The following is a 62,552-nucleotide window of genomic DNA, read 5'->3' as shown; positions in this document are numbered from 1 at the left end:
ACAGAGCACAGCAGGTCCTTATAAAAGGGCTGCTAGCTTAAAGCTAGAGTCTCTCTCTCTCTCTGGTCTTGGAGGGAGCAGGGCCTGGCTGCCTGCAGAAAGGGTACTGGGAGTGAAGCAGGGCTGGGGAAAGGCCAGAGGAGCAGGGGAGCTCCAGGCTGGCAACTCCCCAGGCTGCAGGCCCAGGTCCTAGGCCCACCCCTGAGGTACTGGGTGGTAGAGGAAGACAGCAGGTCCTACCCCCTTGCCTGTGATGACTGGCTCTTATACTGCAGTCTGCCCCAGGGAGCAGGGGCTCATGGCTGACTGGCAGTAGCCACTGGCTGAGGCAAGGTGGGATTAGGGAGTTGGGGGTCCCCAGGGAGGGGAGACCCTGAGAGTGAGGGGTTACTGCCAGGGGGCAGCACCCCAGATAACGGGGCACTGGTGTCCGGGAGGGACATGGGGGCCCAGTGGCAGTGGGACACTTGCCTGCAGAAGGTGCTCCAAGGCTGGAAAAAGAGCTAATTCCCAGGACACCAGCAGGAGGTGCCACAGGGGTGAGTCCTGCACACTTACACCAACCTAGACCTCCCCCACTGCAATTTGAGACCATTGCTTCTTGTTCTGTCATCTGCTACCACTGAGAACAGTTCAGATCCATCCTCTTTGGAACCCCCTTTCAGGTAGTTGATGGCTGCTGTCAAATCCCCCCTCATTCTTCTCTTCTGCAGACTAAATAACCCCAGTTCCTTCAGCCTCTCCTCGTAAGTCATGTGCCCCAGCCCCCTGATCATTTTCGTTGCCCTCCACTGGACTCTCTCCAATTTGTCCACATCCCTTCTATAGAGGGGGGGACCAAAACTGGATGCAATACTCCAGGTGTGTGCAATACTCCAGTGCCGAATAGAGGGGAATAATCACTTCCCTCGATCTGCTGGCAATGCTCCTACTAATACAGCCCAATATGCCGTTAGCCTTCTTGGCAACAAGGGCACACTGCTGACTCATATCCAGCTTCTCATCCACTGTAATCCCCAGGTCCTTTTCTGCAGAACTGCTGCTTAGCCAGTCGGTCCCCAGCCTGTAGCAGTGCATGGGATTCTTCCTTCTGAAGTGCAGAAGTCTGTACTTGTCCTGGTTGAACCTCATCAGATTTCTTTTGGCCCAATCCTCCAATTTATCTAGGTCACTCTGGACCCCATAGGCGCCAACTTCTCATGGGGCTGGTGGGTGTTCGCGCTGCCCTGCCCCAACTCCACTCCTGCCCCGCCCCCCATTCCAACCCCTTCCCCAAAGTCTCTGCCCCTATTGGACCCCTTCCCCAAATCCCCGGCCCCACCTCCTCCCCTGAGCACGCCAAGTTCCCACTCCTCCTCCCCCCCTCCCTCCCACAGCTTGTTACGCCGTGAAACAGCTGTTTCGTGGTGTCAAGCGCTGGGAGGAGAAGCAGGGACGGCGTGTTCAGGGGAGGAGGCGGAGCGGAGGTGAGCTGGGGTGAGGCGGCAGGGAAGGGAGCTGCCGCTGAGTGCAGAGTACCCACCAATTTTATCCCGTGGGTGCTCAAGCCCCCGAGCACCCACAGAGTCGGTGCCTATGCTGGACCCTATCCCTACCCTCCAGCCTATTGACCTCTCCCCCCAGCTTAGTATCATCTGCGAACTTGCTGAGGGTGCAATTCATCCCATCATCCAGATCATTAATAAAGATGTTGAACAAAATCATCAAGTGATCCATCTCCTCTTGTCCACTCCCAGCTTCTGGCAGTCAGAGGCTTAGGGACACCCAGAGCCTGGGGTTGCACCCCGACCATCTTGGCTAATAGCCATTGATGGACCTAGCCTCCAGGAACTTATCACATTCTTTTTTGAAAAGAAGTAGCTGCTACTGATGCAACCTACTCAGTTCTGTACTGAATGATGCAGACTGGAACCTGAAGGTACACACGCACCTCTTTACTTTGACCACACACAGTCACAGTTCTGTGCCACTCCTCAAACTACCCCCTCCATCCTCTCATTTCACAGTCACAGCCCTTCCATGCTGCTCCAGTTTATTCCTCCACCATTCAGTACAGCTTCCCCTAACTCACTCACTGACTGAGAGGGGAGAAAACCTCCTCCTGAGCCCTTGTCCCACGCCTTGCAGCACAGCATCCCCTAGCACCTTACTGGGGCCAGGCCTGACTCAGAAGGGACACAGCATTGCAGTCTGCAGCTAATTTTTTCAGCTCCAAGGGGCAGAGTTAAGGTGATATGGCTATTACATTCACACTGTATTTCCAAATTCTGGCTTTCTGAACTTTGAGTTTTCCTGATCTTGCCAGTCTGGAAGGGCATGAGCTACCCCCAGGCAACCGTAACTCTGCGTTCACAACGTTTTTTGACATTTAATAGAACATAGATCACACACACCCCCAACAGCTGCTGCTGTAGGCAGCTGGAGCTCCCCCACCCCAGGGACTGACATAAAAATTTGAGTGGAGAAGGGGCCAAAAGAGCCCAGCAGCTCAGCCCTGCCCCCCTACCGGGGGGACAGTACCCCCTGCTGAAGCTGCCCCCTTCCCCACAGCAAAGAGCCTCACAGCTGTAGGAGGAACAGGGGCAAGGGGCAGAGAGGTGGGTCTGAGGCACAAAATTAATTGATGTGGGGCACAGAATTGCTATGCAGCTGTTGGGGGTTAGAATTAGGGAAGGTTCAGGGTCAGAGAACAGACTAATACTCACCATTTCATCTTTTTTAAACTCCTGTTTTCGGGGCCAATCTCACTATTTTTTGAAGTCAGATTCATGCCTTTTGAACTTTTGCGGTTGGCAATGCTGTGTCCCTTCTGAGTCAGGCCTGGCCCCAATGCCCCAGTCAGGTGCTAGGGGAGGCTGTGCTGCAAGGCGTGGGGCAAGGTTTTCTTCCCTCTCAGTCAGTGCTGACCCAATGCCCCAGGGGGCAGGAAAGTCCGTAGGGGGAGCTCTCCTCTCACAGTCAGCAGTGACTCCAACGTCCCAGTGCCGCACTACGGGCTGCTGTACTGCAGGGAGCGGAGTGAGGGCTGTGTCTGGCTGTTCCAACCTGTTGTGGTCTCTAAAGATCTCAAAGCACTTTTCCCACAAGCTTTGGCATTGACTCCAAATCTGCCTGGGGTAATTCCATTCTGTCTCCCTAGCGGCCCCTGCAGTTTCAGCTGGATACAGGTGGTTTCTTCTTCCCTCCCTGTCCTAAGATAGGGTGACCAGATGTCCCGATTTTATAGGGACAGTCCCGATATTTGGGGCTTTTTCTTGTATAGACTCCTATTACCCCCCCACCCCATCCCGATTTTTCACACTTGCTAGCTGGTCACCCTATCCTAAGATGATGTGCAGCACTGTTGCGTTCCCACCCCAGAGGTGGCTGCATTTCAGTGATCAGAGAAGTGACTGATCTGGACTCCACTAAGGCCAAAGGTGCAATAGAAATGCAATGTGTTATTATTGCCATCGTGGAGAGCGGGAAAGGGTGGGCATTTCTGGAACCCTGCAGATTTCAAAGGGCCCAGGGATTCTTTGCACTGCAGCTTGCATGCCCAAGCACTTTTCCTTGCTCTTTTTAAAAGCATTGAAAGGGTTAAATGATCATTTAGGCACAGGCCTGTCAAACTGTCAGGTTTTTATTTGTGAAGGGGGCAGGGGGGGATATAAAGCCAAAAGGGGGAGAGGAAATTTAGTGTGGATTTTCAAGGACAACTTTCAGTGAAAGCAGTGGTGTGGTTTTCACGGGAACCCTTTCCCTGCTGGATTGGAGACCCAAACACAACAGTCTTTGGCTGAGAACCAGGAAGTGAAACTGACCAGCCTGTCATTGGGTACAAAGAGGCCAAAAGTAATCAAAGAGCCCAAGTCAGCCGGGGAAATTGGGGTGAATTGGGGTGTCCATTAAAGGCGATCGCCAAGTTTTTCTTCCCCGCACACAGAGATGAGGGGACTCTGCTTTTAATTCACCAGCTTCATGTTGCTTGTGTTGCCCTTTAAGGATATTCAAGAAAATAAGTCACTCAGAATTGGTAACTCTGGCCAGATGTCAGAGGGGTTTAGGTGCCTAGAGCTGCAGATGGGCGCCTCATGGGAGTTTCTAAAGCGCCGAGGGGTGGGATTTGCAAGGGGGACGTAGGTGCCTAATGCTTCATTCCAACATTTAGGCGCCACTGGCATTGACAACTCCCCACTCAGCTGCTTCCTGACCCTATAGGGGCCTAAAGTCCGTCGGCGCCTGAATTTCCACCGTTGAAGTCCCTATATTCACCTATATAGGCACCTATATTTGGGTGGCTGGACCCACGCAGAGATGCCTGGATCCTGACACCTCTCCCAAGCACCTAACTCATTTTCGAGCCCCAGCGGGATTCACAAACTAAGCAGCCCTGGGGAGGGCGATCCGCTAGACATGCTCTGAGCACGTTGAAACCCCACAGAAGAGCCACAGGAGGAGATGACACCTGCCCCCCCCCCCTAGTTTCTCAGGAATCCCAGCTCAATTTAAAACCGTTGTTCCCTCCAGTCTAATGGGGACTTCTGTTCCTATAGCTACCGCCTCTCAACGGAGACGGCCATAGCCCTTGGCGAAGGGCTGGAGAGAGGCCACACACTTAGCTCTAGTGGGAAGATCACACAGTTCAGTCTGCAGTGCCAACATTAGCACGAGGCCTTCCATGTATAAAGGCGACGTCTGTGGCTTGCTGTGGGGCCGTTTCTGGATGTGATAACATCTGGGCTGCTCTGGTGAGACCCAACCCTCTGCGGGAGGGAAGGCGAGCCAGGCAAAGGGCTGGTTTCTCTCTGACAGGGTCACACTGCTCAACTCATGCCCCTACCATCACCCGCCTGTTCAAACGGGCTTTCATGTTTCCCCTGGGCCCATTATTGACCTCAGTGAATCCTTCCATGCACTGGCCATGGCTTTGCACCACTGCCATGTGCAAATTGATCTCAGCCACTGCCATGATTTAGCGCCCATGTGCAGTACTTCTGGCTTTGCAGACCCTACAGGAGCCTCGAACCCCCCCCCCCTCCCCCGGGCTCCAGGGCAGCGCGAGTCGGGGGAAGGGAATGCCAGGTGCTCCACTGTGACTGCCTGTGGACAGGTGGCGAGGGGCAGGTTGCGAACCTCTCGCTGTTGGGAGCGCTGGTCTTTAAGGCAAGCTATGCCCTGGCTCTATTTATAGCCCAACAGCTGCTCGTATTTTAATCAGTGCGAAATGCCTGGGCCCTGGCAGCGGGCGCGACGGGTTTCAGCTCTTTCTGCTGACCCAGGGGCTTATTTTTACATCGCCGGCCCAGCTCCTCTTACCAGCGCTAGTGCTCGGGCAGCGGCATCTCCTGCCGGCCAACGGGGGGCGCCGCTGCCAGGGTGGGATCGATGCTGCCAGAGCCACGGGTGGGAGCTGCATTGCAGAGCCCGATGGGCACACGGCCCCCAGTGTTTGCACCTCATGGCAGGGGCATGGGTGGGACTGCTCCCGGGGGAGGGGGTGCTGGGGGGAGAGAACGGGAGCAGAAGGGGTCAAGAGCAACACCCTGGCAGGGGGAGCAACACCCCCTCACTCCTACCCCATCCCACACCCCGTCATCCCTACCCCATCCCCCACATCCCCTCCAGCCCTCGCCCCCTACCCACTTCCCCCATCTACCTGCCATCCCCCACCCCTACCCCACCCCTACCCCCTGCCAGCTTCACCCCCACCCCTACCCCAGGAACCCTCACCCTTGATCCTACCCTCCACTTCCCTGCCAGCCCTCGCCCCCTCCCCCCACCGCCCCTCTCCCCCATTCTTGCCAGCCTTCACCCCATCCACCTGCTCCCATCCCCAATCTAGCTGCCAGCCCCTCCTCACCCCTCCCTCCCACACCTTCCATTCCACTTCTTCCTCCTGCCTTCCAAACCTCTGCCCCCCAGTGCCCCTGCCCAATACCCCTCATGTTTACCCCCCATCCCTCCAGTGTTTGCTGAGCACCCACCAAGAACCCAGCCCAGGCCCATGGCAGGGGCCCAATGGCATGTGATGGGTGGAGCTGGCAGGATGCAAGGAGGCCCTGGCCCACTGCAGATGTGCTCCCCCCATTGCCAGGAGAGTATTAGACACAACCCCCGCCTCCCAGCCAGAGATGCCCATGAGCATCCCATGGTGGGAGGTGCCTCCTGCTGTGATGCCCTGGGGAGGGGAGACGGTGCCCCCCATGGAATGCTACATTGTATAGACTGTTCAGAGGTGAAGTGGCATCTTATTTAACCAGGCCTCAGCCAGACTGGGCAGAGCATTAAGGGATCTTATGATGATTACATCTGGGGTGGATAAGCGAGCTCTGTAGCCAGGCCAGATCAGTACAGAGGAACATGACATGGTGTCAGGAGTAAACTAAGAAGAAAAAAAACAGAAGGAAAACAGCAACAAAGCTTGCAGGATCTCATCAAGACGCCGCTCTTCAATGCCCCAGAGAACTTCAGCTTTGACAAACCTTCCCAATGGACAGACTGGAAGCCGTACTTGGCAAGATTTTGCATTGCTATGACGCTGCATAAGAAACTGGAGACATGCAGGTATCATCTGTAATTTATGCCTGGGGGAAGCAGGCACAGCGTGTCTTTAAATCCTTTGACTGTAATGAAGGCAGTCACAAATGCAAGGGTTCTGGCTATTTTGATGCATACTTTACACCTCAGAGAAATGTGGTTTATGAAAGAGCATGTTTTCACCAGAGAATTCAAGGACCAGGGGAAAATGTTGAATGTTTTATAAGAGCGCTGCAGACGTTGGCTGTCATTTTGAGAATGCAAAACATGAAAATATTAGAGACAGACTGGTTATTGGGTTAACAGATAAAAACCTTTCTCAGCAGCCAAAACTGAAGAGAGATTTAACCCTAGCCACAGCTATTCAAATAGCAAAGAAGTCTGAGCAGGTGAGACAGCAAAACCAAGAGCAACTTGCCAAACTTGAAAAACAAGAAACTAGCTTAGAAGCTGTTAATAGATGCAGTATGAGTGCTAAGTCATTCCTATAAGACCCATGGCAAGGAGAGAGAACTCCCAGGCCAAGAGGGATAAATTCCAGCCTACATGCACAAGGTGTAGAAAAAGTCATATCCCAAGAGATGATGCATGACCCGCCAAAGGTGCATGGTGTAATACATGCATGAAATATGGACATTTTGCCCCTCTTTGCCACACCAAATTAGTCAAGGAGTTGACTCATATTACAGACCATCAAGAGCCATTGTTTCTGGGATCTATCACTTGTGATGACCCAGAGCCGGCCTGGAAAGTGAAACTGAATATTCCTGGCAAGACTATTGACTTTAAAATTGACTCGGGAGCTGACATCACAGTCACCTCAGAAGGACCTTACAATCCCCTTCAACCCCTCCCAGAGCTGAAGTCTAGCCCGGATTAGCCCTGGAGGGATTCTGAATTGCATGGGCCAGTTCACCACAGAAACAACTTACAAAGGCAAAAGCTATGCATTCAGAGTGCACGCGATCAAAGGATCACAGACCAACAACCTTCTGAGCCGCAGTGTGGCAGCCATGATGGGCCTAGTGAGAAAGGTGGAAGAATTCAATGGAATATTTGGTGAACTTGGACTTCTGAAAGGAGATCCAGTACAAATCACCTGAGGAGACAAAGCTGAGCCATATGGTGTACACGCACCTAGCAGAATTCCTATCCCATTACTTCATAAAGTGCAAACTGAGTTAAAGAGAATGGAGCTAACTGGCATAATTGAGAAAATCTCTGAGCCAGCAGCGTGGTGCACCCCAATGGTACCGGTTATAAAAAAATAAAAATAAAAAAATAAAAATATAAAATCTGTGTGGATCTTAAGACTTAATGAAGCAGTTGTAAGAGAAAAATATGTCCTCCCAACACTGGATGACTTCCTCTCCAAAGTGAAGAGTCCATATTGGTCCCTTCTGACCTTAAAGTCTATGAGTCTATGAGTCCCAGTATTCATAGAACCACAGATTAGAAGGGACCGCAAGTGTCATCTAGTCTCACATCCTACCAAGATGCAGGATTTGTTGTGTCTAAACCATCCAAGACAGATGGCTCCCCGGCCTCCTTTTGAAAACCTCCAGTGAATGAGCTTCTCCAAGCTGGATGCCTCGCATGGATTCTGGCGAATTTCTTTAGCCAAAGGAAGTGCTAAACTGATTCCATTGATCACACCCTTTGGGAGATTTTGCTTTCGACGATCACCTTTTGGGATTGCCAGTGCACCTGAAATTTTCCAAAGAGAAATGGCATCACTGTTAACAGACACAAATGGAGTTGTAGTTTTCATGGACACTATTCTGATGTATGGATCTTTGATGGAAGAACACACCGAAACCCACAATGAAGTCCGAAGCCTCATCAGTCAAGCTGGATTCAAGGTAAACAAGAAAAATGTATTTTCTGCCTATCCCAAATTGAGTTTTTGGGACTGACAAGATGGAATCAGTCCTAGCCCTGAGAAAGTAAAAGCAATTTGAGAATTGAATGTACCAGAACTGAGAGGTATAGTAGGGATGGTAAAGTACCTTGGTCGAGACCTACAAGACCTACCTACAGTTTTCCTACAGAAAAAGAATTCAGGGTCCAGATCATATGTGATCGAGACCGACAGTGGAGAGTTCAGCAGCAATCATCCGCATTTGCAGTTTGCTCCTCAGAAAGAACAATCAACAGCGCAAACTCTGCAGATGGCAGATGCAGAACAAGAAGGATTCCAAACCAATCAGAGCCAGTCGTAACTAACGGACAGCCAGATGACCAAGTTGCTACGTGTTCAGTTCTGTAATTAGGAAACCAGCATGATTCAGAGACACTCAACAGCCTGATCCGTACTGAACTTCAAAGAGAGCGTGGCAGGGTAACTATGGTAAATGGTGGGAATGTAGAACTTAAAGAGGGAGAGGTAATGGAATGTTAAACTGTATTATACTATCCAGCCACTAGGTAGTGCTATGTGTACAACACTGTATTGAAACAGGCCTCAGCCATGCCTGGCGGAGGAATCGGAGCACAGCTGGGGTGAGCAGCTCTGAGGCTAGGCCAGCTCTGGTACCAAGGAACACGACACGCTCGTGCTGCCCTCGAGAGGCTCAGGGGCGAGGACAGGACGTGCTCCCCGTTAGCCCAGAGGCAGAGGTGATGGAGCCAGAGGCCAAGTCCCACGTTCTAGTCCCTCCTTCCCAAGCAGACTTGTCGCTGTGACTGGGCGTGGAGCCGAAGGAACTCTGAGGCAGGAAGGGGTTAAATTATTTTTATTGCACATCTTCGACATACGAGGTGCCTGCTTGTGGGGGCTCCTCTGCCCCTCCACCTCCAGCCAGGGCAGTGACCAGACCCCCTGGACCCTCCCTCCCCCACCTGGGCCAGTGATCAGACCCCCTGTCCCCTCCCCTCTGCCCAGGGCAGTGACCAGACCCCCTGCCCCTCCACCCCCACCCAGGGCAGTGTTGCCCCAGCAAACAACCCCCCAGCACCAGTGTAGGGTGGGGGCTGGGGATCTGCTCACAGCCGTGGGGAGCCCCCACACGCCAGGCCTGGGGGTAGGGTGACCACCTTTTCAAAAGGCAAAAGTGGGACACATGCAGGAGCCCCGCCCCTTCTTTGGCTCCACCCCCTGCTCTTCCTCTTCCCACTCAAGGCCCTGCCCCCTGGCCAGGCCAGAAGCCACAGCCAGGCCGTGGTAAGAGCCACCCAGGGAGGCCAGGCTGCTGTAGGGAGCCCCAGAGCCTCCACCTGCCCTGAGTGGGGGGCTGGGGGCTTGACAGCATCTTGTGTCCCTGCCTCCTGGTGTGTGCCGCCCAGGGCAGGTGCAGGGTCTGGGGCTGCTCACAGCGGCCCGGGCTCCTTGGGTGGTTCTTACTATGGCCCAGCTCCAGCTTCCAGCCTGGCCAGGGGGCGAGACCTTGGGGGGGGAGGGGAGAGGAGGAGCAGGGGCGGGGCCTTGTGGCAATGGGGGGCTAAGGCCTACCTCAGTCCTGGACCGGGGCTTGAACTCAGCATTTCGGGACTGTCCTGCCTGATTCGGGACGGGTGGTCACCCTACGTGGGGGTGCCTTTCATCCTCACACCAGGGGCCCTAGGGTGCCCCCCCCACCCCACACACTCACTCCCTCTTTCTCTGGCCAAGGGCTGCTGGCTCCACAGAGCCCGGCTGGGACCCACCAGAGCTTGGCTGCCCTCTCTCCCCCATAGGCCCGTCCAGGGTCTCTGTGTCATCAAGCCAGCCCCCCTCCCCACATGGAAATCAGCAGGGGCCAATTGGGGTCAAGCCTGCTCCGCCTACCTCCCCGCCTAGCTACCAGGGCAGGGATCCGGGGTCTCGTCCCCTCGTCCCGGCAGGGTTAGTGCCTACGCGTTAGATCTACACAGCGCAGCGTGTGCTGCTGATGCCCCCCTTCCCTCCCCCCATTCTGCTCTAAGGTTTGCGGTGGTGCCAGGCGGCCTCGGCGGAGCAGCGACGTGGAGAGAGGAGCCGCCTGGCTGGCCCAGCTCAGTAATACGTCTCCTTCTCCACCCAGCCTGGGGAAGGAAGGGAGAGAAGCTCGTCAGTGCCGGCAAACAGGGGAGCAGGCAGAGACGGAGCCCCCGGCTCCAGGGGGTGCGCCTGGCTGGGGGGTGGCGGTGCCAGGGCAGGGTGAAAGGTACAGCGGGTCAGACATGGGCCTGGGCTGGGGAGGACATGACGTCCATTCACTGCTCGGCACAGCCGCCCTCCAGAGCCGAGCATCTCTGCCAGCGGGCAGCTCACGGGCCCCGATCCAACCCCAGGGCAGCAGGGCCTGTTGCCTTCCCCTCCCAGGCACCAGGTCGAACCCTGGCCCAGGGCAGCAGGGATAGAGGGAGCTGGGGAGCCCTGTGGCAGAGTGGGAGTGGGGTGGGGGTGGGTGGGAGCGTGTGGCACTGCGGGGGGCGGGGGGACGAGAGGGAAGGGGGCCCATGGCAGGCAGGAGCTCACCACCAGGATAGCGCCGCAGGATCAGCTTCCGCACTTCATCGTACACAAAGATCAGCAGGCTGTAGGGGAAGGCGCAGAACCACCAAGTGACCCTGTGGGGGGCAGGGGGAGCGTTAGGGGCTGTGCCATGGGGGGATTCTGCGGGGGGGAGCCCTAGGGACTGCACTGCCAGGGGGGACCCTGTCGGGGGGAGCGCTAGGGACTGTGCTGCTGGGGGGACCCTTCCAGGGGGAGCCCTAGGGACTCCACTGCTGGGGGGAACCCTGCTGGGGGGAGCCCTAGGGACTGCGCAGCCGGGGGGACCCGGAAGTGTGTGGGGGGAGCATTGGGGACCACGCTGCTGGGGAAACCCTGCCGGGGGGAGCGCTAGAGACTGCTCTGCCGGGGGGGACTCTGAAGCGCGGGGGGGAGCATTGGGGACCGTGCTGCTGGGGAGACCCTGTGGGGGTGGAAGCTGGATTGCGCCACTCAGTGCCCGTGCTGGGGAAAGGGAGCCAGGCCGAGGCACGCGAGGGGGACAGCAGTTCCCTGCTGTCTGTGCCCTTTGGGCCCTGCCCCATGGCCGCGTGTCACTCACCTGAGCGGGTACATCCGCAGCGCCACCCCCATGCCGGGGCAGTAGGACAGGAAGGCGGCCAAGGCCGTCTCTTCGAGGAGACCGAAAATCAGAATTTTGTTCCTGGAGGGGAGAAGAACACAACACAGGAAATGGGGGGGGGCAGCAACCTGAGCCCCTCCCCCCCCCCCCCCCGAGCCTTGGCCCCAGCCTGCGGCAGCCCACAGGAAGGTGTGAGGAGTCCCAGGGACAGAGGGCTTTGGGTGGGGGGTTGGGGGGGTGGTTCGGTGTCTGCTGAAGGGGGCTGGGCAAAGCCAGCTGGGATCCGGAATTTGCCCACCCAGGAGGCGCGAGCAGAACTGCTGGTTTATGGCTCATCTGAGCGATGGACCGGCCAGCAGCACAGCGCCCCCTAGTGCCACGCTGGGGCCAGCACTGCCTGCAAGCAGGGAGCCCCCTATTGAGCCCCCCACTCCACTCTCTGCAACTCACCTCTGCTTGGGGCACTGGGCCCAGCACTGGCTCAGACGGGAGAGCCCCCCTTCCTGAGCTTCCCACCCCACACCCTGCAGCACAGCACCCCTCAGCACTGCCCCGGGGCACTGGCATCAGCACTGGCTTGGGGGGGACAGCCCCCCCCGCTGAGCCTCTCATTCCACTTCCTGCAGCGCAGCTCCCCCTGGGGCACTGGGCCCAGCATCCCCTGCTGAGCCCCCCACCCTGTGGTATGGCCAAACCTCCCCTCCCCTGTCACCACAGAAGTCCCGCAGGTCCTGTGTGAGCAGGAGGGTGCAGGACAGGGGGTGGGTGGGCTGGGACTCACTTCATGCCCTGCTGGAAGACGGAGTTCCTCCGGGTCTTGCAGATGATGAGGTCGGCCCACTGCACCACCACGATGCTGGCGAAGAAGGCCGTGTGGCACGTGAACTCCACCACCTTGCGCTGCTCGTAGGTCTGCGGGGACAGGGACGGGACACTGGGCACGAGGGAGGGCAGCTGGCTCCGGGCCCCTCAGTCAGTCCCCTGTCCCCCAGCTGCGAGGGGGGCTGATGGGAGCTCTGCGAATGCTGACGCGGGAGAAGTGGGGCCCCGCCTGCCCCCCGCCCCTGGCTCCGCACTCACCCACTCCTGCCCGTAGCTGTCCTCCAGGTCGTTTTTGGAGCGGTCGTCCCAGTCCAGGCGGATGCCCAGCAGGGTGGACGGCAGGAACCCGTTCTCCGCCAAGATCACAAAGTAGGTGAAAAACCCGCCCAGGGCCTGGATCATACCTGGGGGGGATGGCAGGGTAGGGGGGAAGGGCCACAGAGAGAGAGAGGAGCAGAGTCCCATAAATGTTCCTTCCTTCCTGGTTGTCCAGTACCAGCCCAAACTGCAAAGGAGCCATGGCTCTCCACGGACCCGCCCAGCACCCCGGCCACGCGGCACGGCCTATTGGCGCTGCATGCCGGCTCCCTCCCAAGTGGGGCGTGGCTCAGCTGACGGGCCAGAGCCCCGCGCAGGCTGGGTTGGCTGCAAGGACAAGGCCCTCGCCCCCAGGAGCCTCCTGTGCTGCAGACCCTTACCCCAGCAGAGCTGTGTGTCTCACCTGGATGGTGCCACCTCCAGCAGCACAGCGCCCCCTGCTGCCACGCTGGGGTACTGGTCAGTGCTAACCGCCTCTGCTCCCCGCTGCACAGCGCCCCCTGCTGCCACGTTGGGGTACTGGTCAGTGCTAACCGCCTCTGCTCCCCGCAGCACAGCGCCCCCTGCTGCCACGCTGGGGTACTGGTCAGTGCTAACCGCCTCTGCTCCCCGCTGCACAGTGCCCCCTGCTGCCATGCTGGGGTACTGGTCAGTGCTAACCGCCTCTGCTCCCTGCAGCACAGCGCCCCCTGCTGCCACGCTGGGACACTGGTCAGTGCCAACCGCTGCAGCACAGCGCCCCCTGCTGCCACGCTGGGATACCAGGTTCAGCACTAACTTGGGAGAGGGCACCCTCTATTGAACCACCAGCATGACTTCCTGCAGCCCCTAGGCTGGGGGTCTCAGTCCAGGGCTGCAGCCGCAGGTTGAGCAGACAGTGCCCACAGCCCCACTCACCGATCTGCCCGTAGGCCATGCTGATGAGTCGCTCATTCACCAGCTTGTCCGTTTTGGGGTTCCGCGGCTGCCTCTTCATGATGTCGCTTTCTGCGGCTTCGTAGGCCAGGGAGATAGCGGGGACCTGGTGGGGCAGGAGGAGCCGGGCGTGAATGGGGCTGGGGTCCAGGGACTCCTACTCAACAGAGCTAGGAAACCCCTTCCTCCCGTGGCATGTCGAGGGAGGGACTCAGGGCTCAGATCCAGGCCTAAGCTCCTTGTCGGGTTCCAGGCTCCAGCTCTCTGGGGACGGAGAACCCTCAGTGGGCGCATCCCCTGGGCGGGATTGTCTGGTGCCACAGCGAGGGCATCTCCAGCCCGGTGTGAACTGCCCATAACGATGTGCCCAGGGAGGAAATGAGTCCATGGCCCCAGAGACTGTGTGGCTTGGAAAGGTCGCCCGAGTCAGCCTCCGTCCTCCTGGGCTCACTGCAACCCCCTTGTCCTCTGGCACCCGCCCCACCTCCACTCTCCCTGCTTGGGGTCTGCAGGGTCTCCAACCCCCACTGACCGGCCTGTCCATCCCTCCCTCCCTCCTTCCATCTATCCACTGACCTGCCTGTCCATCCCTCCAACCCCCACTGACCTGCCTGTCCATCCCTCCAACCCCCACTGACCTGCCTGTCCATCCCTCCCTCCCTCCTTCCATCTATCCACTGACCGGCCTGTCCATCCCTCCAACCCCCACTGACCTGCATGTCCATCCCTCCAACCCCCACTGACCTGCCTGTCCATCCCTCTCTCCCTCCTTCCATCTATCCACTGACCGGCCTGTCCATCCCTCCAACCCCCACTGACCTGCATGTCCTTCCCTCCAGCCCCCACTGACCGGCCTGTCCATCCCTCCCTCCCTCCTTCCATCTATCCACTGACCTGCCTATCCATCCCTCCAACCCCCACTGACCTGCCTGTCCTTCCCTCCAGTCCCCACTGATCTGCCTGTCCTTCCCTCCAACCCCGCACTGACCTGCCTGTCCTTCCCTCCAACCCCGCACTGACCTGCCTGTCCATACCTCCCTCCCCCCTTCCATCTATCCACTGACTAGCCTGTCCTTCCCTCCAACCCCCACTGATCTGCCTGTTCTTCCCTCCAACCCCCACTGATCTGCCTGTCCTTCCCTCCAGCCTCCATTGACGTGCCTGTCCTTCCCTCCAACCCCCACTGACCTGCCTGTCCATCCCTCCCACCCCACTGACCTGTCTTTCCATCCATCCCTCTCTCCATCCACCCACTGACTTGCCTGTCCATCCCTTCTTCCCCCTCCCACTGACCCACTTGTCCATCCCTCCCTCTCCTTCCCACTGACCGGCTTGTCCTTCCCTCCCTCACTGACCTGCCTTTCCATCCATCCCTCCATCTATCCCCCCACTGACCTGCCAGTCCATCCTTCCCTCCTTCCATCTATCCACTGACCCGCCTGTCCTTCCCTCCTTCCCTCCCTCCCTCACTGACCCGCCTGTCTGTCTATCCCTCCCCCACTGACCTGCCTGTCCATCCCTCCCTCCCTCCCCAACTGACCTGCCTGTTCCTCCCTCCCTCCATCCACTGACCTGCCTGTCCATCCCTCCCCTCCATCCACTGACCTGCCTTTCCCTCCCTCCCTCCCTCCGCCCATTGACTGACTTGCCCATCCCCCCCCACACACATCCATCTAGTGTATGGGTTATTCAGCTTGGGTTGCCCCCACTGAGACAGGCTGAGACATGGGGGGAGGGGAATGATTTTGCCCAGCAGAGCCAGGCCCTACGTGGCCATGTGGCACCAGCATGCTGCAGCCCAATAGGGGGTTTGGGGGGGAGGGCTGTGCTGGGGGACTTTCATGCCATGACGACACTGAGCACAAACCGTAGTGCAGCCAGTCTGGGATTGGTGCTACCAGCTCAAACCACTCTCTTCCCACCACAGCAGCCCAGGGCTGGGGCCTGGGACGCAGGGAGCGGGGCTGGCCGGAGCCCAGGGAGGGCAAAGCCCACCACACCACACAAACCAAGCCAGGCTTGAATCCTCACTGCTTCCATCCCTGTGCCAGGAGGAGGAGGAGCCGTTGGCCTCACTGCCTGCAGGGCCCAATCCCCTGACCCGGCCCCTTGGGTCCCCAGCGGACTGGCAGCCTACTGCACCCAGTTCGCCCTGGTGCCCTTGAGGGACTCAGTGCCCCGAGCCATGGGCAAGAGAAGGGGCATCCTCAGGGCGCAGCTGCGGCCAAGGCTAAGGGCAGAGGTGCAGCAACTCCTGTTATTGCCACCCTCTGCCCCGGGGCACTGTTCTCCTCCCCCACCCCGCTCTCATTCACCCCTCCCCCACTTCCAATATCATCCCCCCTCCCTCCCCCTCCCATCACACCCCTGCTCCCTTCCCCCGCCAGGCAGCGCCCTCCCCCCCACCATGTCGGTGCCCAGGTCGATGCAGAGGATGGTGACAGTGCCCAGGGGCAGCGGGATATTGATGATGATGAAGAGCAGGAAGGGGGTGATCTCGGGGATGTTGCTGGTCAGCGTGTAGGCGATGGATTTCTTGAGGTTATCGAAGATCAGGCGGCCTGGCAGAAGCAAGCACAGGGAGAAGGAGAGTCGCAGGGCAGAGGGGGGCTGGGCAGAGGACGAAGGCGGCACTGGGGGGGCGGGGATCGGGGGGGGGAGGGAGGCCGTGTTGCTGCCTTTGGCAAGGCCTGGCACAATCAGGGCAGCGGCAACATCAGCTTCCTCCACTCTCAGCCTGCCGGGTGCCAGCCGGGCCCAGAGACAGCGGCACTGGGCCAGGCTCCAAGCCCAGCAGCACCAGTTTACTCCGGCGCGGGCTGGCACACAGCTTGCTGCAGCCAGCTCGGGGAGCTTTGGGCACCCATCAGGGCTCTGTGGTTGGAGGACTGCCCCACGGCAAGGCAGGAGGGGGTTGATCTGGGGCGGGGGCTGGGCTGGGCGAGCCAGTGCCAGGCCCACGTCCTTGGGTGCCCTGGATCCTGGTGCCTGCCTGGTGCTTGGCTGATGTCCGGGTCACAAATTGGCTGGGTTTGAGGGAGCAGGGAGAGGGATGCAGGGAGGGAGGGCGCTGCCCGCCTCCCCGCCCCCACACCAGCCCAGGCACCCACCTTCTTCCACCCCTGTCACGATGGAGGCGAAGTTGTCGTCCAGCAGGATCATGTCGGCCGCCTGCTTGGAGACGTCGGAGCCGGCGATGCCCATGGCGATGCCGATGTCGGCCTTCTTCAGGGCGGGCGAGTCGTTCACACCATCCCCTGTCACGGCCACGATGGCCCCCTAAGGAGGGAGAGGCAGGATCAGCACCCGGAGGGGGCAGTGCCAGCCCTCCAGCTGGGGGCTAGGCAGGGTGGGAGATCCCCAAGGGGAGGGTGCTGTAGGGGTGATTAAACACGGGGCACTGGCTCCACTGCACAATTGTGCTGTGGGGGCGCGGTGGGGCTGGAGGGGACGTACACCCCCAATCCTGACCAGGTCCCTCCTGCCTGGATAGCACTGATGTTTGGGCCAAACATGGCACAGGTCACTGCATTCACCCTGGGACTGTCACCCGGTCCCTGCCACACATCGCAGGGCTTGGGGCTGGGCAGGGGGGGGGGGGCTCCTGCCTCCCCCCCCCAAGAGATGGGGCTGGTGACTGAGTCCTTGAGCCACAGGGGGCTGCATAGATTGGGAGTGAAAGAAAGGCTAGAGGGAACAGGACTCCTGGGTTCTATTTCTTACTCTGGATGGGGAGTGGGGTCTAGAGGTTACAGCAGTGGGGAGCTGAGAGCCAGGGCTCCTGGGTTATAGTCCTGGCTTGGATGGGGAGTGGAGTTTAGTGGTTAGAGCAGGGCGGTTGGGAGGCAGGACTCCTGGGTTCTATCCCCAGCTTTGAGAGTGGGGTGGGGTCTAGTGGCTAGAACAATTACTCCCCTTTTTATGTCCTTGGGGCTCTGCGCAAGGGGAGGGGGTGGCCCCAGTGGGCCTGGCTCTGAGCTCGCCGGCCAGAAGCTGGACCGCACGACGGCCGTCTGGAGGAGAGTGGAGCTTCCCGGATGGCACCGAGCCTTCGCGCCAGTTGGGCGCAGCTCAACCGATGGACACACGAGTGCTGTGGTAGCCATGGCAATTCCCCTGGGGGTCACTAACCCACAGTGCCCGGCTCTATTAGAAGCAGGGCAGGGCGGCAGGTTTCGGAAGGGCAGGGGCCTCTCACAGCCAGCCGTTCAGAGCGACCCAGGCTGAGAGCTGTCCCTGGGGGCGTGCAGCCCGGAGGGCACTGACCTAGGCCTCCCCAGTGGGGCAGTTAGGGGCAGGTGTGTGGGTCAGGCTGGCCAGCAGGGGGCAGGCTGGGTGCTCAGGGATCCCCCACAGGGCGCAGGTTCTCACCTGCCTCTGGCAGCCCTCCACGATGATGAGCTTCTGCTGGGGGGAGGTGCGGGCAAAGACAATCTCCGTGTGGTTCTTGAGGATCTCGTCCAGCTGCTCCGGAGTCATGTCCTTGAGGTCAGAGCCATGCACCACACAGGCCTTGGCTTCCCTGCAGGGCAAGAGCAGCGTCAGGACTGGCCAGTTCCCCACAGCCTGGCCAGGGGGCCCTGGGAGCCGGGGCCGGCCTACCTGGGGTTGACCTGGGTAACGGGGATGTTGAGCCGGGCCGCGATGTCCTCCACCGTCTCGTTGCCCTCGGAGATGATGCCCACGCCCTTGGCGATGGCCTTGGCGGTGATGGGGTGGTCGCCGGTCACCATGATCACCTGGGGGTGGAGCCAGGCAGCAGTCAGGGCATGGACACTGATGGGCAGGGTCCAGTGCCCTGGCAATGGAGCTGGGAGCCAGGACTTCTGGGTTCTGTTCCCGCCTCTGGGAGGAGTAGGCACTAGTGGTTAGAGCAGGGCAGCTGGGAGCCAGGACTTCTGGGTTCTGTTCCCAGCTCTGGGAGGGGTAGGGACTAGTGGTTAGAGCAGGGCAGCTGGGAGCCAGGACTTCTGGGTTCTGTTCCCAGCTCTGGGAGGGGTAGGGACTAGTGGTTAGAGCAGAGCAGCTGGGAGCCAGGACTCCTGGGTTCTGTTCCCGGCTCTGGGAGAGAAGCGAGGTCTAGTTTTTAGACTGGGGATGGTGGCTGGAAGTCAGGACTCCTAAACACAGCGGGGAGTGAGGTCTAGTGGTTTAAGCCAGCACTGGGAGGAGTGGTTAGAGCAGGGTGGCTGGGAGTCAGGACTCCTAGATGCAGCTGGGAGTGTGATCTAGTGGTTAAAGTAGGAGCCAGGACTCCTGGGTTCTGCTCCTGACAACGCAGTGTCTGGGCCAAGGCATCATGCCTGCTGGGTTTCGCACAGGGTCCCTGGCTTTGTATCCAGCGACGCAGCGAGCAGAGCTGGCTGTCCGCACGGCCCCACCTACGCTCTGCCCCCAGCCTGGAGTATGGGCTCGCCTGACTGGGCGGTGAGATCTCTGCCTAATGGCCTTACCTTAATCCCTGCGCTCCGGCACTTGCCCACCGCATCCGGCACAGCCGCCCGGGGCGGGTCGATCATGGACATGAGCCCCACGAAGCACAGGCCGGTGGTGGGGAAGTTGACCTCGTCCGCGTCAAACTTGAACCCCCGGGGAAACTTGTCTTGGGGCAGGTTGAGGTGGCAGAAGCCTGGGAGAGCCGAGAGCACCAGCGTGAGCCGCGGCCAGGCCACCCCCCCACCATGCACAATCATCCCTGCCCTGTTGGTGCTCACAACCCCCCGTGCACACACACACACACACGGTGTTCGCTCGTTCATAGTCTCCCCCCATGTGGCCCCCCGGCCCTTCCCCCCCAGTGCCCGGTGCCCTCACCCAGCACTCGCTCCCCCAGCCCGCCCAGCTCGAGGTAGGCGTTCTGGAAGGCGTCTCTCATCTCCTCGTCCAGGGGCAGCTCCTGGCCCTGCGCCAGGATGGTGGAGCAGCGGTCGAGGATGCGCTCCGGCGCGCCCTTCATCACCAGCAAGTAGCCCTCGGGATTGTCCTCACGCTCGTGGATGGAGAGCTGGAACACAACGGGGAACCGGCTAGGGGGAGCCACGCCGGGAGGACGGGGCTCGCCTCCCTCCAGCGCTGCACCCCGAGTCGCCTCCCACTCCCCCCATGGCCGCCCCAGGATCTTTTCCTCTGCCTCTCTAGGCCCTCCCATCCTTTTGCCCCCAACTCACCTGCTCTCCTCCCCATCCCATCCCAGTGCCTCTCCTCCCCGCCCTCTGCCCTGGGCCGCTCTCCCTGCACACGCAGCCTGAGCAGGCCTGGGGCTCCCTGGCTCCCCCCAGCTCCTCCCGGCCCTGTGTCTGGGGGCTCAGCAGGCTGCGGCTGGGAGCTGGTCGCTGGCCAGAGCGCAGCGTCCTGTCTATGCCCAACTATTATCCATGGGGATTGAATCTGCTGAATGAATATTGGCAACAGCCAATATTGGCAACAGCCGGCTCAGCTGGAGGATGAGGATGCTGTGGGGCTGGGAGCCGAGTGGCCAGCACCCCACTGCACAGTTGGGGGCTGAAGACGCTGTGGGGCTGGGAGCTCAGTGGCCAGCACCCCATTGAGCAGCTGGGGGCTGAGGATGCTGTGGGGCCGGAAGTCGAGTGGCCAGCGTCCCACTGTGCAGCTAAAGACTGAGGATGCTGTGGGGCCGGAAGCTGAGCGGCCAGTGCCCCACTGAGCAGCTGGGGGCTGAGGATGCTGTGGGGCTGCTGGGAGCCGAGCGGCCAGCACCCCACTGCATGGCTGCCCCCAAGGGGCACAACTTTCCCGTAGACCCATTGCATTCCCACACTTATCCCCAATGCCATCTCCAAGCCACAGCCCGATTCCCTCCCCGTCGCACACTGACCCCCCCCAGCCCCACGTCTGTTCCTGATCTGTGCCCATATCAACCCAGCTTGTGCCCCTCTGAGCCCCGGGCCCAGCCCCAGCCCCAGCCCACCTGGTACTTGTTGGTGGAGTTGAAGGGAATCTCTGTCACTTTGGGGTTCTTGTCCCGCATCTTCTTGACCGAGCCGCAGGAGAGCTGGATGCACTTGAGCAGGGCCGACTCAGAGGCGTCGCCCGCTGTGTCCCGCTGCCGAGGGGAGAGGGGCCGTCAGTGCGGGGCAAGGGCAGCCCAGAGGGAGCACTGCTGGGCAGACCGGTGGGGTGAAGGGATGAGAAGTGCGTCTGGGGTCACGGCCAATGGGAGGGCAGTCATGACTATGGCCAATGGATGGGGTGGGGTAGTGGAGCCCTGGCCAATAGGAGGGAAGGTGTGGCTGGGGTCATGGCCAATAGGAGGGGAGGCAGGGTGAGGCCATGCCCAATAGAATAGGAGGCATGGCAGAGGCCAATGGATGTGGAAGTGGGGCAAGGCTATGGCCAATGTGTGAGGAGGTTGGGTAGGGCCATGGCCAATGACGCAGGAGGCATGGCTGTGGCCAATGGATGGTGTGGGGAAGGGGCACTGGCCAATGGGAGGGGAGGCATGGCTGTGGCCAATGGATGTGGAAGTGGGGCAAGGCTATGGCCAATGTGTGAGGTTGGGTGGGGCCATGGCCAATGGGAGGGGAGGCATGGCTGTGGCCAATGGATGTGTGGGGAAGGGGCACTGGCCAATGGGAGGGGAGGCATGGCTGTGGCCAATGGATGGTGTGGGGAAGGGGCACTGGCCAATGGGAGGGGAGCCATGGCTGTGGCCAATGGATGGTGTGGGGAAGGGACACTGGCCAATGGGAGGGGAGGCATGGCTGTGGCCAGTGGCTGCAGAGACAGGGTGAGGCTATGGCCAATGGGTCAGGAGGCAAGGTGGGGCCACGGTCAATGTGAGGCAGGGAAGGCGTGGCCGGGGTAGTGGGCCCCTGGCCAATGGGAGGGGAGGTGTGACTGGGTGATGGCCAATAGGAAGGGGGTGCGGCTGTGTTGCCATGGTCGATGGGAGGGGAGGTGTAGCATGTACCCCACTATAACAAAGTTTGGGGACATCTGATCTAAAATATGGGGTGCTGGACACTGCAGGTAAGCTGTGGGCCCAGTGCTCTGATCCAGGAGCCAGGGACACTGGTCTACATGGGTCTGATCCAACACAGCAGGGGGATAAAGGACTAGCTGGCTTCATGGCTCTGATGCTGGGCGGCAGAGTCAGGGACATGCGGGGACAAAAGGCCACAGCTCTGTCCTACTGAGGCAGAGAAGGGGTTATCGGCTCGCTGGGCATTGCTCTGATCTGGCGGGGCTGGCGGACGGGCCTTGGGGCTCGCTGGGCATTGCTCTGATCTAGCACGGCTGGCAGACGGGCTATAGGGCTCGCTGGGTATTGCTCTGGTCTGGCGGGGCTGGTGGACGGGCTGTGGGGCTCGCAGGGCATTGCTCTGCTCTGGCGGGGCTGGCGGACGGGCTGTGGGGCTCGCTGGGCATTGCTCTGATCTGGTGCGGCTGGCGGACGGGCTGTGGGGCTCGCTGGGCATTGCTCTGGTCTGGCGTGGCTGGCGGACGGGCCGTGGGGCTTGCTGGGCATTGCTCTGGTCTGGCGGGGCTGGCGGACGGGCTGTGGGGCTCGCTGGGCATTGCTCTGGTCTGGCGGGGCTGGTGGACGGGCTGTGGGGCTCGCTGGGAATTGCTCTGATCTGGCACGGCTGGTGGACGGGCTATGGGGCTCGCTGGGAATTGCTCTGGTCTGGCGGGGCTGGCGGATGGGCTATGGGGCTCCCTGGGCATTGCTCTGAGGCTGACAATCCTGCTGAGGCAGGGAACAACCCAGCCACGTGCTATGGGTCAGACTGAACAGCCCCTTGCTCTGGGATCCGGCCCTAGGAAAGCACGCTCCCATGGGCTGCTCTCTCCCCAGGCTGGCCCTGCGGCCAAGGGGGAGCTGCACAGGTCCGCATGCTCTGAGGCCAGCTCCCCGGCGGGGGGTCCGGGCCGGACAGAGCTCTGGCAGCGTGGCAGACGATGGGGGCCGTCCAGGCCCCCTGGGCAGTCTGAGCCCATCTGGCTGTGGGAAGCCAAGATCCCATCTCAGTGCAGCTCCTCACGGCCCCCTCCTCGATCTCACGTGGTGCCCCAGGCGGGGATCAGAGCAGCGTGAAGGATGGGGGAGACAGGGGGAGACCTGCAGAGCCCATATCTCCTGGGGAGTCTGGTGCGCTCAGCGCTGGGGCCCATCTCGCTTGGGGCAGCCGTGCAGGGAGCCCGGGACCGAGGGGTGGGGTCCAGGAACCCGGCTTGCCTTGGAGATGGAGACGTTCTCTTGGCCTGGCTTGAAGACGGCTCGATTGCACAGGCCGGCGATGCGGGCCAGGGCCGCCCAGGTGGGTGAGCGCTTATCGAAGGTTGCACCTGGCAGGAGACACACCAGTCAGCCACATGACCCCACCCAGACCCCCGACCATAGGACTGGAGCAGCGAGCCGAGCCCCACTGCCTGGCTGCAGCATTGTCATGTACAGCGCCCCCTGCTGGCCGAGGCTGGGACTAGCATAGCCAGGAGCTCCCCCACAGCCAGCGCTCCTGCCCTGCCCCCTACAGCGCCCCCTGCTGGCCGAGGCTGGGACTGGAGTAGCCAGGATCTCCCTGCACAGCCAGGGCTCCTGCCCCGCTCCCTACAGCACCCCCCCTGCCAGGAGAGGCCTGGATGGAATAGCCAGGATCTTTCCTACAATCTCTAATCCAGCAGAGCCTGCTCTTGGGAGGTGCCCAGGTCTCTAAATCAGAGCCTCCCAAAGTCAGGTCCCATGGGATCGAAGCGAGACAGAGGCAAACAAGGGAAAGAAGAGCCAGGAATTCGGGAGAGGAACATGGAACACGGGTGCTGCGTGCGAGGGCTTGCCACATCCACCCTGCAGGCACTGCCATGCTACCCTCTGCCCAGGGCACACTTTGGGGCTCAGCACAGCTGACCTTGCAGTGCCACAGGTTCCCCCCTGTACCCCCACCTCAGCCATGCCCTGAAGCAGCACCAGGGGTTAGACAGACGCAGGTGGGGGGAGGCAAGGACGGCTGGGGCGGGGAGATGAACAAGATGATGAGTTAGGGATGGCTAGATGGTGCGGGTAGCCAGAGTGGAGGTGGTGTCAGGGGGCACAGATGAGGTGGCGGGAGGCACAGGGGGCATGGGTGTAGGGTACAGGCAGCCATGGCACGTGGGTGTTGATGACAGGGGGCGAGGGCACGGGTGAGGGGGACAGTGGTGGAGGGTGCAAGCAGTAGTGGTAGTGGGGGGCAGAGATGGGGGGTGATGGCACACAATGGCGGGTGGTATGTGAGAGCACAGGTGGAGTTGGCATGGGGCATAGGTAGGGATAGGGGGTGAGGGCACACGCAGTGGGGGAGTGTGACGAAGTGGGAATATTTTGTTGTATTTGTATGACTCCTGTTTGTGCCTCAGTCTCCCCTATATGCCGCATTGTTACCCAGTGTGTGGAGAAAGACAGTTTGCTCACAGGGCAGGCTAAGGCTATGTCTACACTACACACCTTACAGCTGCACCACTGTCAGGTCTCCCATGTAGCCGCTCTGTGCCGACGGGAGAGAGCACTCCTGCTGGCATAATTTAACCACCCGCAAACAGCAGCAGTAGCTATGGCTGTCCACACCGGTGCTTTCGTCAGTGAAACTTACGTCGGTCAGTGGTGTGCTTTTTTCACACCCTGACTGACAAAAGTTTTACCAACGACAGTGCTGGCGTAAACTTAGACTTAGGTGGTGGTGATAGTGGCAGGGGTGCGGGCGGTGGTGGCAGTCCCAGGGTTGCAGGCGGTGGTGGTAGTGGCAGGCAGAAGGACACAGTGGTGTTGGGGGGGAGCGTGAGTGGCGGGGGTCTGGGAGTGTGGGCAGGGACACCAGGGTGGTGATGGCATTGGTGAAGGGCAAGGGGGTGGTGGAGTGGTGATGGCACAGATGGCAGGGGGCACAGGCAGCGCGGGTGGGGGGAGCAGGCGGCAGGTAGCAGCGACGACCTCTCACCGGACTGGTCCTCGGTGGTGTCAGCCTCGTGGATCTGGTTGTCGAACCACATGTGGGCGACCGTCATGCGGTTCTGGGTCAGGGTGCCCGTCTTGTCGGAGCAGATGGTGGAGGTGGAGCCCAGCGTCTCCACTGCCTCCAAGTTCTTCACCAGGCAGTTCTTGCGCGCCATGCGCTTGGCGGTGAGGGTCAGACACACCTGCGGGCCGGAGGGGGGGGGGTCAGAGCAGGCATGGGGTGCAGGATTTGCACCTGGCACTGCCAGTGTGGTCAGACCGCCCTGCGCTGGCTGAGCCAGGGGGCCTGGCCAGACACGCAGCCCCGCCCTTGGGCAGTGCAGGAGCGGAACCTGTTACCGTGACGGTTGCCAGGAGCCCCTCCGGGACGTTGGCGACGATGATGCCGATGAGGAAGATGACGGCCTCCAGCCAGGTGTAGCCGAGGATGAGGGAGAGGATGAAGAAGGAGAGGCCCAGGAAGACGGCCACCCCGGTGATGAGCTGGATGAAGTGCTCGATCTCCATGGCGATGGGGGTGCGGCCCACCTCCAGCCCCGAAGCCAGCGAGGCGATGCGGCCCATCACTGTGCGGTCCCCGGTCGAGATGACGATGCCCCGGGCAGTGCCTAGTGCGGTGGTGGGGGAGGGGAGACAGGTATTTCAAGTACTTCTGTGGGGAAGACTGGAACTGGGTCCGGGGCTGGGAGGGGGCTCAGGAGCAGCTCCGGTAAAGGATGGATTGAGGGACCACAACAATGTAGCAACTCCCCCGTGCACTGCTTGTCTGGGCCCTGGGTATCCTCTCAGCCCTGGACCAGGAGCCTTTGTCCCTCCCCTGCCTGGTAGCTATTCTGTGCAATGAGCTTGTGGGGGGGTCTCAGCCCATCCCACCAGGCTGGCCCCTTGTTGGCAGCATCAGGACTGGACGAGGCCCCTCACTGTTAGCAGGCAAGCGCACGCCACCCATTGGGTAGGTGATGGGCCTGGCGGGGGTTGAGGCCTGGCTTGTCTCTGGGGTTAGGCCCTTCTCTGAGCAATGGGCCCCCCCCCAGCCTCCAGGGCTCTCCGTTCAGCACAGCATTCCCTCTGGCCCGTCTCTCAGCACAGCAGTCTGTGTGCCAGGGCCAGACCTTCCTGGCATCACGGCCCGGTCGCCTGCCTGGGCACCCTCACTGGCACTGTCTCTGCAATTCTGGGGTTAGGCTGCCCTGGGGGTAATAACCCTTCTCATTTCCCCCCAGTCTGGCCATTTCAACTCCCCTTTGCTCAGTTCCGCCCCGCCCCCGAATCCTCATCACCCCCCCCACACACACACACACACACACATATGGATTTCAGGGCTCCATAACCACCCCAGGCTAAGTGCCGGGGGGCACGTGGGACAGCCCTGCAGATCCAGGGACGGGCCCTAAATTGAGCGGCCCGGCGGCCCCCTCCCCCCTTCACCTTCCACACAGTTGGTGGAGAAGAAGCAGATGTTGCGGGTCTCCAGGGGGTTCTCGTGGGTGAACTCGGGGGAGCGGGTCTGTGGCTCCGACTCGCCCGTCAGGGAGGAGTTATCTACCTGCCGAGGCAACGGGAGGCCGGTCAGGGGCCTCAGGGCCCAAGAGAGACAGAGACGGGAGGAACAGACAGACAGCACGGGGGCAATCTGCCTCAGTCACTATCAGTCCCCTGCCCCTGTCACTGGCATCAGCCCATAAGCCCCGATTCTGCCCTAATAGACAGATGGACAAACCCCCTGCTCTTGGGGCTCCCATGTCCCACCCCTGGAGTGCCCCCCATCCTCAGCACTAGTTCACATGGGGCCCTCTGCACAGAGCATGGGCTGCTGGCAGGCTCCCTTATCCCACGCCGCTCACTTGGGGGAGGGGCGTGGGGGGGGAGCACGTGGACACGCGAGTTTAGGGATGGAAGGGGGGGAGGGGGTTCAGCAGCTGGTGGGGGGACGGTTGGATCTGGGGTGCTTATCATTGCGGGGCAGGGGAGGGGTTAGGGCCCCTATCAGAGAGGGCTGGGGGGTTTCCGAGGGCTCCAGGGGTTGGGCTGGCAGTGGGGGATACAGGGATGCTGCAGCCAGGCATACCGGGACAGCCCGGCTTCCACTTTCACCCCATCCCTGCAGGGGAGCCCGGGGTTCACATGGGACCTGGAGATTCGGCTGGGCCGAGACCCTGCGACCTCCCCCCAGTCTGTCCTGACACAGCCTGCTGCCCGTGGGGATCGGACAGGAGCCAGGGCCCGCCTACATGCCACCCAGTATGGGGATCCCTACAGAGTCCAAGGGGTGGGCCGCAGCGGCCCTTCCAAGAAGGAAGGCACCAATATCCCCCTATATGGCCCTGTGGGTAGATCTCATAGGGCACAAGAGCAGCAAGGTCTCATAAGCCTTTTTGTGTAAGATCGACAAAGCAGGGTCCATCTGTCCAGTCAGTCCGCACTGGCTGCCCTATAGCGGCCATGCCTCCCTCTCCTCTAGCCTATGGAGCCCCCACGCCAGCCCGGGACATAGCCCCGCCATCCTCACCTTGCAGCCGTGGGAGGAGATGATGCGCAGATCAGCAGGGACCCGGTCTCCCCCCTTCACCTCCACCAGGTCTCCCACCACCACGTTCTCGGCGTTGATCTGGATCTTCTCGCCCTCCCGGATCACCAGGGCTTGCTGCCCAACGCAACCAGAAGGAGAGGTAAAGGCAAGAGCACTGCGCCCAGCTCCCGCACCCCTGGAGCCCCCTGTAACGCCCCAGCCTGCTGCGCACCGCACCGCTGACCCCCATCTGACCCGATGGGTCCCAGCCCCGGGTGGGGAGCCCTGCAGAACGGCCCTGCCAGTGGAAGCTGTGAGCAAAGCTGCAAGTGCATGTGGTTTACCTTGCGCCAGCGTGTCCTGAGCCCACCCCCACCCTTTCCCAGGGCTTGGCCTGCTGCTGGGCTCGGGTGAAACTCCCAGTGGAGTCCTGGTCTCTCACAGTGCGTGGGGGTCACAGCTGTGCCCCCTCGTCCAGCCAGCAGAGGGAAGTGCAGCTGCTTCTCTGTCCCCACCACTCCTAGCGCTCAGCAATCTCTCCGGGCTGGGAATGCCTGCCCCGTGGGCTCTCCTGCCGCCGGCCAGGCAAGGCATGGCACAGGCCTGATTCTGATCTCTCTCCACTTCAGTGGGGTGACTCTACCAGCGGGAGAGCGGGATCCCAGCCCATCAATGCAGCATTTCAGAGACTGGCTGGAAGGAGGAAGCACGGAGGCCTCAGAGGTTGGGACAAAACCAAAAGCTAAGCACGGTTGCGTCCAAACTCAGAAATGGCCCTGTGGCTGCGCTGCCAGCTCAGGGAGGAGGGGGATCCCCCAGACGGGCTCAGGGATCCCTGGAGAGCCTCCAGCTCTGTGTTCTCTTCTCCCATTGCTCAGCGATGGGCCTGGGATATTTCTGCAACAGCAGCTCTTGCAACGCCATGCCCATGCCCCTGGAATCTGGGAACTCTGGGTCTAAAGACAGCTGCTACTGAGCTAAAAGGCCATTTCATGCTGTCGCGGGCTCATCAACTCCTATTTGTGGCCCGGCCGCCACTAGAGGGAGCTCTGGAACCACACTGGCTGGGTTACCCGCCGCAAGGGACCAGCCGAGATCTTAACACCCTGAAACTGGACTTGGACCCACGTTTTCCAAATGGACCAAAATCCCAGACCCTGCCCCAAGCCTTTACAGGTGTCCCCAACCCGGATTCCACTTGTGCTGCTTGGGTCTGTCTCTCCTGTCAAGGAGATTTAGGATCAAAAGGGAGGCTTAGAGGGGAAAATTCTTCCCTCTACTGGATGGAATCAGAACTGCTTGTCTGTGTGACATAGGCCCTATATTGCTAGGAGTCAGTAAGGATCCTCCTCTAGCTCAGGAGGCAGGGCCTTAGGTGCTGGAAGACCCAGGTTCTATCCCCCATGAAGTGGGCACTCCTAGGTAGCTGTGGGTTTGTTGCAATCCAGCCTGAGCTGCCTTTATTCAGATGGTCAGTCTCCTCCCTTCGTTGGTGCTCCCTTCCCATGCCACGTGGTGCCAGCAGGGTGCAAAGGATGGGAGAGGGGAGCTCCTACCTGTGGTACCATGTTTTTGAAGGAATCCATAATCTTGGAGCTCTTGGCCTCCTGGTAGTAGGAGAAGCAGCCGGTGACTATGACCACAGCAGCTAACACCACGCCCAGGTACAGCTGGGGAGAGGAGGAGACTGTTCAGACATAGGCGATTCCTTCACCCACTGCCGCAATGCAGCCACCCCTGGGGTGGGACATGGCAGCTGCTTAACAGAAGCATAGTGATGCTGCCCAGCAGTTTAGGACAGGAAGTGACAAATATCTGACCCTGTGAGAAGTAGTAGGTAATTACTGGAGATGGAGTTGGGCCGGGGCCCAGGGACTAATACCCCGACTGGGATGAAAAGTTGGTTCCTTATCGATCACAAGTAGTTGGGACTTGGGCTGGTGTCTCACCCCTGGCCACTGTGCTCAGTCCTGGCTCCACAGGGAGAGCGCCCCCTACTGGGCATAGCGCCCCCTAGCACCGCACTGGAGTGGTGGGGCAGCACTGACAGTGAAGGGAGAGCACCCCCTCCTGAGCCCCCTCCTCGCTCCCTGCAGCACTTGCAGGTCTCCCAGGCAAGACCAGTCTCGGGATGGGACAGCTGCCCCGCTCGTGTTTCTACAGCTCTTATTTAGGAAGCAGGGCTGAGTTATTTTGGAACCTGCCTTCAGTGCAGGGAGACAGTGAACCGTTCCTCACCCATCCCCCAATGCTGGGAGTGTCCAGGTGGGACCAGTTCAGCCCCAGCCCTGCCTGCGTCGGCCAGGAGATGCTGCTCACTTGGCCTGGGTTGAGTTTGGTGAATCAAAGCCCAGAGCTGACCGAACGGATGAGACCACTGGAGCCTGCACCAAGGCCGGATTCTCACAAATCTCTGGGAGGCTGGGATGAGACTCTATGGCCCTACCATGCAAAACCAGGTCACACCCCTTGGGTAAGACCAAGCCCCCCTCAAGTTCAGGCCAGAGGGTCCCCCCTGAATTTCTCCCCCGCCCCCCCAATTTCTCTCCCTCGCGGCTTTAGGGGAAGGACAGAAGCAGGAGAGTTTCAGTGAGGTTCCATTTAGAGGTTTGTTCAACACCCAGAAACTCCAGGTGTGGAGTGGAGAATCCAGCTGAACCCAGCCCTGGGACGCAGGTCAGAATGACTTGGTTCCCCCCGCCCCGTGTCTGATCTGCTCCGGGTCATGTGGCTCACGTTGTCGTTGGCCGGCTCGTCCTCCATCACGGCCTGGATGCTGTAGGCCAGGAAGCAGAGGATGGCGCCAATCCACAGCAGGATGGAGAAGCCCCCGAAGAGCTGGCGGCAGAACTTGACCCACTCGGGGGTGGTCGGGGGGGGCGTGAGGGCGTTGGGGCCATCCTGTGCCAGGATCTCGGCTGCGCGGGTGTTGGTCAGACCCTGCCCAGGCAGAGGGGGGTCGGAGGGATGGCAGGGGAGCGAAGGAGCGACACAGAACCCAGAGAACGACAAAACGGGAGGGCAGGAGGAAGGGACAGAGAGAAAGAGCCAGTTACGTGCTACCAGGGTTCGAAGCACCTAAAGGCCGGAGGAGCCCCCGTATCTCAGTGCACTCAGCGGCTGGCGAAGGGAACGGAGCCGCTGCCCACGGCTCCCCACACACACACACACACACATCACAGAGCCCTGGGGGTCCAGTTCTCCTGAATCCCCCACTGCCCGGTGCAACCAGGCTTGGGGGGGTCCCCGAGGGAAGCCCCTCCCTCACCCTGCCAAACCACCCACACTGCAGGGGAATGGGCTTCATCTTCCCCAGGGGGCTGTTGGGGCTTCTGGGTGGGGAATCCCTCCCCCACTGGGGCTTCTGGGGGGGACCCTTCTCTGTATTTTGAGCACCAGGTGAATGGAGTGGCCTGGACGCTGCACAGAACCTGCACCCAGGAGCCTGGGAATCAGGGAGGGGTGAAGGCAAATTCTCCCAAGATCTGGCAGGGGGTTGAGGTCAGATGGTGGTGCGGGGGGGAAGCAGGAGGGTACCTGCGATGGCTGATGCTGCAGCGATTGTCATCGGGCAGTGGTGTGGAGCAGGATGGCAGCCCAGCCTGGGAAGTGGAAAGCAGGGAGCGAGGGGCGATAGGGGTGGGGGGATGGGAGGGGAGGGGAGGATGAGAGGGGAGGGGGAATGGTAGGGAGGGGGCAAGGGGGAGTGGCGGGTGATGGGGAGGGAGGGTGGGGGGGAGATAAGTGGTGGGGTGAGGGCAATGTGGGGGAGGGGCACCAACCCACAGACACTGACATGTCCTGACTTACCCTGGACAGATCCACCTGGTATTTCCTGCCCAATTCATCCAGGGACAGCCTGTGATCGTCCTGCCAGGGGAGAGGTGGGGGAACGTCACAGACTAGCAAGAGAGCGGAATGTCCTGGGAACAGAACCAGATCCAAAGGGGCCATCCGGCAGAGCGCTGGCCCATCAGGGCTGCTGCCCATGACTTCCTGGGGTGGTTTTTCAACCAGTTATGCACCAACCTTATAGTAGCTCCATCTAGCTTGTATTTTCCCTAGTTTGTTTATGAGGAGGTCATGCAAGACAGTATCAAAAGCCTTACTAAAGTCAAGATATCAGAGGGGTAGCCGTGTTAGTCTGGATCTGTAAAAGCAGCAAAGAGTCCTGTGGCACCTTATAGACTAACAGACGTATTGGAGCATGAGCTTTCGTGGGTGAATACCCACTTCATCCGACGAAGTGGGTATTCACCCACGAAAGCTCATGCTCCAATACGTCTGTTAGTCTATAAGGTGCCACAGGACTCTTTGCTGCTTTTAAAGTCAAGATATACCACATCTACTGCTTAACCAAGAAAATCCCCCACTTCATCACACCCCCATAACCACAAGGCATGTTACCCTGTCAAAGAAAGCTGTTAGGTTGGTTTGATACAATTTGTTTTTGACAAATCCATGCTGACTGTTACTTATCACCTTATTATCTTCTAGGTGTTTGCAAATTGATTGCTTAATTATTTGCTCCATTATCTTTCTGGGTACTGAAGTTAAACTGACTGGTCTGTGATTCCCCGAGTTGTCCTTATTCCCCTCTTTATAGATTGGCACTATGTTTGCCCTTTTCCAGTCCTCTAGAATCTCTCCCGTCTTCCATGACTTTTCACAGATAATTGCTAATGGCTCAGATATCTCCTCAGTCAGCTCCTTGAGTATTCTAGGATGTATTTCATCAGGCCCTGGTGACTTGAAGACATCTAACTTGTCTAAGTAATTTTTAACTTGTTCTTTCCCTATTTTAGCCTCTGATGCTACCTCATTTTCACTGGCATTCACTAAGTTAGATGTCCAATCACTACTAGCCTTTTTGGTGAAAACTAAAACAAAAAAGTCATTAAACACTTCTGCCATTTCTACATTTCCAGTTATTGTTTCCCCCCCCCCCCTCATTGAGTATCAGGCCTACCCTGTCCTTGGTCTTCCTCTTGCTTCTTATTTATTGTGTAGAATCTATCCACCCATCCAACTGTACCATCCATCTATCCAGCAGCCAGCCACTTGCACTATCCACCCACCCATCCATCCACCCACCTGCACCATCAATCTATCCAGCAGCCAGCCACCTGCACAATCCATCCATCCATCCTTCCACCTGCAGTTTCTGTCTCCTATCGCCTTGGTGTCTGACGCTAGGTGCTGATCACAGGGGTGACCAGCGAGATCTAGCAAGGATGGGAGGAAGCAACCTCACAGTCCCATAAGCATGGGGGGGGGGGGTGACCTGCCTTGCGGGGGGGGGACAGGTCAAGGTCCCTCCCGCACCAGGCATTGGCAGTCCGGCCCCCCCAGCAGTGCCCATGGGGTGGAGCGGATCCTTACCAGGTTCACCTCCTTCTTCAGCTCGTCCAACTCTTTCTCCTTCTGCTTCTTCTTGCCACCGCCATTCTCGGAGGTGGTTGCCGCTGGTGAATACTCCCGCCCAACCTGCCGGGGGGGGGAGGGGGAAGAAAGAGGGGTAGTGTTACCTCAGTGGGCAGGGGACTCCAGAAGCCACACAGACCCACAGGGAGGAGAGAGACGCAGGGAGGAGGAGCACCCCAACCCACGGCAGCCATGCAGCACAAAGGTCACGACAGGCAGGGAGCCCAGGACTGGCTGGCCCGTGGCCACCCCCTGGCAGATCCAGAACCGGGTCAGAGTGTCCCCCTGGCAGAAGATGCTGGGTGGCAAGTGGGAATGAACTCGGTGCAGAAAGAGTCCGTCCCATCCCGCCTCCCCCCCCCCCCCGTGCCAGGTCCTCAGCCAGGACTTCAGAGCAATCAATGCAGAAGAGAACCCAGCTCTAGCCACCTGGCAGCTCAGGAGAGCCCAAGTGTCCTGCCCCTGGATGCTCTGGGCCTCAGACAAAACCTAGGCAGGTCTCCAGGGAACGGCTTCTCCTGCAGCAGAGCCGAGAGATTCCTGGTTTCTCTCCCCCAACACTTGCTGTGGCAGGTCAGGCCTGGGGGAGACGAGACGCATAAGTGGAAGAGGGGGAGTCGTGTTCCCCCTACCCCCCTGCCCTGCCTGGATGCAAGAGATCAGAAAAGCGGGACCACAGCCAGGAACAGGAGAATGGATGTTTCCTCAGGCTGCCCCGTCTGTGGGTCTCTCTGCACCAATTGCCTCTCATCTTACACTTAGATTGGAAGCTGTTTGGGGCAGGGACTGTCTCTTTGTTCTATGTTCGTACAGTGCCTAGTGCCATGGGGTCCCGGGTGCATGGGTGGGGTGCTGAGGTGCTACCGTAATACACCTAATAAATAACGTACAGCGCCTAGCACCATGGGGTCCTGGTCTGTGCCTGGAACTCCGGCACACTACTGTAATACACCTAATAAATAATGTACAGTGCCTAGCACCATGGGGTCCTGGTCTGTGCCTGGAACTCCGGCACACTACTGTAATACACCTAATAAATAATGTACAGTGCCTAGCACCATGGGGTCCTGGTCTGTGGCTGGGACTCCGACACACTACCGTAATACACCTAATAAATAATGTACAGTGCCTAGCACCATGGGGTCCTGGTCTGTGGCTGGGACTTCGACACACTACCGTAATACACCTAATAAATAATGTACACCGCCTAGCACCATGGGGTCCTGGTCTGTGGCTGGGACTCCGACACACGACTGTAATACACCTAATAAATGATGCACAGCGCCTAGCACCATGGGGTTCTGGTCGTGGCCGGGGGCAGGGAGACATGCTCTGGAAATGCTCTTCTGAGCTCTGCCACTGACTTGCGAGTCACTTTCATGCTCTGTGCCTCAGTTTCCCCCTCTGCAAAGTGGGGATGATCCTGACTCCCCTCCCAGGGGTGTCAGGCTCAGCTCGCGCATGAGTGCGAAGTGCTTTGAGATCCTCCGAGGGATGGGCAAAAGCTCATGGCCCTGTGGATGATGGCATTCCCAGTGCCCCTGTCCCCACGGTCTGCAGGTGGCGGACTGCTTCTGCTCCATGCAGGAGCCCCAGGGCCAGAATGCCAGGAGAGAGGCTATTCCTATCCCAGCATTCCCACGCGGAGCGGTCACAGGCAGTGGTGGGAATCACATCAGGATTCCTGCTCTTGGGAGCTTCCTGCCCCGGTTTGTGAGCCCAGCAGCCTGGAGAGCTCGGGGAGACAGCTGGTGTTTGGGAACCGAACTCAAGTCCCAAATCTTCCAAGTTCCCTCTGCGCTAAGCAAACAACACGGGGGGGGGGGGCGGGGGAGGGCTGGAACCTCTAGCTGTCCTGCCAGTGCTGCCCTGGCATAGACAGCACTGTGCCCTGCATGCTATGCCAGTGACTTCACCCACCCCAGGGACACTCTGCCAAAGCAGAGACACTGAATTTCCCTGGTTCCTGCTGCTTTGGGCTGGTGGCTGCTCCGGAGGGGGCTCTGGGATTTGTTACTGTGGGCCCCCAGGAGGAGGGGCAGGGGTTGCTTGAGAGGAGACTGGCACGTCCTGGGATGATTCCACTGGCCCTCCCCGCGCCGGTGGGGCATCCGGGAGCCCAGCAGGGCATGGGCCCCCACGGGTGATGTGGGGGTCGAAGACGGGGACTCGAGTGCGCAGCTTGTGGGAGCGGGGCCAGGCAGCCGGGAAAGCAGCGTTTATTCAAAGGCAGAAAATAAAGAGGACCTCAGCTCTCTGCTGTCATGGAAAAGTCCCCCCAGTGCCAAGAACAACCGCTGTGAGCAAAGGGTCACGTTACGGCGGGGGGAGTAGCGATGGGGGGAAGGGAGGAAGGCATTGAAACTGTTAGGAACCCTGAAAGCAGCCACAATTTGGGGAGAGTCCCCGGGACAAGGCCACCCTGCCAACTGCAACTCCCCATGTATTGTTATGGTGCATTTCCAGAGCATGTCTCCCTGCCCCTGGCCACGACTGCGGTGGGCATTCTGCACGGCCCCAGCTATGATTTGGGGGTGCCTTCTTCACAGGCCCCGCTGGTTTCTGCCCCCGGCTCTGGGCCTCTCCCGTTCCCCTGTATCGATCGAAGCGGAACCCCTTCCCCCGGGGCTGGGGGCGCTGGCTCCAGTTCCAGCATGCCGGGCTCCCTCTCCTCCGGTTCCACTCCGGGGAACAGCCTGTAACAGTGAGAGCGAGGGGGACAGGTGCAGGCCCAGGGGGATCTACTGCAGTGCAATGAAAGCCAACCATTTCAAAGGCAGTCCCAGCCCAGCCCCTCCCCCCCCCCCAAGCTAGGGTACGCACAGGCATCTCCCACCGTGAACCTGGGTCTGGGTCAGCAAGCTCCTTAAGAAGACGGGGTAGGAGGCTGGAGTGCACCCTCTTAAAGGAGTCTGGGATTTGCCACTCCAGATCACACCCCCTGGCCCATCTAACCCAGCAGCCCCCTGTTCTGGATCAGACCCCCTGGTCCCTCTATCCAGTAACCCACCTTCTTCCACATCTGAACAGGCCATTGGTTCATACGTGCAGTACCCTGACCTCTGCAGCTGCCGAGATATGACTTTCCTCCCCAACACCCTCCTCCCCTGCACCCAGCCACGTAGGCAATGGGGGATCCTTCCTGACCCCTGCAGCTCCCCGCCCTGCAGCATGAGAGTCGATCACCCCGACCTTGGTCCCCTTTGCATTTTACAAACATATCTCCAGCCTTTTTTGGCTCTGCCCATGCCGGGGGACCCCGGTAGCCCAGTTAAAGGACTGTTTGGTGCCGCCGGTCCAGGCAGGATCGCACGGTCTTGGGACACAGCTGGTCCCCAGGGCGACTCGGTCAGTTTCGCAGCTCAGACGGGGCCGTGTTTGACTGGATCCTATTTGACTTGGAGAGGCAGATCCAATTAGGGAACGATTCCCTGGGGTTTATGATCAGGGCAGCAAGGATGCCAGAGGGCCCTGGTCTGCAAGGGAAGTCATGTCTGTCTCCAGAGACTGGAGGAGAGTCTGAGCCAAAAGCCCCCTGTAGGAAGAAAGAGAGCGAGGAAGAAAGTGTCTCTCAGGCCATGAATGGGGAAGGGAGAATAGAGCCTCCTTTCTGCTCCATATAAAGGGCTGAATAGTCCTGGCACTTCCCAGGATTCATGAGTCCAGCGTCCTGCCTGTGGTTTCCATGGCTCTTCGGGATCCTTTGCCGTGCGGCGAGGAGCTAGCTAAGGAGCTCTCTGTTCTGTTTGACAACCCCTTGCTCCCAGCAAAGATCCCAAAGCACCTTCCAGGATCTGCTGCTCCAGCTGCCGAAACGCAGCCCCTTCTGGGGTGGGATGCAGCAGCCAAGCGGAACAGAACCCCATGCCCAGCTGTGTGTGGGCAAGGCCCCAGGGTTAACACGCTGCCTCTTGCCATAAGTACTTGGATCTTTAATGACAACGGTTAGGCAAACATTGCTTAAAGCCGGCACTTACAGCCAGCTACCCCTGCCATCGCCAGCACCACCCCCTAAGCAGCCAGCACAGACCTTGCCCTGCTTTGGGGCTCTGGACAGGGGGCAGCAAAGCCCCCCCAAAGCTGGGCCAGTACCGGTGGGACCCCCTATCTTTCAGTCATAGAGGCTGGATTACCATGACATGGTATATCTGGTATATCTCTGGGAATATCCGCCCCCCCCCCTCCCCAGCTCTCTGCCCCCCACCCTCACAACCTCCAAGTGCCAAACGATGCCCGATAGAGGGACCATCGAGCAGCAGGAGGAGACCTGGCAGAACGAGCCCCTGCCTGTAGTCAGTGGCACAGGTGAGTTTGATGCTCTGGGCCCTATCCTGAGCTCTTTGTGTCCCCCACACCCCCCAGTCTCTCTCTGGGTGCGCTAGCTACAGGATCAGGGCCATTACAGGAGCCATGCTCATGGGGCTGCAGTTCTGATCCCTAACACTAGAGGGGGACCCAGAGCTCCAGGCTGGGATTTACATGGGGCCAATGGCCTGGAAGCATATTACAGGTCCTAGACCCCCACACACTGCCCCAGCTGTGCCTTGCCTCTTCCAGGTGACTGGGTGGGGCAGAGACCTATACAGGGAGTTGCTGGGGGCCAGATGAGGAGCGGTAAAGCCCCAGCTTGGGGAGGTTACATACACCTGCACCATGCCCATGGTACAGAGCAGGACTGTACCAGGACTCCTGGGTTCTGTTCCCACTTCTGTGACAGACTTGTAGTGAGAACTTACGCAAGTCCCTGCACGACTCTGTGGCTTGGTTTCCCCAGCTGGAGGCTGGGGTAATACCACCGACCACACGGGGTGCTGTTGGGTTTAATTAACGTCTGCCCAGAATGCCAAGACTCTCAAAGGGAGGGGGCTCGAGAAGGAGTGGAGTTTCGATCCGAATCCCCACCGGAGCCCTGCTGCTCCATCCCTGTCCACTCTGCCTTTCCATAGTCTCTCCTAGGCCAATGATTCCCAGGGAGGGGGGTCAAGATGTGACCCTGTGGCTCATCTACCCCATCCTCCCGGGGGCATCTCTTTCTAGCTGGCATCTCTTGGCAGGCAAGTGCCATGCCTGGGTGGCTGCACAGAGAGTTGTGAGTGAGGTACCAGACTCTGAGCTTTAGGGGCCACATCTGCCCAGCAAACACTGTCTAAATTCCCCAAATCCTGTCCCAGCGGGCACCTGGCTCAGCATGACCCTGGTGTGGAGTCTCTGAATGGGGGGGGGGGTCACACTTCTTTGGTCCCTGTGGCATCTGGCCCGCTGTCATTTTCAACAGTGCAATGAACTGGCTAGTGCATCTGTGCACAACTGCCTTCTACTGGCTGGGATCCCAACTAATTAGCTGTGTGTCATAGGCCTCATACTGCTCCTAGGTAATGGGGATTCTCCTTTCGCTCAGGGGTTGTTTTGGATCAGAGGTCTGGTCCTGCTGCGGATGTGAAGTTTTCAGGGGTGCCACGGAACACAGAAATGTGACAATTGTGGCAGTTCTCATAGAGAAATAACAGTGAAAAACTGCACCCTGCTTCATTTATCTTCCCTCTGACCCCAAAAGCGTCACCAGAACAACAGCTGTGAAATCGCTTCTTGCAAGATACTGTATCAATGCAAAATGTTGTTATTGGGTATTCATGTAGCTTTTCAAAAAATGGGTGGTTTTTGCCATGGAAAATTTTGATGAAAACAGGCCCAAAATTCCTTCTCATCTAAATTTTCCATGGAAAAATTACTTTTTTGCACCAGAAATTCAAATAACGAAAAATGAGCTCAGAAAAGGGGAATTAGTGCGTTCTTGGCCAAAATATTTCGGTTTTCAGGTGTTCCATTTTTCCAACAAAGAACGGCCCAGAAAATGAAGGGAAAGCCGACCCTTTACACAAAAAGTTTTATTGAGTCGAAAACCTGATTTCCCGCTGAAAATAAATTTCCACAGAAAATTTTCAGCCATCCCTAATCATTAGAGCAAGAGCTCGTCACATGGCAAACCTCTTCAAAAGGATCCGGATAATAAAAGAACGATAAATGCTATTGCAGGCCCTGATCCTGTGCGGAGCTCCATGCGGGCAGTTCTGTGCGCCCACACGCAGATCAGGTTCTATCCCCTAGGCAGCACTTATTGTAGGGTTGTGACCACTCTTAGCCCTGTATGTTTCCTATGCATGTCTCCCTGCTATCCTGTGGGCACAGGAAATTGTTTTCCCCACTGAAGCTGTTTAAAGAGAAGAGTTATTTTTCAGGCAATGTGGTTTTCATTCTCCCTTCTGTATAAGATTATTGCTTGGCTGTAAAAATACTATTAAAAGAATCCTTCTGCGAACAGCTCTTTGCCCCTCCATGGTGCCTCCCACTTGGGAACTTCAAAGGTGAATGAAAATTCTAACAAACCTGTGATCATCTGGGAACATCCCAGCTATGGGGCTTCAGAAGTACAGCAGGGATGGAACCCACACCTTCCAAGGCACAGCCCCCCTGCCACAGCCTGAGGAGAATCTCTACAAGCACTATAGGGTCTAGGATACACAACTGATCAATCCTGGATCCACCCATCAGAGGGAGACATACGCATTAGCCAGTTGGTGACACTGAAGTGGCTTGCTCAAGGTCACACCACAAGTCAGTGACAGGATTGGGAACAGAAGCCAGGGGTCCTGACAGTGCCGCTATACCCACTAGACTCCACTCTCTCCTAGAGCTGGAGACAGAACCCAGGAGTCCTGACAACCAGATCCCTGCTCTCATCACTAGACCCCATTCATCTCCAAGTACTGGAACTAGAAACGGGGAGTCCTGACTGGCAGTTCCCTAGTCTACTCACTGCCTTCCTAAACTGTCACTTCATCATCCTTCTTCTAAACACTGTTTGCTGTATAGCCCGTTCCCCATGTTCTCTTTCAGTTTCCCGTGAGTCGTGTGTTAGGAGCAGTGTATAAATCTAGTTAATGAATTCATGCTCCATCCCTAGCTCCACAAAGGTTCCCAGGCTCTGGCATTTCCTACAGATCTGGCCATTCTACATACATACATAAATCAACCCACTCTGCATTTCAGCTTCTGGGGAACTAATTAGCAAAGCAGAGCGAGGCGTTCCACGTTGCAGGTCGGAGGAATTCTGTTCTGCGTTTCAAGGGATTTGGGGCACATGCCCCCCTCTCCCCAAACTACCCCACAATGCTGCAAAGCCCACCCCCGATAATGCAAGGGGGGGTTGACGGCTGGGCTGGATTGCTCTTTCCGAAATGTCCCTCGTGTCTCGACAGCGTTTGGGAGGCCAAGGAGGTTTAAGGGGCAGTGGAGTGGAGCCAGCTTGCACCAGTATTTTTTAATGCCAGCTGCAAAAAGTTCCCGAAGAGCTGAAAACACCAGGGGGGAACCCCACTTGATTCAAACAAACTTCCTGGCTAAGCCAGCTCTCTGATCCCGGCGGTGGCATGCAGAGGCAGCCTACGGCTCCAAATAATCCCCCGGGGCCAATGCCCCGGCCAACTCCATCACCCCCACCTGGAGTCTGACCCAGCCCTGGCGAGGGGGCTGTTTACCCAGCGGGCACACTGTTTGGTAAGCGGTCCCCTCCGTCGCATTGTTCGCCTGGTTGCAAAAATGTTTCCCTGCAGTGAAGGGGAGGGGGTGGATTGGAAATGGCAATTATGGAATGAGAGACCAGGCCCGGCGCAGTGGGGGTCCTGCCCAGTGCTTAAGTTGTAATGAAAGAGGTGCCAGGGCTCAAGCCATTTTTTTTTACTTTCATAACTGATACAGCAAGCCCAGAGGTGCCGGGGCTCTGAACTGCCAAGCCCAGAGGTGCCGGGTTTCTGAACTGCCAAGCCCAGAGGTGCCGGGGCTCTGAACTGCCAGGCCCAGAGGTGCCGGGGCTCTGAAGTGCCAGGCCCAGAGGTGCCGGGTTCTGAACTGCCAAGCCCAGAGGTGCCAGGCTCTGAACTGCCAGGCCCAGAGGTGCCGGGGCTCTGAAGTGCCAGGCCCAGAGGTGCCGGGGCTCTGAACTGCGAAGCCCAGAGGTGCCGGGGCTCTGAACTGCCAGGCCCACAGGTGCCGGGTTCTGAACTGCCAGGCCCAGAGGTGCTGGGGCTATAAACTGCCAAGCCCAGAGGTGCCGGGGCTCTGAACTGCGAAGCCCAGAGGTGCCAGGGCTCTGAACTGCCAGGCCCAGAGGTGCCAGGCTCTGAACTGCCAAGCCCACAGGTGCCGGGTTCTGAACTGCCAGGCCCAGAGGTGCTGGGGCTATAAACTGCCAAGCCCAGAGGTGCCGGGGCTCTGAACTGCGAAGCCCAGAGGTGCCAGGGCTCTGAACTGCCAGGCCCAGAGGTGCCAGGCTCTGAACTGCCAAGCCCACAGGTGCCGGGTTCTGAACTGCCAGGCCCAGAGGTGCTGGGGCTATAAACTGCCAAGCCCAGAGGTGCCGGGGCTCTGAACTGCGAAGCCCAGAGGTGCCAGGGCTCTGAACTGCCAGGCCCAGAGGTGCCAGGCTCTGAACTGCCAAGCCCACAGGTGCCGGGTTCTGAACTGCCAGGCCCAGAGGTGCTGGGGCTATAAACTGCCAAGCCCAGAGGTGCCGGGTTCTGAACTGCCAGGCCCAGAGGTGCCGGGGTTATGAACTGCCAAGCCCAGAGGTGCTGGCACTCAGCCCCGGCACATATTAAGCACTGGCCCTGCCTGCCCTCCAAGCTGCACAAACTAGCCCCAGAAAGATACATGCCCATGTTCCCCCTCGTTTGTTGCTGCTTCACTCCTGTCTCAAACTTTGAAGCTCTCCAGTCCCTCGTTCCCCAATCATGTAGCTGAGGGCAGACTCGGATAGCCGGAGTTTACCCACTTCTCCTTCGGGGAATGTGGCGTTTAGTTTAGGTTTGTTTACCCGCTTCTTTTTCTACCACAACACCACTGTCGTCTTCAGTCCCATTCAAGCCATTCCCAGCACGATCCCCTTAAAACGCACTCAAAACGTCCTACTCACCCCTTTCCCCATTTTCGTCAGCCCGGGGCGCAGGGGGCTGGATGGAAGGAACGCAGGAGGAGGAAAGGAAAAACCAGTCGAGAGAGGAGACTTCCCAGCTTTCTTTAAATAGCTCCCTCCTTCGCCCCTCTCCTTCTCTGGACAGGGTCACTTGTTGAAACAGGATCTTGGGTCAAGAAAAACTCCACCCTCCTCCCACCCCTTTCTCTCCCCCCCACCCCCCCCCCCCAAGCCTTGTGTCTCTGCTCCGCTAGCTGGGGAGAATCCAGGGCCAGCAATGTGCTGTGCAATGTCATGATATACACAGCCCGCCCCCCACCCCCTGCGTCTGTCTGTCGGCTGTAAGGCAGAGCTCTGTTTGGGAAGTCAAAGGGCTGCATCAAGTCCCCCTTGGCTCCAGCTGACTGTGATGAATGAAGCTCCCCAGAGGGACCCAGCCTCCACACTCAGGGGCTTAGTTGGGGCTTTTTATGCACTTCCTGAGAGGAACAGACGTGGGTTTGTTTGCAGAGTTTGGGTTATAGGTCCATGTGAGTTGTGGGGGCGCACAGAACGCCTGAAATGGACGATGCACTCAGTCTAGATCTATCCTTCCACCAGCATCTATCTGTCCATCTACCTCCCACACACCCCCATCTCTTCCTCTTTCACCTGTACACCCCTCTCTAGCCATCCCCCAGTGCTGTGTTTTGCTGGGATGGTTATAGGGAAATACACAGGCAGAGTTCACATCATCTCTCCGGCTCTGGTGCAGCTGTCGCAGTGGCCCGGAGCGGCCCCTGAGGCTGGGAACGGCTCAGGGACTCGGCCTAGGCTCTGGGAACGGCTCGGGGACTCGGCCCAGGCTCTGGTGCCGTCTATGCTGTGGTGTGACTGGCTGTGGGGAGCTGCTCAGCTGCTGTCTGGGCTGTCCCCACTGTGTGGACACCAAAGCAAAGACCCTGTTCTGCCAACGTCTGAGCCAGGCCGGTCTGCTGGGTGCGGCACAGAGGGGGGAATAAGGCTCCTAGGTTCTACTCATGGCTCTGCTTCTGCTTAGGGCAGTCCCCTGCATGCTCCGTGCCTCAGTTTCCCCCGTTGCCGTGACAGGGGGAGTCAGGGGTTTAGTCCATGCCTGTGTATGAAGAGCCCTGTGCTGGCAGCTGCTAGTGAAGGGCTGAGGGCTGTTATCTCTGCAGGAGGCTCTTATCACAGATGACCAGCCACTCTGGAGCTCAGGATACAGAGAGCCCTCGCTGCTCAGGGGAGACCAACCACAAACCATCAGCACCCAAGTGGAGCGGGGTTGCAGCGTCTGCAGGGTGCAGAGTATTGAGGACTGTCCTGGAATTGCAAGCTATCCCTTTAAGAGTGTGGAGGGTGAGGGGGTTCCTGGTCCTGCTTGCAGGTTAGGGGCCTTTGTAGGGAAGCCTGCAAATGGCTATGGGCAGTCAGGCTGGCCCGAACCAGCCTAGAGCATGGTGGGGTGAGTGGTGCCTCTCTGCATAGGGAGCAGCCTGCTTTATCTCTCACACATTCCTAGACTTCAAGGCCAGAAGGGACCATCATGATCATTTAGTCCAATGTACTCAGACCTCAGTGGTTCAGGAGCCAAAATTGATTAGCATTACCCAACAGAGCCACAGGAGTGTGAATTTATTGTTTCATTTACTGTAGTACTATTCATATTTAAACAGTGTGACAGGGAAATATTTAGTTTATATATAATATTATTATATTATATATAAATTATGATCTATATATATTATTCTCACAGCAAATAAGTTGATAACTTAGTATCTTAATTGGTTAATAACTAGGGCCCTACCATATTCACAGTCCATTTTGGTAAATTTCATGGTCATAGGATTTTAAAAATCTTAAATTTCACGGTTTCAGATATTTAAATCTGATACTTCATGGTGTTGTAACTGTGGGGATCCTGACCCAAAACGGGATCATGGGCAGGGGTCACAAGGCTATTGTAGGGGGGTCACGGTATTGCCACCCTTACTTCTGCGCTGCTGCTGGTGACGGCACTGCATTCAGAGCTGGGTGGCTGGAGAGCAGCGGCGGCTGGCCGGGTACCCAGTTCGGAAGGCAGCGCTGCCGCCAGCAGCAGCACAGAAGTAAGGGTGGCAATATCATACCGTGCCACCCTTACTTCTGCGCTGCTGCCTTCAGAGCTTGGCGGCTGGCGAGTGGCGGCTGCTGGCCAGGAGCCCAGCTCAAAAGGCAGTGCCACTGCCAGCAGCAGCGCAGAAGTGATGGTGGCATGGTGTGGTATTGCCACTCTTACTTCTACACTGCCACTGGGGGTGGGTCTGACCCAGCCACGGGGTGCCCCCAGCCCCAGCCCTGCCCCTCCCCAGTGCTTGGAGATGAAAAGGGCCTTGGGCTGGCTGCGTGTGTTTGTGGTGACCACTGCGACCCCCTGACCACGGCGCCCTGGGCAGTCGCCCACATCACCCACCCATAAGGCTGGCCCTGTCCCCCCTCAAAAAAGTGACAACCCCCCCTCCCCACCATGCCACCCTCACTTCTGCACTGCTGGTGGTGGCGGTGCTTCCTTCAGAGCTGGGTGCCTGGCCGGCAGCCACCACTCTCTGGCCGTCCAGCTCTGAAAGCAGCACAGAAGTAAAGGTGGCAATACTGTGACCCCTCTACAATAGCCAGATTTCACGGGGGAGACCAGATTTCACGGTCCGTGACACGTTTTTCATGGCCATGAATTTGGTAGGGCCCTATTAATAACATAGGAAAAGCATCCTGATTGGTTAATAACTAAGGGTATGTCTACACCCAGCCGCTAGTTCGGCGGCTGGCAATCGAAGTTCTGGGTTCGACTTATCGCGTCTTGTCTGGACGCGATAAGTCGAACCAGGAAGTGCTCGCCGTCGACTGCGGTACTCCAGCTAGACGAGAGGAGTACCGCGGCGTCGACGGGGGAGCCTGCCTGCCGCGTGTGGACCGAGGTAAGTTCAAACTAAGGTACTTCGAACTTCAGCTACGTTATTCACGTAGCTGAAGTTGCGTACCTTAGTTCGATTTGGGGGTTTAGTGTAGACCAAGCCTCAGATCAGTTAATAATTAAATCACACTGTGTTAATATAACGGGCTGCAAAGAGCCGCAAGGAGACACGTTAACCAGACACTTGCAGTTCGCGAGCCGCAGTCTCGGCACCACTGATCTTGTCTGACGTCCTGCACGTGACAGGCCAGAGAACCCACCAATACCCACCTGCTCCGCCACTAGGCCGAGAACCTCTGGCTGAGTTACTGGAGTGCTTGATTTAAAGATTTCAAGTTACAGAGAATTCCCCATTTACTCCAGTTCAAACCAACAAGTGACCGTGCCCCACGCTGCAGAGGAGGGCGAGAAACCCCCAGGGTCTCTGCCAGTCTGACCTGAAGGAAAATTCCTTCCCGACCCCAAATACGGCAGCCTGTTGGCCCCTGAGCGTGAGCTTCAGCTTACTGTGTGCTCCCGTTCTGGATTACGAGAATGAAAGTGGGCTTACATTGCAACCTGCCCAGATGGTATTTTTAGCTGTCTTTGGATATGTGCCACGAACATAACAAAGGGGTGATGGACTCAGGGGGGCAGCCAGAGGGAAGGGAGCACAGTTCTCATCCCAGCTAGTAGAGACAAGAGGTGTGAGGGGCAGATGTGTGGGAGAAAGCCACACTTGGCAGCAGTTTGCCTGAGCGTCTGAAGGCTCTGCATGAACTAGGCCTCACGGCCCTGCTTGGGGAGGGGGGTGGGGAATTCCAGTGTGCTAACCCTGTATTTCAAATGGGGAAACTGAGGCACAGAGGGGGGAAGTGACTTGCCCAAGTGAGGCAGTGACAGAGCTGGCTATAGAACCCAGGAGTCCTGGCTCCTAGTCTAGCCCCTAGATATATTCCCAGGGCTGGGTGTAGAACCCAGTAGTCCTGACTCCCAAACTCATGCTCTAACCACTAGCCTTGCTGCCTTTCCAGCAAAGAAAGCTGGGTAGGGCTGCCAGGCCTAGGGCAGCAGTCCTGTGTTAGTCTGCACACCATGTGAACGTTATCGTCAAAGCAGAAATGGGCTTGCTGGGTCTGCTGGTGCATGAACCCAGCCTGCCGTCCCCATGCAGCGCAGTGAAAACTTAGCCGGGTCAGTACGCTAAGCAGGCACAGCCGGGAAGGCACCCTGGGACAGGAAGGGGCAGTCAGCAGGAGCCGGATCTGCAGCCTTAGAAGAATCTCTTGTTAAATCAGCTCTTTCTTTACTGCCTTTGGGCTCTGCGTCCTTCCCAAAGCAACTCAGCCTGTGCTGGCCACAGACAGGGAGTCCCACGCAGAGCAACGGAAAATGCAGCCCCCGAGCCCTGAGAAAATGACACCGATTTACTGGAATGAGTTTAAAAACTGATGCCGTTAAATCGGTGCCAATCTCTCCTCGCCCGTTTCGGTTTAAGAGCGTCAGTCTGAGAGGGCAAGTCTACACCACAGCACTGCAGCTGCACCAGACAGGAGAGCGCTTTGTCTATGTCTGCGGGAGAGCATGAATGGACGGCTCTTTTACACCCCCGAGCAACGTACGCTAGATTGACTTCAGCGGTAGTGTAGACCTGCCCTCTGGAATCAAGATAAGCCACACGGGTGCCAGGAACCCTTCCCCTGAAACAGTAGCATAGATAGACGGGGAGGCTCTGCTCTACAGCAGATTGAAACTGGTTTGGCTAAACCGGGACAGTTTTCTCGTGTAGACAAGGCTGGTGTCACTGAGCCTGAAGTACGGAAATCGGGGCTTTATCTCATGCAGTGTGAAACACGGATGTGTTGCTTCCATAGGTGCCGTCCAGCTCCTCTCCGATGCCTTCAGAAGGGAGCCGCCGAAAGCAAGCACGTTTCCCCGGCTTTAATTCCAGCGCGGCTCCCCCGCTGTCCGGGGGGAGATTAGCCCCAGGAGCCATGGAACTCAGTCTTTGCTTCCCAAATCTGCTTTTAATTTGTTTGCTTTTTAAATCCCTTCCCAGAATGACCCCTGCCGAGCGCCGGGCTGGGATTTTCCATCCCTCATCCACACCGTTTCTCTAAGGAGCTAAGGGCCACGTGGTGGAGCTGACAAGTTCCCAGTGCCGCATTACAAGGGGCTGGGAAGGTGGTGATGCCCTTTAAGGAGCCATGGTTAGATTTGGGGCTGTGGTTCCCCTGTCTTGGGGTAGGGCCCAGAGAACCTCAAAGGTATTTGGGCTCCTAAGTCCCATTGGGATTGCTGGTTCTCAGCCTAGGTACCTGCAAAGTGCTGGCTCCATTTCAGGTGACCTCCTCCTCTTAGCCACGCAACACATGGAAAGCTCCAAGATCATAGAATATCAGGGTTGGAAGGGACCTCAGGAGGTCATCTAGTCCAACCCCTGCTCAAAGCAGGACCAATCCCCAGATTTTTACCCCAGTTCCGTAAATGGCCCCCTCAAGGATTGAACTCACAACCCTGGGTTTAGCAGGCCAATGCTCAAACCACTGAGCTATGGACATCAGTGGGTGGGACTTCTCCTCAGTGGTCCCTTTCTCATTCAGGTGGGTGCCATTCAGGGCAATGGACTGGGGCAGTGGCCAGAGCAGGTGATATGGCAGCCGGACTCCTGGGTTCTAGTCCTGGCTCTGCCGCTGTGCGACCTTGGGCAACTCACTTCTGCTGCCCGTGCCTCAATTTCTCCATCTCATAAACTGGCTTATCTCAGGGGAGACTGAATGTTGAGGAAGCGCCTTGAGATCTGCAAGTGGAAGGTGCCAAGGAGGGAAATTCATAGCGCCTGTGTCCCCTTGGGAGTCCGGGGCAACCAAGGGAACCCCTGACTGACAACAGGTAACACACCACCCCAGCCAGAATGCCCTGCCCCAAGGGGTGCTGGCAAGTCCCTGCCCCTGGCTCCCCTGTGTCTGGGGGAGTTAGCTGGCAGCAGGAAGGGGGTGCCCTACCCAGGCAATGTTTTGTAACTGACTAGGGCATTGGGCACCAAGGCCCTTCCCATCTCCCCCTGCTTCTGGGCTTCCTTTCCTTTCGCGGGCAGTGCAATGTATGGGGGCCGCGGGAGCATGGGCCGTACCTGGGATCATGGGTAGGGAAGAAGCCCGGGCAGCAGAAGTGCCATCAACGGGAGCCCGGGCAGCTCGCACCAAGGCAGGGGAGTGTGGGCACGGAGAGTGCACGGGCATCAGGCACCTTCCCTCGTTTGACCGGAAGGACCCTGAGGTGCAGGTGGCTTGTGGCTGTAGCTCGGCTCAGAGTTTAAAACTCCAAAGATGTTCTGGGATCCACAGGGGATGCCCCAGCCTGGGGGGGGGGAGCTCATGGGGGAATTAACCCTGCATGGGAGGGTCCTTTCTGATCACCGCGCTGGACCCTAACGGCCACTCTGCTGCTGTATCCTCGTAGCCTGGGTGTTTCTTTCCTTTGTCTCCCTCCACTCTCCCTTTCACACCTCTGCTTGTGACTCTCTTGCTCTCCCGTCTCTCGCTTGTCTCCTCCCCCCACACTCACTCTTTCACTCTCCCGCCTCGTGCCCCTGCTCCCCAGCAGGTTCCCGCGGGCCCTGGCACGAATCCCTCTTCCATCCTGCCCCTTGCTGGGCTTGGGGCAGATTAGTGCTTAACAAGCATGCGGGATTAAGGCTCGCTGCATGCCAGGGGACGCTCCGCGGAGGGGGACGGGTCCTGGCACCGACGGCCTGCAGGGGCCTTGTGCTCAGTGCCAACTGGATCCGATGCAAACAGAATCATCAGGCCATGCCCTGCGCCAGCCCCCCCAGATCCCTGCAGCGAACCCCCTAGGAAGAGGCTTGTTTCCCCGTGCACCAAGGGGGTGGGCTGTCTCCACGCTCTGCCCGGGCTCCCCATCGGGGCTATTCCAGAAGAGGAGAAGCGACTCAGGACAGAAGAGGAGTCTTTGGGCCCAGCCGCCTCTTCCCCTCTTTGTTCCACGACTTGGGAAACCTTTTCGACGAGGAAAAGGGCCCAGGCTGAGGCCCTGCTCCTGCATGTCATGGGCATGACCCACCTGCGACGTCTCCTGGCAGGATCGAGGCCTGGCTCGCCCAGTACAGACAGAGCCATCTGCCAGGAGGGCCCGGCGTCGCCTGGGGAGACAGACGCAGCTTCACCGAGGCACCGGCATGGGATCAGGAAGAGGAGGCCCCGACCTCACCGCAGCCATGAGCCAGCCCAGTGAAGCAGATGGCTTCCATCTATTTCCCTGGCCCCCCATCACCTCACCAGCATCAGTGCATTTCTCCTTCTACACCCCTGTGCGGCAGAGCCGGGCTATTGTCCCTGCTGTTCAGGTGGGGAACTGAGGAGAAGAGAAGGCAAAGGACCAGCCCAAGGAGTCTGCAGCAGAGAAGGGATTTGAACTCAGATCTCCCCGGCGAGTGCGCTAACCATTGGCCCGTCCCGACACATCCTCTGATTTACTGCATTAAGCTACTCAGAGCTCGTCGTCCTGGTCTGGTGAGAAGGGCCAGCCTGGCAGCCCAGCAGGCTGTCGTCCTCTGTCGATCCACAATGCAAGGAGAGCAGACCAAGCTCAGGTTCAGCTGAGCATTGGCCTGGCCTCCTGTGGCTCATCTGAACTGCCCTTCTCAGAGGGCTGCTCCAGCCCTGACTCCCCTCCGCCCCCATCCCATGGTGTCCCAACAGAGACGATGAAATTCAGAGGAGGGAATCAGGAAGGGGTTAAATACTTCCTGGAGGGGAGATCTTCTGGCTACAAAACAGCTGTTTCCCCCCCAACCTGCTCTGAACGGGGCGGGTCATTTATGTTTGGGCTTAGGGACTCTTATGACTCTTTGGGTGGGGGGGGTGACGGGTCCCCCCTGGGGTGCAACATGGAACTGGGGTACAGCTGAGCCCTCTGTCTTACCAGTCTGGGTTCCCTCTCACACTGTGACATTGTGACAAGCTGCAAAGCCCTCCAAGCTTGCTTTCACACCACCATCCACAGGCAGGGGCCACACCCAGCTGTGTCCATGAACGCTGTGGCCAGCCATTGCCTGAACCAACAATAGAGAGGCTCCAGCCAAAATACCCCCAGCTCCCCAGCCTAGGACCCCAAAGCTGTACTGTCCTGCCCTGGTCAAAAGCTTCACCGGTATGAATTACCCAGTCCACCCCTCCCTCGATGTGCAGAGGAATATGCACAAACTTTTGTTAACTGAGCTGAGATTTTTCCCCAAACACTTCACTCAAACCACAATGTTTTCGGTAAAAATATAAACCAGATTTATTAACTACAGAATGATAGATTTTTAAGTGATTATAAGTGATAGCAAACAGATCCAGGAAGATTACTTGAGAAATAAACAAAACCCAATCTAAGCCTAATATACTACACAGGATGTGAATCAAACACTGTTTCACCCTGTTAGATAGTATAAGCAGTTTGCAGATGTTTTATACACAGGCCAGGAATCCTCTCTTCCAGCCTGGGACCACCATAGGCGCCGACTCCATGGGTGCTCTGGGGCTGGAGCACCCATGGGGAAAAATTAGTGGGTGCTCTGCACCCACTGGCAGCCAAGCTCCCCTTACCCCCCGCCCCACCTCCTCCTCCCCCCCTTATCGCGCCGCGTTCCCGCTCCTCCGCCTAACTCCCAGCATTTCCCGCCCGGCCGCCGCCAAACAGCTGTTTGGCAGCATTAGCATGTGCGGGGGGGAGCGGGAACGTGGTGCGCTCAGGGGAGGAGGTGAGGAAGAGGCAAAGCCAGGGCGGGGATTTGGGGAAGGAGTTGGAATAGGGGCAGGGAGGGGGCGGAGTTGGGACAGGACTTTGGGGAAGGGGTTGGAATGGGGGCGGGGAAGGGGTGGGAAGAGTCTGGGCAGGGGCAGGGCCTCATGGAAAGGGTGGAGTGGGGGCGGGTCTGGAGGCAGAGGGGGCGTCGAGCACCCAGGGGAAAGAGGGGAAGTCGGCGCCTATGGGGACCACCACTTTCCCCAGTTCAGTCTTTGTTTCTAAGGTGTTTCCAGGTGTTGAGTTGTAGAGGGAGTGAGGCCCCTTGGTGATGTCACTTCCCCCTTTTATAGTTTCTTCCATATGGCGGGAACCCTTTGTTCCAAGCCAAGTTCCCAGCCCAGTTTGTGGAAAAATACAGGTACCAAAATGGAGTTCATGTGGTCTAGTCACATGCCCCTGCATGCTTGCTGAGTCATGGCAGCCATTCTCCATTGGCTGTCTGAAGGGTCCCCAGGTGAGAACAAGCCTTTTCCATGGCCATTGTCTTTGTTGATGGGCCATTAGCACTGTCTAGCTTATTCGTTGTTGTACCCGAAAGGCTAGATGTGGGTGCTTCTAACTTCACTACATCTTAGCAAAACATCATAACTCCACATACAACGACAGCCCATACAATCCAACAGGATATTAATGTTCGTCAGATCAAGACTTTTCGAATGCTACCTCACAAGGCAGACTTTGTACAGAACTTATCCAAATTACATGATAGTGGTGAATATGGGGGTGCCAGGGTGTCACAGGGGGGGTTGAGCCATGAGAACCCAATGGCTCTTTTCCAGCAGTTTCTGTGAGTTTTCCAGCTGGTCTCTGCCAGTGGGGGCTAAATCCACACAGGGGACACTGGTTTGGCATTGCAGCACTTAACGACTAGGTGCCCTGCAGCCCAGCAGAGCCCTCTGCCTGGGGTTCAGGGCCCAGGCTTGCAGTGCAATGCAAGGGGAGGGTCGGGCACTTAAGAATGGGAGCCACCAAGCTGGCCTGTGGAGCGGGGAACTGCCCAAACTAGCCAATAGGAAATGCTGGGGGGGGGCGCTAAGTCCCACTACTCAAAGAGATTTAGGCACCTCCCTCCACTTGGGATGTACAGCCGTGAGCCCTCTCCTGGCATTGGCTGCCTGATCCGGGTCAGCCCTTTCTCACTGGTGGGGAGGCGCATGGGGAGCCAATGTTAATGACAGAGCCGGGCGAAAGCCACAAAATGCTGCTTAGGGATCTGGTTTCTACCCCCTGATCACTGCGCAGCGGAGTCTGGATTGTGCCCGTTTGTAATTAATACGCCTCTCGCGTCCCCTGTGGCTTTTAATCCATCTCCACTAAACCAGTCCTCGGGTCTGTGGCTGTGTGTGACATAGTTACCAAATCACTGCCCCCCTGGGAAGGGAGTCTTGTCCGATGATTAGCACCTGGGCATCAGGACTCCTGGGTTTCCTTTCTATCTCTGCCACTGATTCACTGACCTTGGGTAGGTCACTTCCCTTTTCTGTGCTCTCGGTTTAATGGGAACAATCATCTTTACAGCGGGGCTGGGAGGATTGCTGTTTGTAAAGTGCCCAAGATCCTTGCATTGGCACTCTGCCCTATAATCCCCCTGCAGTTTTGAATGGAGATGTTACACTTCAAGTACCCTTCCTGTTGGACAGAGCCATTAGCCCAGAATGATGGTCACTTTCCACCCCAGAGGTGGCTGCATTTCCAGGGGAAGCATGAATGAGAATAAATATCTATCACCCTACACTCATCTATCTATCTATCTATCTATCTATCTATCTATCTATCTATCTATCTATCCCCATACACCCCCTCTATCTATCTATCTATCCCCACACACCCCATCTATCTATCTATCTATCTATCTATCTATCTATCTATCTATCTATCTATCTATCCCCACACACCCCATCTATCTATCTATCTATCTATCTATCTATCTATCTATCTATCTATCTATCCCCATACACCCCCGCTATCTATCTATCTATCTATCTATCTATCTATCTATCTATCTATCTATCCCCATACACCCCCGCTATCTATCTATCTATCTATCTATCTATCTATCTATCTATCCCCATACACCCCCTCTATCTATCTATCTATCCCCATACACCCCCGCTATCTATCTATCTATCTATCTATCTATCTATCTATCTATCTATCTATCTATCTATCCCCATACACCCCATCTATCTGTCTGCCTATCTCACACACATGGGAGACGGAGATCGGTGAATTTGTGTGTGGATTTATTTAAACACATTGAGCCACAGTTTGCAGGACACACACACACCCCTGCCCCCGTTGTTCACTTTTGAGAATCTGGCCTCTTCTCTTGCATCCTGTTGGGGAGCTGAGCTCTGGCCCGGTTTGCAGGTGCTGAGACCTCTTGGAAATATGGTCCATTATGGCAGATGCATAGCACCCAGAAGGCCAAGCTCTTTTGAAAACAATCCGGGGGGCCCTGAGAGCTTTGAAAATCCTGGCCACGGGGCCAGTTCTATCCTGCTGGCTTAGAAGGAGTTCTAGCCAGCATGAATTTGGGTTTGAATAGCACTTCAAGCAATGGCGTGTGCTTGAATAGCACTTCCCATCCACAAATCACCAAACTCTTGGAACAGGTGGGCCAGACTCCCCTCCCACTTTTACAGATGGGGAAACTGAGGCACGGCAAGGGGAGGTGTCTTGCCACAGTTTCCAGAGCGAGTCAATAGGAGCGGCAGGGTTGGCCCCTCACCTCTGGAGCACACCGCCTCCCGACTTAGCATGCAATCTCTGCACCCCTTGAAAATCATACCTATTAGCCTGTATCATATGTATTAGTGTAATCCTAACCGGCGCTGAATTATCTGCACTCTGCGAGGGACGGAACTTCTGCCCACCACGGAACCTGACCCCGTACCAGCATGTGGAGAGCTAGAAAAATTATTTCGCTGGCTCCGCCTCAAAGAATTCTATCCCAACAATGACAACACCCAACATCCCCCACCACGACCACATCCCCACCGACAGACAGTCGTAAGAAAACAGAATCATCTGGCCGGACTCCCCACAGGGGACCCATTGAACATTCTTACACTGATTGCTTCAGGAAGAAAATTAACAAACATCCCATCCACCACAATCTCTCCAACACTAAGAGGACAGTCCCTGAAATCCAACCACCAGAGAGGCCAACTGACAGCTCTCCGACACCGCTGACTATAAAGAACTCAGAGAAGACCCCACATCATAATTCACCCAGTCATTTAAGGATATCATCAAATACTTCCAACTCCAAGAAAATCTCTGTGACCTTGTCCCCCACAAACCCACCTGAAGGACCTTCTGCATGCGTCCCAAGACACAGAAACGAGGAAACTCAGGCAGACCCGTCATAGCTGGCCATGGCACACTCACTGAAGAAATATCAGGACTTGAAGAAACCATCCTCAGACCACTCATCATACAAAGGGCCACCTTTCTCCAGGACACAATCAGCTTCCTCCAGAAACTCCACAACATTAGCAATCTCCCTCAGAACACCATCCTTGACACCATGCATGTCACCTCCCTGTACACCAACACCCCTCACCATGACGACATCGCTGCCTGCCTCAAATAATGGACAACTCTCAGAGATCCACCCCAAATACGTCGCCAGACTCATCCATTTCATCCTCACCCAGAACCATTTTTCATTCAACATCAAACATTTTGTCCAAATCGTGGGAACAGCCATTGACACTAGGGTGGCTACCCAATATGCCAATTTCTGGACAAAGGCATCACAAAACCAAAGATAGAACCGAGATACATCAATGATATTTTCACCCTCCGGGCCGATGACCTAAACTCCCTCGTAGATTTCCACCACAACTTCAGCCACCACCACTCGTCCGTCAAACTCGCTCTGGGAAACTCCCACACCAGCATCAACTTCCTGGACCCAAAGATCAGCTTCAACCATGGAGCCCTGCAGACAACTATATACAAGAAACCCACGGATTACCACCATGACCTCCATAGATCCACCCCCCAAACACACCAAGAAATCTGTTATCTACCAGCCAGGCTCTCAGATACCACCAAATATGCTTTGAGGAGAAAATCCAGGATACACACCTTAGCCTTAAAACCGCCTTCACCAAACAAGAACGCTCCACCAGGGAAGTAGCTCGCACCATGGAACAAGGCATGAGAGAACCTGTTTGGGGGAACTTCCCAGGCCACCCTCTCTCAGGATCCCCCCATCTTCTCTCTGCACCCCCCAACCTGCAGTTCTCCCAGCCTGGCATAGCAGTGGCAGGGGGAGGGGTAGACATTGGGGTGAGGAAGGGGGGGAGGGGTTGTGATGGGAGGAAGGATTGGGGGGGGGGGGTAGGGCCCTTGCAGCACAAGGACGGGTCACAAACTCGGGGGACAGACCCTGCTGGCTGACAACTGCGATGGATGGGTTGCTCCCCCCTTTCCCCATATTTTAGTGTCCTGCAGGAGTTCTGGCTTGGGGTGTCCCCTAGCGCTCACACTCCAACCTCAGCAGATTCCCCCACCTCCCCTCCCCCTCGATGGCCCCCCATTCCCCCAGGCTTCTCCATGGGGGGGCAGCAGATCAGGCCTGGGCAGGGGACCTCTTAGCCATCTTCCCATGCAGCTGGGCCCACGACTCCATCTGACAGAGGCCAGCGAATGAGGCCTTGCTTCCCCCAGTGCCCATGGGGCCCACCCTTCCCCCTGGCGCGGCCCTATTCCCAGCTCCCTGGTGTCCCTGGGGAGAGGATCAGCCAGTGAGGTGGTCCAGAGCCAGGGATAGCCCACCCCAAAGGCCTGGGCATTGGATCTGGGGTCCGGGTTCGAATCCCTCCCTTCCTCCAACCAGGAACCAGCAATTCCGGACTGGGGGGCTCATTCCTGAAGTCAGTCGTACGCAGCCCCCATCCAGACCCCTCAGGAGCGGGGCCTGGGACCCACGAAGGGGCAGCTCTGGGTGTTGGGCACTATCTGGGGTGGGAGGAGCCGGAGCTAGAGATCGGCGGGCGGGGGTGGGGGAGAGCGTGTGTGACGCTTCCCAGGGACAGTTTGGTTTCCTAAGTTACAGAAATCCAGGGCCCCATTTCCTATGCAGGAGCCGCTTGGCCCAAGGTTGGTTCAAGGTCTGCCAGGGACAGGAGAACTGGCCAAAGAGTGAAGCACAGAGAGGGAGGGAAAGTAACGGATGGGCGAAAACCAGCAGCCTCAGTGAGCCTTCCCGTCCACGCTCCGGCTCCATCTGTCACTGGTCGTCCCTTTCTGTGTCTCTCGCTGGCTCTGGGTTTCCTTTTCTCTCTGGGTTTTTTTCTCTCCCGGACTCTCTGGCCTGGTTTTCCACTAGGGACATTTTGCAATAATCTCCCGACAAGATGGGGGATTTAGTCCCAAATCTGCGTGGCGGTGGTGTGGGCTAGTGGTTAGAGCCTGCCCGGACTCTCCTGAGTTCTCTGTGGTGTTGTCGCACTCTGCTCCGAGCTTGGCCAATTCTCATTTTCATCAGTGACTTGGGAGACCTGGGGAAATCGTTAGCACCGGGGGCTCCTAAGTCACATATGCTTTTGAAACCCCCTGGTGCTTAAAACAACGGCAGCCCATCTGCACGCGGACTCCCAGCGCCCCTAACTCGGGGCGAGATGAGCTCCCTAGCAACAGTGGGAAATTTGAGCAAAACGTCCCTAGTATAGACAAGGCCTCTTCGGGTCTCTCTGGTCTGGGATAGCGGGGGTGGGGGGGGCTGTAAGCTGGGACTGAGGGACACTGGCAGAACTGGGCAGGGCTGGGATAGCGGGGGAGGGAGGCCTACAGGGTTTTGTGGGGATGCAGGATTTGAGGGGCATTAGCATGACTGATTCAGTCTCTGGGCACAAGCCTTGCCCAGCTCTGCCCGCTGTCAGCCTGGCACCAGGGCAGGTCTCCCATGAAAAGCAGCAGGGGCGGGGGCCATCTGAGAGCAGTAGAGGGAATCCAAGACTCCGCAAGTGAAACCAGAAAACGAAGAGTTAATGCCAAAGGCACAGAGGGGAGGTGTCTGCAGACTTGGCTTCAGCCACTCACTCCTGTTTCACACCATGCCAGGTTCACACTGCGGGTAAATCTGCTGTGAGGGTGACTCCTGATCAACACCAGCATGGGCAGGAGAATCAGGCTCTTGTCTGGAGCGTTTCCAATGAGGTCTCCAACCCAGAACAGAGAGACCCATTTGAGTGAATGCAGGACCAGGCTCCCCAGCCTCAGGGTACGAGCCAGCCCAGAGCATGCGGTGTGGGTCTCATGGCAGAGTCCTTTCCACCCGTGCTTAGAGTTTGTGCAGCTGAGGGATTTGGGGGCCAGACCCTCAGCTGGTGCAAACTAGCACTGACTTCAATGGAGCGACACCAATTTACACCGCTGAAGATCGGGGCCTGATGTTCAGGTGCACACGGTGGATACATTCAAAGTCCCAAGGCTATAAGGAGATGGTCTGGGCTAGTGGTTAGAGCACCTGCCTGGGGTCTCTTCCCAGCTCTGCAGTGGGCTTGCTGTGTGGCCGTGGAGCCTCGGATTTCCCGTCTGTATCACTGGGAATGTACAGACCTGTCTGCCGTGGGGGCTAAAGTTATTAATGTTTGTGAATCATGGTGAGAGCTTTGGATAAAAGAAACTAGTGAAAGAGACTATGTATTGTTATGGCAGGAGGCACCAGGTGGCGCTGTTGCACACAGGCATACAAGTTCTTTCTCTTGGTGTACGAGCAAGGGTTCAACCTTTGCAGAAATGCTGTGTGGTTAGTTTGTGATGATGGTTCTTTGTGGGGAACTGTTGCAAGCAGCATCTGGGCAGTTTGTTCCCTGCTGGAATCTCTCAAACTAGAGTCTGTTGTAGGAGCAGAACTGCTCCTTGGGAACCGGGCATTGGTTTTGGGCTGAGATTGGGCCAGTGCCCACCTCTATTCCAGAGCTGGTCTATATAAACAAGTGATACTAAGAAGACACCCAGACTTTGCATCACCTCCAATGGGAAACTGGGCCACAAGGCTCTGAAACCTGATTATAATGAGATTTCCAAAGGGGTCTGATGGGAAACCCCAGCCTCAAGGCCCCCGTGCCAGGATCCGGAAGCACTTGACAAAGGGCTAGGTGTGATCATCTCCTACGGACTGGCTCACAGGGCTCCTTTGCCTGGGGGGGGGAGGAGCCCATAGGGACACTGGGGGAGGGGGCTGTATTGCAGCCGCACAGGCTGCACTCCCCACTGCTAGAGTCGCCATGTGGCTCCTCATCTGCAAATGCTTTGCACGGCGGAGACAGCAGGAGGCGTATTTCACCCCCAGGGGACTGGCTAGGGCTCTCTCGCAAGCTGCGTGAGCGCATGTAGAGGGTGGGATGTGTCTGATGTAGGGGGCGGGGGCGGGGTATGGGTGTGTGCCCTGTGTGTGAGGGTTCCTGGCACTGGGGGGGTGTCTGTCGCATGGTGTGTTGGCTGTACTTTGCGGGCTGGGGGGGGCAAGTGGCGTGTGTGTGTGGAGGGTGATGTTGGATGTGTGGGGAGTGTGGGATGCACAGGGGGTACATGAGTGTGTGGTGAGCGTGGAAGGGGTGTTGGGTGTGTAGAGGGTGTATGTGGGTGTGTATATGGTGCACAAAGGGGTGCCCGTGTGTGTGTGTGGTGTGTAGGTCTTGGTGAGGTTGTGGGGGGGGTGAAGGTTTGTGTGCGAGGGGTGACACAGGAGCCCCTGGGCTGGGCCTGCTGTCTCTGCTGCATCTCCCCCGAGGGCTGGGACGGGGGGCGCTGGCGGGGGCCACAGTCTTTGGCTTTTCCCACTGTGCTCTGTCACCCAAATCCAGGTCTACCCCTCGACTGGGCCCGATCCAGCCCCTCCTGCTTTGGCATCCCACTATTACGGGGCCTTCCTGGTGGAGCAGGAGCGGCTGGGGCCACATCCCACGTGGGGACTTCAGGGTCTGGGGGCAGGGAGCTACAGTACAAGGGGCAGGCTGAAAAGGGCAGCCAGAAGGCAAGGGGGAGAACCCCCCGTCCTTTGTTCCACCCTCTCCAGCTCCCCAGGAGCTCCCTGGCTCACTAGGACTTTTCCAGCTCATCATTGTCTCTCGCCCTGGTGGGCTGGGGGCCTCAGGAGACTGCCCCCCAGTGTGAGAGTTGCTGGTGCCATGGACTGTCCTTGGGCGGGGGCATCGTGCAGCCAGACTCTGTGTGCATCACTAAAGAGCAATTCTAAATGCGGCGGGGTCTATAATTAGCGCTGGAGGCTCCCTGGGGCAGGGAGTGTCTATTTACCCGGCCCAGGCCCTTCATGGCAGCCTGCAGTCTGGTGGCAGTAGCAGGAGGGAGGGATGTGTGCCCAGCTTCGGGGACTGTCAGGAAGGCCATGAGCCCTTCATAGAGCCAGGCATTGCACAGAGAGGTGCTGGGCAGGCGCTGCCCACACAGCTCTGCTGATGCCCCTCAATCCCGACCCGCAGCCCCCTGCTATCACAGCCCTGGGCTCCCCCTTGTCCAGCTCTCCTGGTGCCCCTCAACCCCGATATGCAGCCCCCTGCTATCCCAGTCTTGATTTCCACCCACCCGGCTCTGTCTGTGCCCCTCAATCCCAACCCACAGCCCCCTGCTAGCCCAGCCCTGAGCAGTGTGTAGCCCGCGAAACCCCGCACGGCCTGACCGATGGCCTCTTCCGGCCCGGATCCCACCTGCAAAGAGTCATTTTAAAAACCCAGCCCTTGGTGGGCACTGACTGAGCTTCCAGAACGTCCTCCTCCATGATGAAAAATAGTCCCATGCAGGAGGCAGGGCATGGGGGACACAACCCCAGACGCCTGGTTGAGACGCTCCACGGGTCGTGAGCCCAAGCTGACGTGCCCTGCAGCAAGAGAAGGGGTAGAAAGGCCGTTTCCTGTATTCTTTGTGTAGGTCTGGTTTATCATTTTCCACCCCTGCCCAACTCTTTCTTTTAAAGGTTCCATGTATTCAATCCCCTCCACCCACTCCCAGTGCCCACAAGCCCCTTCTAGAGCAGTGTGGGTAACATTTTCAAAAGCTTCTAAGTGATTTAGGAGCCTACATATCTTTGAAAGCCAATGGGGTTTAGGTTCATTTTTGAGAACCGAACTTAAGTCACTGAAGAAACCCATAGGAAACTTCACCTTTGTGGCTCAACTTCCCCATTCATCTCACCTCCTGCTATAAAAGCACCAGGTTTTCACCAGAGGTCAGTGTACCAGGTGCAGGGGGGTGCTGAGATCCCTCAGGTTTGGTCACTGGTCTTGCTGGCAGAGTCACCCTCCAGCCCCACTGGGGACAGGAGAGTGGGTGAGAATTCGAACTGGTGGAAAATTTTTGATGGGCAATTTTTTTCACCCTTAAAAAAGCGCCATTTCCTCCAAATCTAAATGTTTCATGGAACGTTCAGTTGGGACAAAAGTTTTGGTTTGAGCCACAATTTTTGTTTCCTTTTTCAGAAGTGCAAAATCAAAAAAAAATGTGACATTTGTTTTTGGGGGGTTTTTTTGTAAAAAAAAAAAAAAAATAAGTAAAAAAAAATACAAAGAAAAAGTGGGGGAACCCCATTATTCCTCCAAAAATCTTTTCCCCTCCACACTTTTTGTGCCTTTTCTATTCCCCCCCCCCACTAGCAAAAAGAAGCAAAAGTTAAAAAGGGGGAGAAAGGAAGGGAAATAAACCCCAAAAATCAAAACCTGGTTTATTATTATTATTATTTGGTGCTCTAAAACCAAGACAAAAATCACGAGTTGTTCCAGCTAAAACTTTTCAATGGAAAAATATTGACATTTTTCATTAAAATATTTCAAATGAAAAATATTTCATTCAAATTCTCTTGGGGTGAAAAAGTGTCGATTTTTTTGACCAGCCCTAATGAAAAGAAGCTGGAACAAGCAAGAGGTGAGTCTGACCACATGTGTGACATCACTCTCTAGTGGCTGGAGCTGGTATTACTGCCCCCACAAGCTCTCCTTTAGTGACAGAGGCCGGCCTGGGCTGTGGGAGGGGAAGGCAGAGGGTTATAGCTGCAGGATCATGAGTGTTATTTATCATAGCGTCTGTTCTCTGCAGTGGTTGCTTATCCTCAGAGATGGGATAATCCCCCACGGCTTGTTTCTTCCGAGTGCTGCTGCCCTGTTGTCTTCACATCTCTTTGGTAAATGGGCATCCGATGCGTTCGCTTGCAATGCTCTGACATCTGACAGAGAGAGCTGACTAAATCTCTTGTCCGACAGAAAACCTGTTTCTTCACCTCCGCTGCTGACTCGTGCCCTGACGCAGACTCTAAGAACACATTTCCAGGCACACAACTCCCGACGCAGGATCTCTGTGTACATTTCACAATGGTACTAATGGCCAGGGAGACCCCGACTTTCACGTTAGCCCTCACGAGACATTCTCTGGTGACCAGCACGTGCGTGCCAGAACCAGGGCACTCCTGTGACGCCTTGGCCAGTTGGCATTAAGGGGTTCTCGGGTCACAGGTGAAAAGGCGCCTCAGGGGTAAGGGTGATGCTCATGCCATGTAGGTACTAAGCCCTGCTGATGGGACTCAAGTACCTCATGACTCTCAGCCGCACTAGCAGCACCATGTCCCCCTCTAGAGGCTGCACCCCAACAGAGGATAAGAGCCTACTTCAGCTGCTAGCTGGGGAGGTTACTCCCTTAGCTGGAGCAGTAGAGGCTGGTGTGTGGAGTCATGGAATCAAACCCTGCCAGTGACCCGAGCAGGCTGGCCCTGCTAGACAGGTGCAAGCTGGGTGCAGATCATGGGTTTGCTTCAGGGAATTTCAAACCCACTGGGCTGCTTGCCAGCGACCGCGCCATGGGGATCAGCCTGGGACCTGCCGAGGGGAAACCAGTCATGCGCAGACCCTTTTGTGCTTACCTCAGAGATATAAAGGGCAGCTGGTATTTTATATTCTAAGGCAGGGGTAGGCAACCTATGGCACGCGTGCCAAAGGCGGCACGCCAGCTGATTTTCAGTGGCACTCACTCTGCCCGGGTCCTGGCCACCAGTCCGGGATGCTCTGCATTTTAATTTAATTTTAAATGAAGCTTCTTAAACATTTTAAAAACCTTATTTACTTTACATACAACAATAGTTTAGTTATAGATTATAGACTTATAGAAAGCGACCTTCAAAAAATGTTAAAATGTATGACTGGCACACGAAACCTTAAATTAGAGTGAATAAATGAAGACTCGGCACACCACTTCTGAAAGGTTGCCGACCCCTGTTCTAAGGTGTTGATTCAGGCTCCTATGGGCAGCCCTGAAGGTGTATAGGGCCCATCTTTGAGCCCCTAGGGGCCGGGGAAATCCTTCCAGGCAGGAGTACAGGGCTGACGTAAGCCGCCCTGCGGGGCCAGGAGGGGGAGTAGTCATAGCATTCAGTGCTAAGGGGCTTCTGGGAGGCTGCACAGCCCATAAGCAGCCCTGGGGTCGCTCTAATTTACACTGGGGGGCATTCTGGCCCCTGCAGCAACCCACAATCCAAAGCCCATTTTGCCCCCCTCTCCTTGGACCGTGCCCTCTGTGCTGTATCTGTGCATGACCTGGCCCCTGAAATGGAGGGCTCATCTAGCCCAGAGGACTCAATGGAAGACTGGAGATCAAGGGGCACAGGGAATGCTAGCCTGGATCAGAGCAGGGCTCCATCCAGCCCAGGATACCGTCTCTGACTGTAACCGGGTACCAGCCACGTCAGGGCAAGGTGCCAAAACCTCTGGGAGTGGGAGAACCTGCCCCAGGAAGTTCCCTCCTGACCCCCAGTTAATAGTGGCCCTGAAGCAGGAGGTTTGTCCCTGGTCAGTCTAAGACACACCCAGGCAGCGAGGCCGATTTGCTGGGAGACAAGGCCATTTTCATCCCGGCCATTTAAAACGCCTTGTCAGGGACACGGCAGTCATGGCAGCTCCAGGTTATGGGCAGGGAGGCTCCCAACCCCCCATTCCTGAGCCAGCCACAAATCCTGGGGAGACAGGAGCTGGTGCTCGGCTCCCCATATTCCAGCGTAGGGCTGCCCAGAGGATTCAGGGGGCCTGGAGCAAAGCAATTTCGGGGGCCCCTTCCATAAAAAAAAGTTGCAATACTATAGAATACTATATTCTCGTGGGGGCCCCTGCGGGGCCCGAGGCCTGGGGCAAATTGCCCCACTTGCCCCCCCCCCCCTCGGGCGGCCCTGTTCCAGCGGGGAAGAGCTGCTCTCAGCCCTGCCCTTCCCCTTGCAAAGGACAGGGGGCAGCAGGCTGCATTCGCAGGCGTGGGCGGGGCGACCCATCGGGCGGTGGGAGGGAAGGGGCTCAGGAGCCGAAAAGTTGGGGAGGGGCAGGATTGAGGGGGGAGCT

At 57.5% G+C, this 62,552-nt stretch overlaps 1 protein-coding gene across 3 annotated transcripts; it reads right to left on the bottom strand.

Annotated features, from left to right (window-relative positions):
* Positions 1 to 10,492: 10,492 nt before the first annotated feature.
* Positions 10,493 to 41,474, bottom strand: LOC135892170 (sodium/potassium-transporting ATPase subunit alpha-2). Of its 3 annotated transcripts, none has more exons than XM_065419881.1 (23): positions 41,463 to 41,474; positions 32,453 to 32,557; positions 30,881 to 30,940; positions 29,807 to 30,010; positions 28,627 to 28,740; positions 27,071 to 27,205; positions 25,990 to 26,107; positions 24,901 to 25,169; positions 24,545 to 24,743; positions 22,810 to 22,919; positions 20,539 to 20,673; positions 19,425 to 19,614; positions 19,064 to 19,239; positions 18,213 to 18,349; positions 17,982 to 18,132; positions 16,721 to 16,889; positions 16,017 to 16,171; positions 13,593 to 13,716; positions 12,636 to 12,781; positions 12,337 to 12,467; positions 11,535 to 11,636; positions 10,958 to 11,049; positions 10,493 to 10,521 (listed from the first exon to the last, which is right to left on the bottom strand). In XM_065419881.1, the coding sequence occupies exons 1-23, from the start codon at positions 41,472 to 41,474 to the stop codon at positions 10,493 to 10,495; spliced, it is 3,063 nt and encodes a 1,020-aa protein (XP_065275953.1). The 3 variants fall into 3 exon arrangements, with proteins under 3 accessions (XP_065275953.1, XP_065275952.1, XP_065275954.1); XM_065419880.1 differs by lacking the exon at positions 41,463 to 41,474 and adding an exon at positions 35,433 to 35,444; XM_065419882.1 differs by lacking the exons at positions 29,807 to 30,010; positions 30,881 to 30,940; positions 41,463 to 41,474 and adding an exon at positions 35,433 to 35,444 and having other exon boundaries at positions 32,462 to 32,557.
* Between the last annotated feature and the right edge of the window lie 21,078 nt (positions 41,475 to 62,552).

Source organism: Emys orbicularis, chromosome 20 (assembly GCF_028017835.1).
Source record: "Emys orbicularis isolate rEmyOrb1 chromosome 20, rEmyOrb1.hap1, whole genome shotgun sequence".
NCBI classification, from domain to species: domain Eukaryota; kingdom Metazoa; phylum Chordata; order Testudines; family Emydidae; genus Emys; species Emys orbicularis.
The sequence above is the reverse complement of the archived record's forward strand: the minus strand, read 5'-3'. Positions and strand labels throughout refer to the sequence as shown.

Coding starts and splice junctions, on each gene's coding strand:
- LOC135892170 (XM_065419881.1), bottom strand. Junction 30,941..32,452: donor TGAAGAAGGAGGTGAACCTG/GTAAGGATCCGC, acceptor CTCCCCTGGCAG/GACGATCACAGGCTGTCCCT. Junction 11,637..12,336: donor GTCTTCCAGCAGGGCATGAA/GTGAGTCCCAGC, acceptor TCTCCCCTCCAG/GAACAAAATTCTGATTTTCG.